This window comes from Homo sapiens, chromosome 13, assembly GCF_000001405.40.
Source record: "Homo sapiens chromosome 13, GRCh38.p14 Primary Assembly".
Taxonomy (NCBI): Eukaryota; Metazoa; Chordata; class Mammalia; order Primates; family Hominidae; genus Homo; species Homo sapiens.
In genome coordinates this window covers 54,928,627-54,989,574 of record NC_000013.11, presented here as the reverse complement: position 1 = coordinate 54,989,574, position 60,948 = coordinate 54,928,627, and the positions used below count along the sequence as shown (strand labels likewise).

The window sequence follows — 60,948 nt, the reverse complement described above, 5'->3', positions numbered from 1 at the left end:
GTTTCTGCCTCTCACCTGGGAAATCTAGAGAGACAGGAAACAAGAGATACGGAGTGGCTACTTGATTTGGCAGCTGAGCGGAGAAGAATGCTGTTGTTGAAAATGGCTCACTCCTAGAGTATGAATATCTCTTATAAATCAAATTGTATTTTAAACACCAGACAAGCCCCGAGAATACAAAGCCAGCTTATGCAGTATAAGGCGACAACTTTTCTGTTTCCCTAAACTCACCTCCGTCCAGCCATTTAATATTACTGTGGTCAAGGACCTTAGCTAAATTTAAAACAGAGGTGAAAATATAAGGGAGACATAACACCACTGTGTCCTGCCAGAGGCCAGCAAGCAGCAAGTTGCGAAAGAGAAAGGGAAGATCTCATTTTATATCAGGTGTGATGTTTAGATTAGTTTGAGAACTAGAAAACAACTAGAAGCACGTAATCACTGAATTGAAAAGGTTTTTTTTTTTTTTCCATGTAACTATAAGACCTTTTATAATAAAAGTAAGCCAAAAAGCATAGGAATGCTTTTGGAGGAATGCTTTTTGGAGTTCTCAGCAGAGCATAGAGGTGGTACTTTATCGTTGAACAAATTTTTAAAAGACAATGGAAGAGAAAAGATGCTTTCTGATTATATCCATGAATGCTGGTTTCTCAAGGCATGGCATACAAACCGTTTGTACTTTCAACAACAAAAATGTAAAGATATGAATGTTTGGAGGATATAAAATTTGAAGGAGTCCATTAGACTCAAGTGTGTAGTGAAAGAACATTGTTTTATAGCTCAAATTTTATCTCCAACTCAGCCTTAGTTCTCTAAATGGTGGACAACATATTTGAGTCAATTTAATGTGCTTTCTCACTGCAAATTCAGGATACGTAATTCAGTCTTTTAAAAGTAAATAGTGATTTCACAATTCTTTCTCCTTTTTCTGCCTTTCTCACTGGGCTGATTTCTGTTCCCAGGGATTGAAGAGAGAGTTGGTGGGTTCTAGTTGGCTTTTGATGAGGTATAGCTCACTTTATCTCATCTTTGGGTGTCTGCCCCTTGGCATTTCCAGTGACCAGCTTTGAAAATTTTGTGTTCATTTCTTTAGTGTTACAAGTCCCCTTCAGGACTGTGAGTTCACTAGTTCACTCCCAGTCAATCTCCACACCACATTCTAGGAGATGCAGGGATTCTTTGAGTACGCCCCTCTCCATGCCAGGGTCACATAGAGTAGGGATTGCAAGGACAGCTCTTTGGGCCCCCTGCCCACCTTCCAGTACTATCCTACAGTGTGAACAAGATATTTTTGAAAGGAGGTATCCATAGCTTTTGCTTTGGTTTGAATATATAATGAGACAGCCAAGTAAAAAGGACCCCCTGGAGAACCTCCAATCTGGCCTGCACACTGGGAGAATGGGGTGGAGCCACAGAAGTTTGTCCTGTTTGCAGAGGGGAGGAGCCTGGTCTCTTGAGTTCCTGTGCGGTGGGTCAGGAGCTGGTTAACAGGCTTCCCCCTCACTCTGCTGAAAGTTTTTCTCTTTTTCCTTTTTTGCCCAATAAGTTTTGTTTTTCCCACCCTTCTATGTGTCCGAGAGCCTACTCTTTCCTGGTCATGTGACAAAAATCTGGTTTTTAGTTGAACTCAGGAGAAAGTCCTGCAACAAAATGTCCCTCCAAAGTTCATACTTTGGATACCCAATGTGCTTGTAGTAAGAGGTGAGGTCTTTAGTGATGTGATTCAGTCATGATGGCTCCACCCTCATTAATGAATTAGTCCTTTTATGAAAGAGATTGAAGGGAGTGCCAAAGTGCCTTTTGCCCTTCAACCATGTTAGGACACAGCAACAAGGAGCTATTCTGGAAGCAGAGCGCAGCCCTTACTAGATCCTAAATCTGCTGGCAGTTTGAGTTGGACTTCTCAGCCCCCAGAACTGTGAGAAATAAATTTCTGTTCTTTACAAATTACCAAGTTTAAGGTATTTTGTAATAGCAGGGCAAATAAACTAAGACAGCTTTCATCTGCAAGTTCTAGGTAGAAAGCTGGACACAGGCCTCTAAACTATCTAGGTTCTCCTTGCATAAAACCTGAGGTTTCATTCCAAGAATGGGATAAAATAAAAAGCTTTATTATTATGTGATGACAATAAGGACACTCTAGGTATTATTTAACTGCTTCTCATCAAACACAAATATGAAATACATGGAAATAATTTCTGAATAATAGATAACATGAAATTATTATATTTTAAAATAGCAAAATAGTAAAAAGTCTTGCAAGTCATGTGATATTTGAACATATATTATTTTGTGTAATGGAAGTATGGCATCAAGGAATTTAAACTGTGCTACACACCATAATAGATGTATAAATTCATTGATATACACACGTATAGTATTACTTTAGGATAATATGCCTTACTGAGTTATCATTTCTTTCTGCCTACAGGTAGGAAGCCCTAAGATGATTCACAAGTCCTAAGATGTATGTGTATATACACATACACACATACATATATCACAAACATCATATATGTATGAAAGTGATTTGCCATTATGACAGTCACCAATGAAATTGATCAAATTTAATAAAACTAAAACTCCGTCACTCAGATATAAACAATTAGCCTGGGTACCATAGTGAGACCCTGTCTTTACAAAAAATAAAAAAATTAGCCAGATACAGTGGTGCACGCCTATAGTCCCAGATACTTAGGAAGCAAAGGTGTAAGGTTTGCTCAAGCCCAGGATATCAAGGCTGCAGAGAGCCATGATCAGGCCAATGCACTCCAGCCTGTCCAACAGAGTGAAATCCTGTCTCAAAAATATATATATACAAATAATTGAAATATTACAGTAAAAACAAGAAAAAATGCAATCGCAAAATTGACATTTTATTCAGAAGGGAATTTTTTTTTCAGTTACAAACAACATAAAACATTAGGTCACAAATAAAGAAACATAGACAGTAATTGTGTTTTGTTTATGTGCATATGTGTGTCATCACTTTTGTACATATATATACAATTACTGCATATTTTACATATAAGCATGGCCTTCTATATTACAGTGAATGTGTCCCTATCCTTAGCAATGTGTCCCTGTCCTCTGTTACTGGGGTCTCTCACTTTCTCCACCTCTCTTTCTTCTCACTATCCAGTGGTTCATTATCTTCTCCTCCCTAATCCTAGCGAATACATAGCTGCCTTTGCCTAGTTTCTTTGTTTAAACTTGAAAGCATGGATGTGGATAAACTGATATCAATATGGGTAACTGACAAGGAAGTCTTGGAGAGGGGAAGGTGAGATACAGGGGAAAACATGGTCAACAATATCTCTCCAATCCATTCTCTCAATTTGAGAGGTTACATGTCCTGGGGAAAGAAAAAAGAAAGGTGATTTGCTGAAACCTCCTTGTAAACATGCTAACTGCTAGCAACAGACTTCTTGGCAAACATATAATGATACTTACTAACAGAGACTATCTATGGAATGCCCTAGGTTTGTCTAAGATTGCGTATGGTAAGCAAGCACAGAATAGGAAGATGTATAGGCATGGCTCCCTGGAAAATGTCATGTGAGCTATGTAACTGAGTATAAAATAAAGATATTTCAGGAATGAAACGTCTCCATTTTGTGTATGTAATCCAGCCACATACATCACTTAGAATCCTAAGATATTGTTCTGGACAGAGCATGTCCTAATGTGACAATAAAAGACTCACGGAGATGTGATGATACTCTCAAGCCTCTCTTTATTTTGCATGTGGTAGTTATTTGTATCCTTGAAATGATTAGGGAAGGTTAGTTCTGGGTAAGATCTCTGATTCACGTGAGTCTAACTTGATAAGTTGGTCCTTTCTGTTATCTAGATACATAACTCACTTTCATTCCCAAATAAAGTATTACACAATTTGACTTCTGTGCATAAAACATGGTGGGAATAAAAGCATTGTATTGTTGATTTAACTATTTTGATTACTTCAAGTGAATAAAGGAGCTTACAAAGTTTAGCAAAAATTGGGGGGAAAGGTGCTTTGTGGAACATCTATTATGAAGCAATTGTGGTACTCAATAATTTTTGCTTTTTGGGTTCCCTCCCCCCGAATTATATTTGAGAAATGTTAGACCTACTGAAAAGTTAATAGAATAGTCAATGAACACATATACAGTCAACACTTAGATTCACTAATTTTTAAATGTTTTAAATGTTCGTTTTGTCTCTATATAAAAATATATACTTTATTTTGATAATCCTTTTAAAAGTTGAAGATTTTATGATGCTGAACCTCTAAATATTTTAGAATGTATTTCTCAAAGCTATTGTTTTATATAGCCTCACTATTATTATTATACCATAGGACATGAACATTTATATAAAATTTTATCAAATACAGTCTACATTCAAATTTTCCCGAATTTACCAATAATATGCTTACAATTGATCTTAGTTTCCACTAGAAAATTTTGATCACTCTCTCACTTGTGGGTGACAGATATCTAATTCAAACAAACTCAAGTACAAAAAAGAAATGTATTGGCCTATGTAACCCTGAGAAAATAGGGTTAGATTTCAGAGAGAGTTCTAAGGGCTCGGTACCATCAAGTCTCTCCATCTCTTTCTCTTTCTCTCTCTTCCACTTCAGCTTTTCACTTACTCTCTCTTCTATTTCTTTCATTATTGAGCAAGATCTCTTTATATTGTGTAAGTACTGCTTACATCATTCTTACAGTTTGGAGTTCAAAAGAAAAGAATGCTTCTTATTTAAGAACTGTAGCAATCATCTCAAGGATTGATTTTCACTGGTGAAGTCTACTTTGGAGTTATAGACTCATTTCTGAAAAGAATCATATTATTCAGGCCTAGAGCACAGGTCTGCTCTTTGAGTCAAGTATAAAGTTGATTCAGCCTAAAGCATGAGATGGAGAAGGGAAATGAATGGTTGTTCAAAAGGGGAAAATTTCAGATCAATTAAAAGTAATGGAAACTATCAGTACAACCTGGTGCTGAGAATGTAAAGAGGAATATATGTTCCAGGACAAGAAGCTTACTCTGTAGTAGGGGAGACAAACATAAATAAATGCACATAATATTGCATACCAAGTATCACAAAAAAGATGTAATTCAAAGTGAAGTCAAAGCACAAAACTTTTTATTTTGACATTTTCAATCCAAGATATCTACCTTTTTGTATAGAATAAATAAAATATTTTTCTGCCTTTCATTAGAATAAATTATAACTGTAAAATTATTATTTATTTTGGTTTGGCAATTGCTCTTGATATTAAGTGGCTGAAAACTCCAGAATAGGCCGCCTCAAGGTTAAAGGGTAGAGTCCATTATTTCAGTTCTACTTTTGAACACATTTCTTCCAGCCATTCTACTACGTATTGGAATAAAAGATGGTCCTTGCTCTCAAGAAGCTTAAAGTTCAGCAAGACTGCAATAGAAAATGGCCTCAGTTGTGATGCCTTTCCTTATTTATGTGTGCCGAGGGCTTATTCTTCTACTTGACTTCACCTATTTCTCATTTCCTGCTGATGCCCCGCATGCTCTTGGGACATATTTTGCTCTGATTTCTATGTGATATGAATTTTTCTGGTTCCTGTCTATCTAACTAAATTCTGGTCCCCTCACTTTTCTGACCCCAATTCTTCATGTTCACACATTGCTTTGCTTCCCCAAACCCAATAAATGTTTCTTTTAACTCATTGAAATGAATATCTTTGTGAGAAAATGTTTTTAACATACCAGTGGTGAAAGTGAAAACTAGTTCATCAAAGCAGAACTGATAATATAAATGTCTTATTTTACACCTCTAGAGCAAAGACAAGTCCAAAAGTAATATTATAATGTCCTGAAACGTTAATTATGATGTCTTGTGCATGTTAGCCAATTCATTTTAGTTATAAACTGTTTTCCTGACCAAATGTTGACTGATAAATTCATTATTTTAAAACGTCAGTTTAAAATATAATTTAAATATAATTTTTAAAGTTTTTATTATTAGGAATAGCATTGTTTGGCCAGGTGTGGTGGCTCATGCCTGTAATTCCCACACTTTGGGAGGCCAAGGTGAGCAGATCATCTGAGGTCAGGAGTTCAGGACTAGCCTGGCCAACATGGTGAAAGAAACCCTGTCTCTACTAAAAAAATACAAAAATTAGCTGGCCGTGGTGGTGGGCACCTATAATCCCAGCTATTCGGGAGGCTGAGGCAGTAGAATCACTTGAACTCAGGAGGCGGAGGTTGCAGTGAGCCAAGATCGTGCCACTGCACTCCATCCTGGGTGACAGTGAGGCTCCGTCCCAAAAAAAAAAAAAAAGAAAAAGTATCTTTGTTATGGTCTCTTATTATTTATAATTTGTTTCCAATTTTTGCAAAGTCGAAAAACAAAAAATATAACTTGTTTTAATTTACAACTATTTGATTATTAGTGGCAGTGAACCTTTATAGATGTATTGATTACACATCCTGATTTCTTCTTACATTAACTATTTATTGTGTTTTTGCCTAAAGCATATATTGAGAGGATAGGGCTCATTGTACCAACTTATATCTATACTGAATAATATATAAATACTAATCTGTTGTCTAACATAGCTATAATACAATTTCTTCATTTTACTGTTTTGATGTTTAAATGTATCGTTTTGTTTGTTTTTTAAACATAAACATAAATTTGTTGAGAAATGTATTCACTTATACCTGATTCATCTCTGTATCACAATATGCAACTTATATAAAGTAAACTGATATTTCTGTATCAAGCAAAAATATGTGCATATATGTGTAAGCATCTCAGCAAATAATAAAAATAAATTGTTATACACTAAAGCAAAAATGGTTGGGTTTACTGTAAACACACCTAATGTCAGACGGTAGATAAGAAGAACAGCCCAATGGTTCAGGATGACAGAGATATTAATAATTTATCTCTATTTCTCATCCACCACTAACTTGTCTCATTTGTATTTTGGTCTATGTGAAGAACAAGATGTCTGCTGAATGTAAACAGTCTCATCATTCTTTAAAAAATTCACCCTCATTAGAGTGTTGGGTTGACATTTCTTTCAAAAGCCTTTTAAATTATCCTCATTGTATCTTTAGTCATTAAAACCACTTCACCACAATTGCCACCTAATACTCTTAAATTTGACACTGTTATCTATATTAATGAATGTTAATCCTTTAGGTGGATAATTTATCTGTGGTTGTTTTCTTCCTGCCAATTCAGCCATGAAGTTTTATAAACAGAGCTGTAAAACAGTAAGAGAACAAGAAGGCTTGACAACTGCCTTGCGATTTCTAAGAACCTAGTGTAGTGCTTCCCTTTTTACACCTGGTGGCACATTTAATCTATATGTATAAACACTGGCAAACAAAATAATCTTTTTCCATAAAATTGAAGGAAAGGTTTGTATTGTTGAATAAATTAATGTTGGCCTTAGACTGGCTTCTATCCAATTTAGCTTCATGGCGAGTAGACACTGCAGAATCAACTTTCCTATCTAATACTATATATTCTAAGTGTGAAAGAGAAGAGGAGACTAAGTTTGGAAGAATTCTATTAAGTTCAAAATTTAACTGAATAAGAAGAGAAAGATGAGAAAACTCTATATTGGAGAAAAATAATAATGGTAGGAACGCACACTCGGATATACAGCTACACAAGTTTCTCAGGTGAAGCTGTAGACTAAGAGAGTATAGAGGGAAAGAATTCTGCTGAATAGGTGAGCCCTGGGATGATAAAAGCTAGAGATGAGTAGCCTATCCAAAGTTGAAAGAATCTTCTCAAACATCAGTCATCGCATAACAGCTTATTCTCTGGGCTAAATTGACACATAATCCTTACTGAACATAATATACATGGAAGATACCTATAACTATAATCCTCCATTTGAAAATGAAAAAGTCCCATTTTTCATACATAAACACAAGCTTGGAGTAATGCCACAGAGCAATTTCTCCAGCAGGCTTTGTAGAGCAGCCTTTGAAAATCCATTCAGTAATAACTAATGTTTTTAGAAACCCAAATTTGCATCAAAGGCAACATTTGTTTACTATAAACTCTCCTCATGATACACTCTTAGCTGTCACCATCTTTGCTGTCAAAGAATCTTTGAAGTGCCAATTGTTAACAGCCAGGAGCTTTCAGGCTTTGGAAATTTGCTATAGTGTTTCTTATCAACTCTGTTCTTTCTAAAAGATCAAACGACCTATTCACATACAGCACTCATATACTGAAGATATTTAAAAATTTATTTAGCTTGTTACTGGTTTATTTCACCACTCATATCTAATACCAGGGATGGCTGAAACATTATTTACGTAAACATATTGCACACTTTTTTCACAGAATGAACATGAAAAACTGGAAACTATTTTAAGGACAAAAATTTTACATCTTGTCTTTTGGAGAAAAAACATAAATGGAACTCATAGGCAAAGCAAGGAGAGACAAGCAATTGAACTTAACTCTGATTTGGAGTGGCGTTTAAAAATTGTAAAAATAGTATCCATTTAAAAAACACAAAATAAAACTTGAAATTACTTTCACTTATTAAGATGCAATCAAGGTTTTGGTAGCTTTTATTTGAATGTCATTCGAGATACGTCACCTCTAAAACTGCATAAGATCACTAAATGGGTTTCTGCACAGATTTTAAGCACATGCTCAAGTTCATTTCCAAACACAGATTTTGGCTTTACAATACTGACAGGAAATGTGGCTTTCGTGGTTTCCTGTAGGTTGTTCAAACTATGAACTGTTCCAGGAGTTACCATATGTGTTCACATCTCTCTCTAATCCAGTTTTGAAGGACAAACTAAATCTAATGTGGAACCTCTGAATACAAGTTTGCAGTGCCTCAGAAAAATAATTAAAAAAAATTAACTGAGTGGAACTTATTATAGCTTCCAAAGCCAGAGAGCTAGAGGTAGAGGAAGAAAAGAGAGAGAAAGAGAGGAGAGAGAAAGAGAAAAACAGAAAGTCTTAAATTCTTGTTTTCCTGGATTAATAACAATGAAATTGTGAGACTAGAGGAGTTTAGAAAAAGTAGCAAATAACCTAATGCAATAATGGAGCAGCAGCAACCAATATTGACTATACTTTTCTTTCTTTAATAAATGCTAGATCATATTACCTGGGTATAAAGTGAAACTCACTTGTTTTACATCAATGATCTTATATCCTTATGTGGAAACCAAAGCTGAAGGAATATGAAACATATTTTAATTTTATGCTTTGTCTGTGGAACCTAAAAAATAATCTTTTTCAAAAACAATTTCAAACATTATTCAATAAATTCCAGAATAATGAAAATTTAGAAGCTGTGTCATATATCAACTATAGAACCAGGTTAAATACAGAAAGGTCTAAATATGAATCAGCAAGACATGATTAAGCATTCTAATATGGGAAAGATACTGGCCAATAGTATTTAACACCCGCCTCCTTGCAATTTCCCTTAGATTAACAAGGCTACTGTGTTAATAATCTAAGGAGGGCAGATTAAAAGGCAGAGTGAGTCATTAATTGAGCTAAAAGAAATGTAAAACACAAGGGAACCTGTAAGACACTCTAACAGCTAATCAGCTGTTAAATTCCCAATTTCTGTGGGATGAAAAGTGCTATGCTTGCCCCTCCTTTTCTCCTTACTCTACTTCTTTGACTTTGACTCATTGCTCCTCTACCTCCTTGGTCAAAAAAATTAAACAGCAATATTAGAATTTAAAAATAGAATCACCATGAAAAAGTTTCCATGAAAATAAAAAAAACAAATGTTTTAAAAGCTTAGGAGCCATATAGAACATAGTTTCCAACAGGGCAATGGCAATCCCAGTTTTTGAAAAAGAAAAAAAAAATCATTGTCCTTATTTTCATTTAGCTCATTCTTATTTATTTTTAGGAGATCACAATAAAAGAATACAATCAATTCATAAAAATTTGACCAAATGAGTAGAAGTTAAGAATATATTCTTTGACAACCATAAGTCTGCATCTGCATTCAAATCCAGGCCTTTTGAATTTGACAGCTTTACATCTATGGTCATAGCTTTGTTTCCCCCAGAATTAAGAAAGTATCACCTACTGTTAGTCCTGAATTAAAGTTTATGTAAATAATATATTTAAGTACGTTGTGTTAGGCTGTATCTTATTTTTGCAAATATTCGTTGCCCCTACTTAAGGAGGATTTACCTTCTCTCCCTGATGACACCAGCCTGAAGACATGGATTTGCTTTCGCCTGTAGTAACTGGTTACAAGTTTCATGTGTAGCACCTGTGGGCAGAAGTTTTGAGATGCATTATGTGGTTTCTACTATATGCCTTTTCTCTCTTCTACATGATTGATAATACTCTTAACAAACGCAGACCAGAGTGAAGGTGAAGCATAGCAGAGTTATAGCCAACCTTCACTGGACATGTGGCATGAGCGAGAAATAAACATTTGACTGTGGAAGACCATGAAATTTTAGAGTTCCAGAAGTTACCATATGTGTTGGCAATGCTCTCTAATCCAGTTTTGAAGGACAAACTGAACCTAATGTGAAGCTTCAATATGAGATGGTAGTGTCTCTTAAAAATAAAATTTAAAAATTAAATAAATTCGATGAAGCTTATTGTAGACTCCAAAGCTGCAGAGAGATAGAGGTAGAGACAGACAGAGGGAGAAAAAGAAACAACATAAGATAGTCTCTTCTGAAAGATATAAGCACAGTGCTGTTGCACAGTAAGCATGGTAACTATAATTAGTAATAAGAAGAAACTTCAATAATCAAAGTATTTTTTCCTTTGATATTTCATGAGAAGAAAGTATATTTAACATAAAAAGGTGTTATCTAGATGGCAAAAACCTATTAAAAACAAATAAAAATTAATTATATGCTGTATGTTAAATTCAGCATGGATTAATCCTAATACCAGATTAATTAATGAATCCTAATTAATTAATCCTAATACCTAATACCAATTTCGTAGCTATATAGGACTTACCATTTAATTTTAAATACGTCACCTACCTCATTTTAGCAACAGGGAAACTGACACCCTGTGAGCAGAGGGATTTTGCTAATATCACCTAGCCCTTAAAAAACAGACCTGGCCAGGTACAGTGGCTCACACCTGTAGTCCCAGCACTTTGGGAGGCCGAGGTGGGAGGATCACTTGACCCCAGGATTTAAGATCAGCCTGGGCAATATAATGAGACCCTGTCTCTACAAAAAATGAAAAACTAGCAGGGCATGGTGGTGCATTCCTGTGGTCCCAGATACTCGGGAGGTTGAGGCAATAGGATCGCTTGAGCATGGAGGGTCAAGTCCACAGTCAGTCGAGATCGTGCCACTGCACTTCAGCCTGGGCAACAGAGTGAGACCCTGTCTCTAAAACAAACAGAAAAAAAAAAAAAAGCACAGATCTAGAATCCTAGTCAAATTACTCTTAGTTGCAAACAATTAGCACTAACCTACAACTGAAAAATAGCACTGTCCATATATTTGATAGAGAGAGGAGAGAGAGGCATCCAATACTACAAATTTATGAATCATTAAAAGAAGGTTAATTTTTAAAACTACTTTCTAAGGAAGGAGAGTAGGCAACATTTTAGAATGACATAGTTTATATATATATAGTTTATATTTTTTCAATGTGCTTTCATAATATGACACAACATACAGATAGATAACCATGTATGTGAGGAAATTAGTTGCAAAATAAGTAGATTAGGCATTTCATTTTTCTGTGTGGATGAAACCAAAAGCACCTCAATGAAGTCTTTGAGGAGAACCTGGAACAGCTTGTTTTAGAATTATTATTTCACCAAAAATTTTTAGAAAGTCAGAAAATGTACATAAATTATCTATTTAATGGCAACAGAAAACTAAAGTATACCAAAGACTAGAAGACTTAAAATTTTATTACAGAAGAGTAATAGAGATGGCAGGGTGATTACAGCCAATTCTGTGGGGTGTAGGTGTGGATTTCATGCCTGACCAAAAGAGTAAGAATTCAGATGGCATGAAAATGGGCAAGTCCAGAGATAAACTGGCAGAGCTGGAGTAACCAAATAGAAATAGAATAACCAAATAAAGGAACCAAATAGAAAACTTGATGAGCCTCAAACTCAGGCCACCTTTCCCCCACATATGAGGTATTTATAGTAGTAAAATTCATAGAAATAGCGGTTGCCAGGGGCTGGAATTGAGGGGTAAATAAGTATAAAATTTAAGTTATGCTAGATGAGTAAATTCTAAAGATCTGTTATACAACATAGTGCCTGTAGTTAACAATACATTGTTGGGCTGAGGCTCAGAAACTGACACCCCAAAAACAGGGCACTTTTGAATTGCTGAACTGAAGAAGCCTCTCGTGGTCTCTTTGACCTTCCCCCTCCCACACACTTTACCCCACCTTCTCTTAACCCTCTATCCCTCCAAAGCACGAGATAAAGTTGTTCTCTGAGTTCCCTTATCTGCCCAAAGTATGAACACACAAAAGAAGAGAATAATCACCTCTGGTTCCTTCCTTGAGCTTTTAATAACTGAACTCATATTGCATGAAGAAAGACAAATCTGTCAACACACCTGGACAGACTATTGTCACAAACCATTGTCTGTTATGTGCGTCCAACAGACTTTGTCCCAGGCCACTGTGCATCCAAGCCCATTGAGTCCCCTAAATATAATTTACTACTCCCTTGAAATAATTTGCACTTCCCCATCTCTCTTCCTCCTAAAAAGAAGTGGATATAAGCCATCTGTACCCTATTGCACAGTGGAGTAATTGCTCTGTGATTTTCCCCCATTCACATTAATTAATTTGTATGTCTTTTATTAATCTCTTTTTTGTGAGTTGATTTTTCAGGGAAACTAAAGTGGGTGAAGGGGAAGTGTTCCCTTGGCCCCTACGGTTTTGGCACAACCAGCAGCCTACCAAAGACGCTCTGCTCTTCAGGAAGCCACAGTAAAGGGAACCCAGGACCTGACAAGTGAGCAGGTAAGAGATTCTTACCAGCCAGGCTTTCAGCCTCTCTGTCTGCGGAATCCAGTCATGCAGAAGGTAAATATCACTGTCTCTCTTTGCTAAATTTTGATTAATGGGAGAAGAGAATTCATGTGACTAGTTTTTGAGAAGAGAATTCATGTGACTAGTTTTGGGTATAGCAACCCTGATATACTTTTTGATCTGAATCGTCATACTGTTTGATCCCTTTTCTGCCAGAAATAGTATTTTCCCTTGTCTGTGTTTTCTGTCATAAAGAGGGGTAGCACAGAGTAGAACAAGGGCCTAAAACTTCTACAAACCTGACATTCAAGTTGGTTTTGCAGACCAGTCAGTTTTGAGATTCTGATCAGACAAGTGTCTATAAACTTTACTATGGGTTCCCAAAATATAACCGGATGAGGTTACCTTCTGTCTTGTTTCATGTCTTTAAGAGCTTGACTTATGACCAAATTGAAGCACTCTCTCCTGGTCTCTACCATCTGAGGGATATAATTTTCAGATTACTTCTGGTGGCCAGTCTGAAATGGCTGGAAACCCCGAGGCACATAAAATTTTAGGCAGCATACTGTTTGTTCCAAAGGTGTCAGGCTGTCAGGGAAATTTGTCTTAATGAAAAGTCTCATCCCTATAGGACTTTCGTCATCTCAACCCCTTTGTTGCCTGGTTAGTCCTGAGAAGCTCCAATCCCAGGAGAGCCTATCTGGTGTCATAGATTAACATGTCTGTGACTGGCGACCCTTCACACATTTGTGGGATAACAAAGGCACTGTGTGCTCAAACATTATCCTTAACTGTCTGTGACAACAAGAGTATTTTGCTATTTTAATCTACTCCTGAGAGTGAGTTTTTTGACGGAGAGGATCACTGGAACTGCCTCTTCTATTCTCTATCCAGATAATACCTCTTGCTAAGATAAAAAGTTATTCTAAACATGAAAAATTACCTGCTGGGCTTTCCATGAACAGGTTTATGGAATTGGGTCCCTCCTGGAATAAGTACACCATTGGAAATTATTTGTGTGACTCTTGAATTCCTGGGGGGGTACCCATTAGTTATTGATAACTTTTCTCTTTCATGGCCAGCTTTTGACTTCTTTCATATTTGGGCCATATGGGAATTTTGGGCTTTTGTTTGTAGATGGTTGGCTAAGAAGCTGAGATTCTAGAGACTATGGAAACATTCGTTTCTTTAAGCTGTTTTGGGGTCGTTATAAATCTTGCAAGCACTGCTCTGCATCTCTTTGGAGATATCTAGTATGTCCTTGTTTAAGTCATAACCTTGGTTAAAGGCTTATTGGCTTTGGTAAGTCACTTAGAAAGGTATCTTTGATTTAAAAGAAAGAAAGAAACAGTTTAAAAGGCAGCAATATTGGCTGTTTGTCCTGATTGAAATCTGATAAGAGATTCGCAAAGATTTTTTTAATAGCTGTATGGCCAGAAGTCAGCTTAACTAAAAGCTGACAATGTCAGGTTATAATCATTTTTTTTGAAAAAAAATTCTTTATTATTTTTTTTTTCTCTTTTGGATCCTGATTTTGGGAAATTTTTTTCAGTCAATTGTGACACTTTTTAATTATGTGTTTGGTCCCTCTGTTCATTTTCTTCCTTGTCGGTACAATTTTGCTGAAGAAAAAATGCAACACTTCCTTGACCCCTTTGGAAAACCTATAGTCTTCTGAAAATGGCTCCTCTAAGATTTGTACTCGCCTTTACTTCTGCTCCTCCTTCCTCTTTGCCATCTTCAATATCATGTAAAGACATCTAGAAGAGTTATCTAGAACCGCTGAGACCCTTCAGGAACACAGAAAAAAGCATTGAACACACTCTTTTTGGGATATTTTGGATTACTTTTGGAGTCTGAAGAGACATGGGCAGTTTTCTGTCAGGTCTAAAGCTTTGCTCTCTTTCACATTAAACTATGTGATCTCTTTGACTTTGGAGAGTACCAGGGATTACTTAATACTGTGAGAGAACAGGATCTTTGGGTGTGTAATAGCTGGCAAGTTACTAGAGAAGGTTATAAGGTTATATAGTTTCTGAGATGACTGACAGTGCAGTGGATGGTTGTGACTGCAAGGGGCTACTTATTTCTTTGGGCTTGGAGATAAGAAACGTGTGGCTTAAATATCTGGAGGCTATGGGAACACTTGCTACCAAGTGATAAGACTCCCATGAGGGAAGTCTGATCACAGAGTGGGCTGATTGGCATTGTATCATCCACCATCATCAGGAAAATGCCCAGGTGGTTAGGTGCACTGTGGAAGCATTGCACAGCCACTCCCATGGCATTTATCTCCTTTTGGGCACCTGGGATTCAGTGTAAAAGTTGAAAGAGGCCGGGCATGGTGGCTCACGCCTGTAATCCCAGCACTTTGGGAGGCCAAGGTGGGTGATCACGAGGTCAGGAGTTCAAGACCAGCCTGGCCAAGATGGTGAAACCCTGTCTCTACTAAAAATACAAAAATTTAGCCATGCGTGGTGGCGGGTGTCTGTAATCCCAGCTACTCGGGAGGCTGAGGCAGGAGAATTGCTTGAACCCAGGAGGCAGAGGTTGCAGTGAGCCAAGATCGCACCACTGCCCTCCAGCCTGGGCGACAGAGTGAGACTCTGTCTCAAAAAAAAAAAAAGGTTGGAATCTTGATTTTTGAAAATCTAGATGTTCTGTCTTCCAGCTATACCTACTTTTTACATATTTAAATGTTAGGCCCTGAAAACTGCAAATATTTTATTGGTCCTATTTATTAATGGGTTCATCCTGAACTCAGTGGTCTAATTGAGAAAAAGAGCCAAAATGAGAAGCTACCTATCCAAATGAAACTGATCTCCTTATACAAACCTGTGGTGAATTCTTATGATTTGTATTACTTTGGCAATTATTCTTAGTCTTCCTCTAACAAACCTAAACTCCTTCTTGAAAAAGCTTAAATTCTCCCTTCTCTTTGAGATGTAAATTTGCTACACTATTTTCTCCAAAACTCGTTAAGTGCTTCAGTCATGTAGGACAGATAAACTTACTATATTTACAGAGGCACAATTTAATACAAATGTCCTTTTAAGCTAGTGAGCTTTCCCTATTTTACAGCTAAAATTTTAAAATCAAAGCTATAAGATATTTGTATCCGTCTCTATTTTTATGTATACCTGTCTACATATCTGTATTTGTATATTGTCTACATAGTATAAAATTGCCTTACAAATAAATAGTCACTCATAAGTTAAGTAAGTAAGCCTAAATGTTTTGCAAGTTCATGTGAGTTTAGTAGTCTTTGGTAAATAAAATGAGTGTTAAAATTGTTGGTGAAACAAAATAAAAATATTTTCAGAATTGGAGAAATTTTGCTTGGGTCTACTAGTTAGACAAATTTATACTATCTCTGCTAGACGTTTTAAGGTTATAAAACTTGCTTCTGTGAATTGGTGATACTTGCTTGATTTGTCTATGAACTTATGTCTTTGGTCTCGAGCCTTCAGAGTCTAAAGTCTAGTCAAGTAGCCATGGTAAGGCCTGAGGATATACGTGTGTCTACACTGCCTTAGCCCCATCCTCCTCCCTGGCCCAGCTGTGCCTCTTGGCAATGCGGGAACGGGTCAGATTTTCCAGGCATTGCCTTCAAAGCTCTGTCCTTCCTGGGCTATGCATCTAATACATAACACTTAAAATTACTTCCTTCCTATGTTTTGCACTGAAAATTAAGGTTACTAAGAGTTAACACTGTAAGTAATATATACAGTTAAAACTTCTAAATATAAGAGAAACATTTCTGTGTTTGAAATGTGTATGGAAAATACGTTGTGTTTTTGGTACAAAATATTATAAGGCAGGCATAAAATTTTTCTGTTAAAGGAAAAGTAATTTTATCTAGTTTAAAGTTTTTAAATTAAAAAAATAAAAAGGGAGTGACAGATAAAACTAAGTGAATACAGAAAGTTGGAGAAAGAGTATGGAAAGGTTTATGAAAATTTTATCTTGTGTGGTCAAAGCTGATTGAAATTTGATAGATTTCTTTATTAGTTTTTTAATAATAATGCTAGTCATAAAACAGCTGACAAGTGTTCAGCTTTTAGTCATCATGGAAATGCTAATTGAAAGAAAATATGCGACCATCATGTAGTTCATTAGAAATTGAGACAATGCCAATTTTTTTATTGATAAGGGGCGGCAATTTTTTTTCAGATACTGGTAGTAGGAGTGTGAACTGGTATAACCAATTTGGAAACTATTGATTATATTCACTAAAATTAAACATATTCATGCTTTATTATCCAGCACTTCTACCTTTAGTTATATAGCCAACAGTAATAAAGACACATACTAGAACGTTCTTAACAGCATATTTGTAATATTATAAAATGGAAAAAACCTAAATGTCCATCAATAGTAGAGCAGATAAAAATATCAACACATTTTTATAAAATAGAATATTATTCAGCAATGAGAATGGACCAACCTATAACTCCATGAACTGCATGGATGAATCCTAGAAACATAATGTTGGGCAAAGAAAACTACACATAAAAATATACACACTGATTAAAACAAGTGCTAGTACACAAGGTTAGAAATTATAATAGTCATTATCCTCAAGTGAGGGAGTAGGGGCTGGAGTGTACATGAGAGGGACTTCTGGGACACAAAAAATGTTCTTTATCTTATTCTGTGTGCTGATTAGTTTGGGGTGTACACTTTGTGTTGTATATTTATGACTTCATACATTTGTCTATGTATATAGTTAAATGAAATATCTCCTTAAAGCATTTCAATATAAATTATTTATTTATGTAGGTTAAATTTAATCTTCACTTCTTCTGATGTTTAAAGAGCATTAAAGTATCTTAATCACAAAACCATAGATCCTACAGAATAACTAGAATTTGACATATACTCATTATGAATCCACAATTAGTATATATTGTTAGCATTATAGTTACTGTAATCAGAAATATTCACCCTCAGAATTGCAAAGTATATTGACTAAATTCTGTTTTGCACTAAAATTAACATAAGTGATGACATCTATGACACCACAAATCACTGGTGAAATTAGTGGTGTTCAAGATTCATGTTTGGATAGAAACATTTTATAGACAGCCTTGTACCTATAATTGAGCTATAAGAATAAAGCAGGAGCAGCCAGTTCTCTCTCTCTGATGCATTGTTCATTTCTGTGCTGCCCCACCTCACACAGAACTCTGCAGACTTAACTAGAGTATTGGCTGATTTGTCAACAAGAATATTGTTTTGTTGGCCTCTAGTCAAATTTTATCCAAGGTATTTGTCAAAATGCTGAATAATGTGTTATAGGAACAAGTGATATGGTGGCTTATGTACTACTTTCTTGCTAATAAATATTGTACCATTGGCAGAATTTGGTCTAAAATTGACCTTTATCATAAGATATCATCTGGTAATAAGGTTATGGTTTCAGCGTCATAGAAGGTAATGATAACTGCTATAATAAATAAACCTGCAAATTCCAGTGTGTAAACACAACAGAGCTTTATTTGTAATCAAGGGCAATGGAGTTTCCATCATGATACCAACATCAAAGAAGAGGTGTGACACATTGTGCAGAAGTCTTTCAGCAGCTAGACTTAGATCAATTTAGTCTATTTTCTATTAATTAGAATATAGACGTTCGAACCCACATAGAATCAAGAACAGAAAATATTCCATGCTGGACAATACTACATACCATAAAGGCAAGCAAAGTCTCTGGTGGAAAGATATATGTCTCTGCTCTGAGATGCCCCTCTGATCTGTCTTTGTAGTCTCTCCTTCCAATGTCTATTTCTCTTTCTGTTCTCAAGAGGAAACAATTCTGAAATCCCTCTAGTTCTCCTTCCATTTCTGCAAGTACAGGTGGCCAAAATTTCTTTCAAAAATTATTAATCAAATGGTTTTATAAGATATATTTTATAGTATAATTTCTTCAAACATTTAGTAGGATTTTTATCAATTTTCTTTCTATTAAATTCATGAGCCAGCATAACTTAGAAGGTTCTTTCTGAGGCATAATTCTCAAAGCTATTCACTCCATTATTTCCCTACCACAATATCTCAGTTATTGAGATATGACTGGTGGCTATTTTGTGATTCTCTAAAATAATAGGTGGGAAAACCACATTTTAAATTTTTGCCCTAAGACTTACTGAGCCTTGTAGATCAGACATTTAATACTTATAACTTAATCTCTGTGTGTGTGTGTGTGTGTGTGTGTGTGTGTGTGAATGTACATGTGTGTTGTAATAGACTTCATTTTTTAGAAAAGTTTCAGGTTCACAGTAAAATTGAGAAGTTACAGAGATTTCCCACATATCCACTGCCCCCAAACATACATAGCCTCCCTCATTATCAATATTCCTAACAGAGTCCTCTATTGTCCCAATTGATAGAACCTACATTGCCACATCATTTTTACTCCAAAACAATAGTTTTCATTAGGGTTCACTGCCAGTGTTGTATATATTATGGGTTTGGACAAATGTATACTAACATTTATTCGTTATTACAGTATTATATAAGAATATGTTTACTGACCTAAAAATCCTCTCTGCTCTGCCTATCTTTCCCTCTTCTGACCTAAATTCTGGCAATTACTGATTATTTTCCTATCTAAGAAGATTTGACTTTTCCAGAATGACATATGTTTGGAATACTACAGTATATAGCCTTTTCTGATTGACTTCTTTCACTGAGTACTATGCATTTAAGTTTTCTCCATGTCTTCCCAGAAATCTATAGCTCATTTTTTTATTGTTGAAAAATATTCTGTTTTCTTTATGTGCCATAGTTTATTTATCTATTCACCTAGTAATGGACATCTTGGCTGCTTCCAGGTTTTGACAATTATGAATAAATATGGTATAAACATTTAAGTACAGGTTGTTGTGTGAACATAAGTTTTCAACTCCTTTGAGTAAATACCATGGAGTGAAATTGCTGGATCATATGGCATGAGCACATCTAGTTGTGTAAGGAGCTTCCATATTGTCTTCCAAAGTGGCTATAGCATTTTTCTTTCTCACCAGCAATGAATAAAAGTTCCTCTTGCTCCACATCCTTACCATTATTTGATTTATTACTTACCCATTGGAGATGAGAATTACTTAATATGATACTTTCCCATTTTGGAAGACTCTAAATTTTTTTTTTTTAATTTAGTTTGGCTTGAAAAACCATCCGATCTCCTCAAGTGAATTCCTTTTTCAAACATTTTGCTAAATGCTACCAATAACAATCAACAAACATTATTAACTTTCTGTTTTACAATCTAATCTAACAGATCTATAGACTTAGCTCACATATAGTCTGCTCCTCAAGTTACCTCATTCAGTTTCACAAAATATTTTCCAGTTGATAACATGAGACAGTGTTTGGGAATAGGAATACAATCTCATTCTGAACTCAAATTTAGAAAGAGATATACTTCTAAGTAATGTATATGTTTTTATCTTACATTTGGTGTGACTCATTACTATTCTTATATTCCTTTTGTTTTTTTGACACAGAAAGCATTGAGGCAACAATGTCTTGCCATTTATCAGGCATACAGATAAGACCACTAAACATTCACTTCAAGCACTTAGCTTACCCTTAATTTCATCTTATTTGGTTAATGAGGATTGTATCCTTATTTAAGATGCAAATTTTGGTTTTAGTTAAGGTACCTGTAACTGATGAAAAACATTTGCTCTAAAACTTCAGTGGTTTATATTTGCTCAAGAAAATTCCAGTTGGTGGCAGTAGGGAGGGTGGAGAGAAATACTATGTTCAACGCTGTTACTGAAGGGGCCAATATGGCGGAAAACCTGCCATCTTCAATGTGTCACTCTCAAATGTCACCCAGAGTTTCAATACACAATTGGTGCTAAGAAGAAGAAAGAGGGTTGGGGAATCATTTGAGTTTAGGCTTAAAAGTTGCACACTTCGGCTTACAGGTCATTGGCCCAAATGTGCTCACATAGCCCAGCAGATTCAAGAGGACAGGACATATACAGTAACTGTTCTATGGAAAGGGAGAATAAATCTTTGCTCTACAGCTGGATATTTTTTCCCAAGGCCTTGCTCACCTCTAACTCCCAGAGGTTATTGATAGCTGCCAAAAGTACCTTGAAAACGCCTCAGTAGCAAAACAAAATGAAACTGAGGGTTTCAAGCTAAGTGCTTGAAGTGCATGCTGGGTGGTCTTATCTGTGGGCCTGACAAATGGCAAGACACTGTTGCCTCAATGTTTTCTATGTCATAAGACAAAAGAAATATAAGAGCAGTAATGAGTCATGCCAAATATAAGATAAAAATCTAGACACTGCTTAGAAGTACATATCTTTCTAAATCTGAGTTCAGAATGAGATTTTATCATAAGACTTTATTAAAAATGTTTCTACAATAAATAGGAACTTCACTATATTTTTTATAGTGTCTCCAGTGTGGCCTTGCTATATAAAAGCATTAATAAGATAAATAGAAATATACAGTCATAGAAATATGCTGATATTCTGACTTTGTTCAGTGAAAAATATTCAACCACATAAAGTGGTATATGGACATTTCAGGAGTCCTCTGTACATTTTATTTATTTTTTGATTGCATGTTACTAGTGGCAGCAAATTTGAGGTGGTCACCCCCAAAAGGAACTGAATTACAAACAGCAAATCTACTCTTAATTCAGATACATGGTTTAAAAGTCAGCTGAGCTGGAGGATTAACATTTTCATTTGGAGGTCAAGTATTCTAAAGCAGACATTATTTGAGTAGAAAATCTTTCCACCTCTGCATAACCTGGGCCAAATAAGAGTTATAGTTTAAAGAAATATTTCCCAAAATGTGCTACTATCATCTGCCCAAAAAAGAATAGAATAAATTAGAGTCCAACAGTCTTTTCCATGGAGCCTGGCTATAAAATCATTAGGTTGAAAAACTATCAAAATAAGAGTTATGAAGGACCCATAGGACATCATTATTGATACTGAATTCTCATAGTTTAGCCCTTTGTTCTTTTCCTAAGGCATTAAGTTGTGGAAATTCAAAATCTATGAAAATATTATTGTTTTGAAATATCCATGCATTGTGTGCACAGTTTCCCAGTCCAAATAAAATCTACATTTTAACGCTGGTAATCATGTAAAGGAATTATTTGAAAAACAAAGTCATATATAAGTAAAGGAGCTAATTTTCTCCAAAGTAGTTTCAATTTTGTCAATTAAATGTTAAAGAACACATTTCAAACTGGTGTCATTGTCTATTAACTCTCTGACTATCCATAGTTATAGAGCAGACTAAATTGTCAATGAGGTAGATGGAGCCAGAAAAACTATACCATTATTATATAAAAATATGTTTATATGTTTTACCATGTTAAATAAGAAAAGTGAGGCAAACAAACAAAATGAGGACAAGCTACTGAGGTAGAAGAAAAATACAAAGCCTTGGGGAAAAGTGAGAATGGGATCACTGATTTGCATTTTGGGAATTATTACCTGATTCATCTTGAGATTCTTCATTTGGATTCTGACTATCCTGGGAGATTTTAGGTGCAGTTTTGTAAGATTTTCAAGATCTATATTGAGTTCTTAGACTTTAGCCTAGTAATGATTCCTGTACATTGAGTCACAGGGCACGCAAACATCATAAAAACTGTCAATGGCTTTATGTTATTTCTAATAGATTTCTATACTAGGTGACATTGAGAATAAAAATGGTCAATAGCTGAGCTTTGGCAAAATTGTGTAGTCCTTTGTTAGACTGCTGGCCTAAGTTCTTGAAAACTATAAAAATAAAAACTAGTCATAGATTTTATATATATTAATTCATTTTTCTCTAGTATTTGTGTATTCAGCAGATACAGAGTTGAATCTTGAGGACATTTATGTATGGTAAGAGGAGATAGGCTGTATTGGTGCAGAAACACCTCTTACTTGGGCAACTAAAATAGTCATCTAGGTGGCCTCTGTTTCTACTATTACTCTCCAAATGTTTGTTTTCTGTATAAAAGCTTGAATAATCTTTTTAATTTTTTTAAGAGACAGGATCTTGCTCTGTTGCCCAGGTTCAGTGAAGTGGTGAGTGATCATTGCTCACTGCAGCCTTGGACTCTTGGGCTCAAGCAATCCTCCTGCCTCAGCCTCTGAATAGCTAGAATGACAGGTGTGTGCCATACACGGCTAATTTTTCTTTTTATTTTTCTGTACAGCTGGGGTTTTGCTATGCTCTCCAGGCTGGTCTAGAACTCCTGGCCTCAAGCAGTCCTCCTGCCTTTACCTTTCAAGTTGCTGGGATTAAAGGCATAAATTACCATGCCAGGCTAGAATAAACTTTTAATAAGTAAAATGGAGATCATTTCATTTCCATCTGCAAAATCTTCCAAAGACTTCCCATCACATTCAAACTAAAAATCCAAATTCCTAACCACGTCCAGCATAAACCTTACATGATCTGGCCCTTTTCTATTTCTCTGACCTCATCTTACATCACCCTTAGTGACTCACTCTGGTCTTGTGACACTGACATGCTTCTAGTTCTTACAATTTTCCAACTATGTTCTTTCATCAATTGCAAGTGCAATTCCCTCAGCTTGGATCTCTTTTCCCACATATCATTGCATAGCATACTCCATTTCATTCTGATTTTTGCTTTGATGTCATTAGTCTCACTGTAATCTTTCCTCATTCTCTAAAATAAAAGAACCCTGTCTTCCTAATCGGTCTTCATCTCCTTACCCTGCTTCATTTTTCCGGAGGGAACTTACTACTAACCACAGTTGTAGAAATATATTATTTTCTTTTCCATCTTGGAATGTACTCTCCATGAGTTTAAGAACACTATCAGCTTTATGTACTGAAAGATAGGTTCCTTCAATGCTGCCTAGAACTTAGCAGAAGCTCCTTTTTGTTGTTGCTGTTGAAAGATTGAATGAGTTAATAAATTAAAATATAAAATAAAGTGTCTAGTAGTAGCCATATAGAAATAAAATGACTGCATGAATAGACACAAACATTAAATATTATGAATGCTATATAAGAAAGTTAAGGGAACTATAATGCATGATTCTGATTTATTTTGAAGATCTGTCATAAGTTACCCTGAGGAGCAGATATTTAAACAGTAACCTAAAGAATGAGTGTGAATTATTTTCAAAGAGTGGAAAGAAAAGCAAGAAAAGTAGAAACCTACAAAGAATATCTGAGGCTAGAAAAACCTAATTGATGAAAGATCTTCATTAATATGAGGAGAGGTTAGGTTGTCAACAAAAAAGAAAAACCAAAATGTTAAAATTTCAATAAAAATAACAAAAAATAAGGAAAGAAATGAGTTAGAAGATTTAAACTAAAATTATATAATGGCTTAATCCTGAATGGAGTGTTTGCTTTTTAACTTTTTTGATGGGGTACATTGCCAAATTGTATATATAAATATGTATTTATATATAAAATATTTTTTAATTGTTAAAAGTGTATACACTATCTCAGTGGCTCATGCCTGTAATCCCAGCACTTTGGGAGGCCGAGGCGGGCAGATCACGAGGTCAGGAGATCGAGACCATCCTGGCTAACATGGTGAAACCCCGTCTCTACTAAAAATACAAAAAATTAGCCAGGCGAGGTGGCGGGCGCCTGTAGTCCCACTGCACTCCAGCCTGGGCGACAGCGAGATTCCGTCTCAAAAAAAAAAAAGTGTATACACTATCTATATGTTTCTTTTCTCTCTTTTTTTTTTCTTTTTTTGAGACTGAGTCTCACTCTGTTGCCCAGGCTGGAATGTAGTGGCACAATCTCCACTCACTGAAACGTCCCCCTCCTGGGTTCAAGCAATTCTCCTGTCTCAGCCTCCCGACTAGCTAGGATTACAAGTGTGCACCACCAAGCCCGGCTAATTTTTGTATTTATAGTAGAGACAGGGTTTCACCAGTTTGGCTAGGCTGGTTTCAAACTCCTGACCTTAGGTGATCCACCTGCCTCGGCCTCCCAAATTGCTGGGATTACAGGCCTGAGCCACCATACCTGGCCTCTATCTATATATTTCTAATAGCTAAAATAATATATATGTAATGTAAAACATTTGAAAAAGTCAGAAAAACACAAGAAAATAATATTTTCCATACTTATTAGTTAATTTAAAATTACCGTTTTCCTGGCATTTTGATATATATTATCTCATGCTTTTTATATATCTGTCTCTAAATATCTTTTGATATAAAAAGCAACAAATATGCAAATAAATTTGTGTTATAAAAGTATGTTATTGCTGTGCCTGATTTTGGCCAAACGCCTGAGAAGCAATGTGTGAATTATTTCTGTATTTTGAAACAATGTTTACTTTTTAATATGTTGCAAACATTTATTATGTCAAAGATATTCTCATATAAAATGAAGTTTATTGACTCTATGGTAGTATATATTATTGCATAACACATAACTTTAACCAGTATCCTCTTAAAGATTTATTTATTTATATTTTCCCCATGTCAACATAAGAAAAATTTGCTCACAAAAATATTTTAAATATACTAATTAAAAACTATAATAAACTTTCTGTGCATATATTTGACTATGTCTTTGAAATAAATACTTAGAAATGAAACCATTGAATCCAAATATATTAACAACATTAAAAATTTAAAACAGGCTTTCTCTTATACAACAAATTATCACAATAAAGTGAACATAAAATTGATTAATATACTATGCATCTTGCACAATTTTTAATGGCATAAATATGGCTTAGATTTAGTAACCATCAGTAACTAATGCTTTTAAAAACTATTGCTTGAACAAGAGATATTGTAGATGATAATCATGTGGAATAAAGGCTATTAAAATGTTAAATATGGCTTAGATTTAGTAACCATCAGTAACTAATGCTTTTAAAAACTATTGCTTGAACAAGAGATATTGTAGATTATAATCATGTGGAATAAAGGCTATTAAAATGTTAAGAATGGATATTACCTGCCCTTCCAATATTAATGCCAGTGGTAATAGGAAAAAACAGTTTTGGATAAAAAGCATAATATTATTAAACTCTGGCTTTGCTCAGTGATGCTTAGACTTATAGCAAGAAATACAAAGTGTAACACTACATTTATTGTTGAAATTCCTGGAAGAAAAATAACTGCTATATTTTATTATAAAAGTAATAGTTTCACTTGGGAGAAAATGGTTAGAAACTAAAAAGTCCTAAACTTTCTCATTGATAACCATTTTTACTCATTTGCTGTTTTGCATCAGAGTTTCTTCTTTTTTTCTTTTTATTTTTTTTTGACACGGAGTCTCGCTCTGTTGCCCAGGCTGGAGTGCAGTGGCACAGTCTCGGCTCACTGCAAGCTCTGCTCCTGGGTTCAGGCCATCCTCCTGCCTCAGCCTCCGGAGTAGCTGGGACTACAGACGCCTGCAACCACGCCCGGCTAATTTTTTATATTTTTAGTAGAGACAGGGTTTCACCGTGTTAGCCAGGATGGTCTCGATCTCCTGACCTCGTGATCTGCGTGCCTCGGCCTCCCAAAGTGCTGGGATTATACACGTGAGCCACTGCGCCCGGCTGCATCAGAGTTTTTTCTAATAATTTTTGTTTGTTTGTTTGTTTGTTTTTTGAGACGGAGTCTCACTCTGTCGCCCAGGCTGGAGTGCAGTGGCAAGATCTCGGCTCACTGCAACCTCTTCCTCCTGGGTTCAAGCAATTCTCCTGTCTCAGCCTCCCGAGTAGCTGGGACTACAGGCACCAGCCACCATGCCTGGCTAATTTTTGTATTTTTAGTACAGACCTGGTTTCACTGTATTGGTCAGGCTGGTCTTGAACTCCTGACCTCAGGTTATTTGCCTGCCTTGGCCTTCCAAAGTGCTAAGATTACGGGTGTGATCCACTGCGCCTGGCCATACTTTTTAAAAAATATAGCTTGTATTATAAAAGAGAACTGTACTTATTCCCAAAATAATTTTATAAATAGAGCAAAATTATACTCTTGTTAGCAATGTTGAGATGATTCATTTATCTGCTTTTTTGCTTATTTGAATATCATTTTGTGAATATTAAATGTTGAAAATTTCAATGAGCTGAATTGCATTTCTTTAATTACTAAAGTCTTTTTTCCATATATGTATTAGTCACTGTCATCTGTGCTTTTGTAAATAAATTATTCTATTCATAAAATTTATCAATTTTTCTGTTTAGTTGTTGCTATTCTAAATGGATCATTTTATCTGCATTTATTATTTAGGCAGGAGAAAAAAATAAGAAAAAGCAGGTAACTATATATTATTAGTAAATATGGAAGCACTTAATGTAAACAGTGTAGACAAAAACAATTTTACAAGTTATGTTTTTGACTAAGTTATGATTTGTTAGATAATAAACATATACTCTCTTGGAAAAAATGAAGTAATAATAATGTTTGTGGATATTTGTTTTTACCAGATGTTCAGACATGATTAAAAATATATACTCTAGAAGTGATTTCAGCAAGATGTCAGGATAGGAAGCTCTGAACTCTTCTTCCCTGACAGACACACTGACTCAACAGCAGTACATTAATCAATTATTTTTATGAGAAAGTTAGAAACAAGCTTGGAGACTCCTGTACCCTAGGCAAGTGAGAAACCAGCCACTTCACAACTGGTAGAAGCAGTGGAGATACCTCTTGCCATAATACCCATACCCAGCACAAATCCATATGATCAAGATGGAAGCCCTGCTCCCAGCTTCTTCTTGAGAAGCAAAGGGGTTGGAATGCACATTTGGTATCCCAAATTTTCGGCATGTTACCTGAGAGACTGTCTTCAATCTTGCTGGTCCCAGAGAGCTAACAGTATTTGGCATATGGTATCTGCTGATGGCTATGGAGAACAAAATGTTGTCTTGAAATAGTGAGTAGGCACTCAGTATAGCTCTACCCCTTGGCTAAACACAGAACTAGTGTGCAAATAACTCCAGTTACCAGTTTCTCTCTGGAGAGGAAAAGAGTCAAACCATACAGTGTTCCAACTTTGCTGGTAGCTCCTTAAGGAATTAACTTCTGCCCCACCTGTCTTGCCATGCTAACAGGATCTGGCATACTTTAGATGCTTGAGGGCTGCTAGCAATAAAGACAATGGTTCAAACTACCACAAAGATTTGAGCGGTCAGGAAGATTGGTGAAGGTCTTGGCCTATAATAGGCCAATACACAAATACTGGGAGACGTGGCAGGTTTTTTGTTTGTTTGTTTGTTTGTTTGTTTTAAATGTAGGTACCAACACAAAGAGGAAAACATGAAGAATGAGAGAAATAAGATCCAAAGGGACAAGATAAATCTCCAGAAATTGATTCTTATGAAATGGATGTATATTAAGTATCTGACAGATAATTCAAAATAACCATCATAAAAATGCTCAACCAGCTCAGGAAAATAATGCACAAATAAAGTAAGAATTCTTTCAAAGAAATAGAAAATGTAAAAAGAAACCAAATGTAAAAAGAAACCAACAGAAATCTTAGAGCTAAAGAATACAATACTCAACTAAAAAAATTCAATAGAGGATTTAACAGCAAACTACAGCAAGCAGAAATAAAAGACTAAGTGAACTTAAAGATAGGTCATATGATATTGTACAGACAGAAGAGCAAAAACAGAGAAGAATGAAAAAGAATAAAAATAGCTTAAAAGAGTTATGGGACACTCTCAAGCAGACCAATATATGCATATGGAAATACCAGCAGGAGAAGAGAGATAAGCACCAGAAAGCTTACTAAAAGAAATAACAGCTGAAAACTTTGTAAATCTGTGTAGGAGATGGACATTCAGCCTTAAGAATCCTAAAGGATTCCAAGTAAAATAAACCCAAGGAAATTTACACCTTAGGTTCACACACCAAGACACATTGTAATCAAATTGTGAAAAACAAAGAGAGAATTTTTAAAGCAGCATGAGAAAAGTGACTTGTGATGTATAAGGGAACCTTGATAATACCATCATGAAATTTTTCTGCAGAAACCTTGCAGTCCAGAAGGGATTAGAATGTCGTACGTCAAATTGCTGAAAGAAAAAAAAAATTGTCAATGAGGAATTCTATAACTAGTAAAAAATATCCTTCAAAAATTAAAGAAAACAAAGACTTTCCCAGCCCCTATCCCCAAAAATTGAGCAAGTTCATCACTACTAGACCTTCATTAAAAGAAATATTAAAGGGGAATTCTCATCTTGAAAAGAAAAGATGCTAATCAGCAACAGAAGCGCATAAAAACATATAAAGCTTGCTGGTAAAGGTAAATATATTGACATACAGAATACTCCATTACCGTCACAATGAAGTACATATTATTTTTTAATTCTAGTATAAAAGTTACAAGGAAAAATTATTACAACTAAGTATAAATGAAAATATGTTAACAGATAAGCAATATAAAGAGCTTAAATTGTCACATGAATAACAAATTATGTATGGGGAGGAAGAAGTTAAAGTGTATAGTATTTGTATATGACTAAGTCAAGCCATTTCAGTTTAAAATAGACTGCTATAATGTGTTTTACATTAGCTACATGGTAGCCTCATGAAAATACCTGTGTAAATGTTACCCAAAAGATAAGGTGAAAGGAATACAAAAATATGTAAACAAAAAACAATCACAAGGGAAGACAGCAAGAGAGGACAAGAGGAACAAAAGAACTATGAGACAAACAGAAAACAAAAAAGCAATAATAAATCCTTCCCTTTAAATAATTACCTTCAACATAGATATATTAAACTCCTTCCATCAAAAGACATAGAGTAGCTTAATGGAAGGAAAAAAAGGAATATCCAACTTTCTCCTCTCTGTAACAGATTTACTTTAGATCTAAAAATCACACAGGCTGAAAGTGATGAGGTGAGAACGGATAATTCTTGCTAACTGTAACCAAGAGATAATAGTAGTGGCTATACTTATATCAGACAAAATATAGTTTAAGTAAAAAAAAAAAAAATTAGGCGACATTATATAATAAAAGGGTCACTCCTTGAGAAAGATGTTAACAGTTGCAAACGTATATGCAACCAATATCAAAGCACCTAAACATAAAGCAAACAGTGACAGTACTGAAGGGAAGAATTGAACAACAATACAATGATACTAAGAGACTTCACTACCCATTTTCAATAAGAATAGAACAACTAGGCAGAAAGTCAACAAAGAAATGCAGCTTTTAACTACACCGCAGACCAAATGGACCTAACAGACATATACAGAACATTCTACCCAGCAAGAGCAGAATGCACGTTTCTCTAGTGCAAAAAGAACATTATTCAGGGCTGGGCATGGTGGCTCACTCCTGTAATCCCAGCATTCTGGGAGGCCGAGGTTGGAGGATCACTTGAGGTCAGGAGTTGGAGACCAGCCTGGCTAACATGGCGGAACCCTGTCTCTAAAAAAATACAAAAATTAGCGGGTTGGTGGTCCGCTCCTGTAATCCCAGCTACTCCGGAGGCTGAGGCACGAGAATCGCTCAACCTGGGAGGTGTAGGCTGCAGTAAGCCGAGATGGTGCCACTGCCCTCCAGCTGAAAAAGGAAAGTTCCCATATCCCCCTCATAGGAGGTGCGACAGGGGTGTGGCTTACTCCCTTGGTCTCCCTGCTGCTCAAAGCACTAGGGGGAGCATAGACACGGCAGGCGCAGGCCCCTGGGCAGCATCTACGGGTGAGTGTCTGTGACTCCTGAAGTCCTAGTGGGCGTGTGTTACAATGTGTCCTTTTCGCTTTGCTGTCTGCAAATGGCTTGTATTAATCAGCTCAACAGACCCTCTGCGTTATAGCAAGGGCAGAGGGCCAGTGTGACAGCTTTCTGTACCCCGAGGTCTTGCCCAGGGTGCCAGGAAAACAGGATTACATGTGGGCTTGTAGGATGGGTGCAAGGCTTTATTGAGTGGTAGAGGTTGCTCTCAGCAAGATGGATGGGGTGCTGGAAGGCGGGAACGGAGTGGAAGGTGATCTTCCCCTGGAGTCCGGCTGTTCTCAGCTGAAGTTCAGAGGCCTCTTCCCTCCTTTTGTGCCATGCGGCCCTGCTGCTCTCTGCATCTCTGTTCCTCTACTCCTCTGGATGTTCAGCCGCTTGTGTCTATGCCCGCTAAGGTCTCAGGTTTATATAGACACAGGATGGGGGGCGTGGCGGGCCAGAGTGGTCTTGGAAAATGAAACATTTGGGCTTGAAAACATTAGTACTTGTTTTTCACTTAGGTCCGTGGGCACAAGCCCAGGGTGGAGCCTTCGCCAGAGACCCCGCCCTTCTCTACCCAGCACTTCTCTGCCCTGCTTCGGTATTACAGCCATCACACCCTGGCAACAAAGGGAGACTTTGTCTCCAAAAAAAAATAAATAAATAAAAAATAAAAAATTCTTGGGATAGATCACGTTACATTACAAAACAAGTCCTAACAAACTTAGGGAAATTTAAATCATAAGAAGTATCTTTTCTGGTCACAATAAAATGAAACTGGAAATTAATAAAAGAAGGAAACTGAAAAATTTACAAATATAAAAAGCAACACTTTTAAACAACCAACAGATCAAAGGAAAAATCTAAAGAGAAATTAGAAAAAACTTGCAACAAACAAAAATGCAAACACATCATTCTTAACTTATGGGATGCGACAAAAGTATCACTAAGAGGGAAGCTTACAGCAATAAACACCTACATTAAAAAAGAGGAAAGATCTCAAACAACTTAACTTTATATCTCAAGGAACTGGAAAAGGAAAAACAAATAAAACTCAATTTATCATAAAGAAGAAATAATAAAGAATAAAGCAGAAATGAATGAATTAGAGAATAGAGAAAGCAATACAAAAAAGAAAACCAACAAAACTAAGAGTTGGTTTTTCAAAAAGATAAACAAAATTGACAAACCTTTAACTAGACTAAAAAAAGATGATAAATCTCAAAAAATAAATTCAGAAATTAAAGAGGCGATAATATGACTGTTGCCACAGTAATACAAAGGATAACAACAAATACATATGAATGATTATACTCAAAGAAACTCAATAACCTAGAAAAAATGGAAAACTTCCTAGAAACATACAACCCACCAAAACTGAGTCACTAAAATACAGAAAATCTGAACAGACCAATAAGTAAGCAAGTTAAATCAGTAATCAAAAACCTTCTAACAAAGAAAAGTTCAGGACCAGACAGCTTAACTAGCAAATTCTATCAAACATTTAAAGAATAATTAATGCCACTTTTTCTCAAACTCTTCTGAAATTTGAAGAGGAGAGAACAAAACTAAAACCATTTAATGAGGCCAGCATTACACTGATATAAAAGCCAAACAAAACACTATAAGAAATCTTTAGGCCAATATCCCAGATGAACATAAATCCAAATATCCTCAACAAAACACTAGCAAATCAAATTTAGCAGCACATTGAAAGGATCATACACCATGACCACATGGGATTTATCCATAGGATGTAAGGTTGAGCAGACATATGAAAATCAATTAATTTGTTATATCACAAAGCAAAATGAAGACTAAAATCACACACTTACCCAAATAGATCCAGAAAAACCATTTGATAAAATTCAACACCATTTTATGATAACAACTCTCAACAAACTAGGAATAAAAGTAAATTACTGAATATTAGGCCATATATGACAAGCCCAGAGCTAACACCATGTTCAGTGTTAAAAAACTGAATGCGTTTCTACTAAGATCAAGATCGACAGAAGGATGCTCTTGTCACTTAAAAATTATTCCTGTTTGCAGGTTCTATATACAGAAAATCCTAAAGACTACCAAAAATCCGTGAGAACTAATGAATAATCTTGGTAGGGTTTTAGGATACAAAATCAACATCCCAAAATTAGTGGTGTTTCTATATACAAGTATCTATCTGAAAAGGAAATTAGGAAAATACTCCTTTTACAATAGCATCAAAGTAAAAAAAAAAATAGAATAAACAAAGAAAGTGAAAGACTGATACATTTAAAACTATTAAAAAAAGGTGAAAGAAATGAAAGAAGACATTTTAAAAAATGGGAAAACATTCCATGTTCATGTACTAGAAGTTGTGATATTGTGAAAATGTCCATACTACCCAAAGCAATCTACAGGTTCAATGCAATCTCTGTCAAAATTTCAATGTCATTTTTATAGAAATAGAAAATTCTAAAATTTTTATAAAACCACAAAAGATCTCAAATAGCCAAATAATTTTGATAAAGAACAAAGCTGAAGGCATCACACTTTCTGATGTCAAAATATATTCAAAGGATATAGTAACTAATAGTATGATGCTGGCATACAAACATATAGACCAATGAAACAGAACAGAGAGCCCATAAATAAGTCCATGCATATACAGCCACTTATCTTTGACAAGGGTGCCAAGAATACACAACGGGGAAAGTATAGTCTGTTATTAAAAATGATGCAGGGAAAACTGGATATCCACACACATGCAAAAAAAAAATGCAATCAGACTTTTTTGTTACACGATATACAAAAATCAACCAAAAACAGATTAAAGACTTAAACGTTGGACCTGAAATTGTAAAACTTTTATGAGAAAATATAGTAGAAAATTTTCACTATATTGACCTTTGCAATGATTTCATGAATATGACACCAAAACTACAAGCAACAAAAACAAATACAGAACAAGAGAAACTAAATCAAATTTAAAAGCTTCTCCTCAGCAAAGTAAACCATCACTAGAGTGGAAAGACACCCTGCTAAATGGTGGAAAATATTTGCAAGCCATATATCTAATGAGGTGTTGAAGTCCAAAATTATTTAAAGAACTCCTATAACTCAACAGCAAAAATACTGATAACCCAATTTTACGAATGGGCTAAGTGCTTGAGTAGACATTTCTCCAACAAAAATACAAAAACTCCACAGTTATATAAAAAGATACTCGACAGCACCTGCTTCATGGAAATGCAAATCAAAATTACAATGAGATATCACTACATACCTGTTAGAATGGCTATCATCAAGAATACAAAAAATAAGTATTGGCACACCTGTAGAGAACTTAAAACCCTTGTTCATTGTGTTGGGAATGAAAGATGGTGCGGTCACTATGGAAAACAATATGAAGGTTCTTCAAAAAACTAAAAATATGACTATGCTATTATCTAGCAAGTAAATTTCTGAATGTTTACCTCAAACAATTTGAAATCAGGATCTCAAAGAGATATTAGCACTGTCATATTTATTGAAGCATTATTTACAATAATCAAGATGAGAAAACAACCTAAAAGTCCTCTGAAAGAGAAGTGGATTTTTAAAAATGTGATGTATACATACAATGAAACATTATTCAGCCTTAAAAAAATGAAATCCTACAATATGTGACAACACGAATGAAACTTGAGGACATTAGCTGAGTGAAATAAACTACACGAAAGGACAAATACAAATACGGCATGATTCCACTTATATGAGGCCTCTAACACAGTGGAAGCTCACAGAAGGAAAGCTTAGAATGGCAGTTGTCAGGGACTGAGGGAAAAGAAAATGAGTTGTTCAATGAATATAAAGTTTAAAGTTCCAGCCACGCAAGATAAGTAAGTTCTAGAGACCACATGTGTAACATAGTGCCTATAGTTATCCATGCAGTAATGTGCCCTTAAAATTTTTTTAGAAGGGTAGTTCTCGTGTTAAATGGTCTTACAATAATAATAATAATAATAATATACTCTAACAATTACAATGACATTGAGCAAAATTTATCTTTTCTATGAGCTTTATTATTATAGGTTAGTTAAGACTTTAGCTCATTTTTTGCATCTTTTTTTGCAAAAGAAACAGAAAAAAATATTGTTTTCAATAGTCACTCCATTCTAATGGTTTTACAATATCAATGACCACAGCTATTGTTTCATATTGCTATATAATAACAAAAATATAATTATAAATTGATTCATTGTTAATTAATGTAAAATTTTCCCCATTTTTCAGTAGCAAATCTAATTTTCAATTACTAATATTCTTGGGTCTCCACAATAACTTTCCAATGTGTCAGAGTTGCTAAATTTCTCATTGTAGTAAGTGTAGCATATATATTTATCATCACCTGAAATAACATGAATTTCTATCAAACGCAATACTGAACCATAGGGTGAAACCTAGTAGTTGTAATGTGTTTAAAAAGACTATATATATATATATATATATATATATATATATATATATATATGCAGTCAAAACAGTAACAAGTTTCAGTAGGACATTTGCCTAGAGTGACAAAACACAATGGGGATAATTAATCTTTCATAATAAAATGAAGAAAACATCCTAAGAAATGCACATATGTTTTGGAGATTCATAGAGAGACCCATAATTGTGTCCTAGCTGAAAGTATGGTCCTATTTTTCTGGATGATTACTTATGGTCAATCCTTTTCACATTTTGTTTGTATTTCAATAACAAAGACTTAAAATAAATGTAAAGAAAGATTTAAAGAAAAATGAGTTCTAAAAGACTGTGTTAGAAGGAGAAAAGCAACCTTCTTTTTCCAGTGTGAGATCTTAGGAAGATCAAAGGCTTATGTTAACATTTATGTACCACTTTGGCATAACTATTCTGACTCATTTCCAACTAGTTTCTCAAAAGAGCCTGGTTAGAATGCTAGGTGTGAAACTGTGACTCAATAGCAATAGAACAAGCTGAGGCTAGCCAGGTTCTTTAATTAAGGCATATAAATAACGAAACATGAAACAAAGAAAGAGAACAAAACCAAAACTCACAAAAATCATGTCCTGAAAAGCATATATATATATACAAAACTGGTTTCTGAAGGATATAGCATGGTTAAAGATCTTCTTTTGAAGTATTGTTCATCTCTAGCTTCACAACTGAGTTCGCATAATCTCCATTTCTATTTGCTCAATTCTTCACATTCTTCTGCCTTAAGATAAATCTCTTTTTGATTCCTGTACAACTCTAATTTGACTGGAATTTTTTGGCACTGCCAATGAGACTACTCTGAAAATAAATTTTATTGAGGTATAATTAGCAAAATTTCTTATTACCTCCGTTGTAATTCTTTCCAATTCTCCTTAGAATTCTTCTAAACCCACCTTAAGGAACCCACTTATCTACTTTTTGTCACTATAGATTAGTTGGCATTTTGTATAATTTTATATAAATGGAATAATATATCAAATCTTTTGTTTGTTTAGCTTATTTCCCTCAGCATTATTTATTTAGATTCATCCATACTGCAGTGTGTATGTATATTCTTTTGTATTGCAGAGTAGTATCCCATTGTATAGATGTAACAGTCTGTTCATACCTGTACCTATTGGTAGACATTGTATTTATTTCCAGTTTGGAGCTATTACAAAGAAACTTGTTGTAAACCTTAATGCACAAATCTTTGTATGGATATATGGACTATGGAATGATTGGATCATACAGTCGTATGTAAACTTTTTAAGCATTTGCAAAACTGCTTTTCAACTGATTGTGTTATTTTAAATTCCCGTCAGCAGTTTATGAGAATCCTGAATTCTTCATATCTTTTTCAGCACATTTTGTAGGGTTTTTTTTTTTTCTTTGAGACAGGGTCTCACTCTACAGCACAGGCTGGAGTGCAGCAGCACAATCTTGTCTCACTGTAGCCCCAACCTCCCGGGCACAAGCAATCCTCCCACCTCAGCCTCCCTCCCAAGTATCTGGGACTATGGGACTACAGGCGAGCACCACACCCAGCGAATTTTTATATTTTTTGGAGAGACGGGGTTTCACCATGTTGCCCAGACTGGTCTCAAATTCCTAGGCTCAAGCCATCCACCCAGCTCAGCCTCCCAAAGTGCTGGGATTACAGGCTTGCACCACTGCATCTAGCCTGTGTAGTATTTTTAATTGTAGCCATTCTAATAGTTGTGTATTGGAATTTTGTTGTAGATTTTATTAGTATAGTCATAACCACTAGTGATGTTAAATTCTATTTCCTGTGCTTATTTGCCATCTGTATACAGCTGAACCTAGAACAATGCAGGGGTTGCAGCGCTGACCCCTGCACAGTCAAAAATTCACTTATTACTTTTGATTGATCAAACTTAACTATTAATAGCCTATGTTGACCAGAAGCCTTACCAATAGCATCAACAGTCAATATACACATATTTTTATGTTACATGAATATATACTGTAAATTTACTTATTTTATTATTAATACAATAAAGATAGAGAAAATAATGTTCTTAAGAAAACCATAAGAAAGATAAAATATACTTACTATTCAATAAGTGGAAGTGGAGCATCATAAAGGTGTTCATCCTCATTGTCTTCACATTGAGTAGGCAGAGGAGGAGGAAGAGTGTTGGTCTTGCTATATCAGGAGTGGCAGAGAAGAAAGAAGTAGAGGAGATAGATGGGGAATCAGGAGACACAGGAATACTCAATGTAACTCTTATTGAAAAGAATCCATGTGTAAGTGGTCCCATGCAGTTCAAACCTGTATTGTTCAAGGATCTACTGTACCATCTTTGATGAAGAAGTTCATTTTATCAATTCATTTTTTTCAGCATCATCCTTTCACTGCAGTATCTAAGAAATCTTTGTATAATTTGAGTCACAAAGGTTTTTTTCCTATCTTATAGAAAATTAAATTTTACACTTTACATTTAAGTCTATGATCCATTTTGTGTCCATTTTTATACAGTGTGAAGCATGTATTTAAGCTTAAATTTTGCATAAGCATATCTAGTTGTTCCCCAATTGTTTATTGAAAAGTTAGTTGTTTTTATATATGTAGGTCATTTTTGTACTCTTCATTTTATTTCAATTATCTATTCATTTAACACAGATGCCATTTTGTCTTTATTACTCTTATTTAAAAATAATTTATAAAATATGTAGGTAATTACATAAATGTATTGGGTTTTCTTAAAGTTTTTTTCTTTAATCTATGCTATGACTTTCACATTTTCATTGAGTTTTAGAATTAATTTATCAATTTCTACCGAACAAAAAAGACAAGCAAAACGACAAAAAAAAAAAAAAAAAAACAAAAACCTCCTGAGGTGTTTGCTTGGTGTTATCTTTAATCTCTACATCAATTTAGGAAGACTTAGCATTTTTATAGTAATTGGTTTTCTAATTTATGAATACGGTATAACTCTCCATTATTTGGTTCATCTTTAATTTATCTTAGCAGTGTTTCCTGGTTTTGATTGTAAAGGTCTTGTACATATGTTGTCACTTCCTCTTAAGTGATTTTATATTTTGACACTATCTAAATGGTATTAAAATTTTAATTTCTAATTGCTTGTTGCTAGAATATAAGCATGACTATTTTACATTGATTTTGGATGTAGTTTACTTGCTAAACTCACTTATGATTTCTAGAAATATAAGGGAGCTTCCTTAATCTGATAAAAAGACATTGTGTAAAACTTACCTGTAACCTTATCTTTCCCTCTGAGAATGGGAGGGCACAAAAAAAAATAACAAAATAAAATTATCCGTGAATTATACTGATTACTTTTTCAAATGTCAAACATGGGATAAACTACACTTGGACATTTTTTTTCCCCCTATTTTAGACCAGGTCTCACTCTGCTGCCCAGGCTGAAGTATGGTGGCATGATTTTTGCTCACTGCAGCCTCGACCTCCTGGGTTCAGTTGATCCTCTCACCTCAGCCTCCCAAGTAACTGGGACTACAGGCACACACCACCTAATTTTTGTATCTTTTGTAGAGATGGGGTCTCACCATATTGTTTAGACTATATTTGGACATTTTATTAGTTCTTAAGGTGGCTGTGGATAAATTACCATGAACTGGCTAGCTTAAAGCAACAAAAATTTATTCTTTTAAGTTTTGAAGTCCAAAGTCATCAGTTTAATTCAGTCAAAATCAAGCTATTGGCCAAAATGTGCTCCCTCTGGAGGCGCTAGGAAGAATCTATTCCTTTCCTATTCCAGTTTCTGATGAGTGTTGGCATTACTTGTCTTCTGGCTGCATCACTTCAATTCTGGCCTCTGTGGTCATATTACCTTTTCTTCTCTCTATGTCAAATCCTCCTCTACTTTCCTCTTTTAAGGATATTTTGTATTGCCTTTAGAGTCCACCTAGATAACATAAAATGGTCATGCCATCTCAAGATCCTTAAATTAATCACATCTGCAAAGTCTGTTTTACCATATAAATTAATACTTACTAGTTCCAAGAATTAGGGCATGGATATCTTTTGAGAAACCATTATATACCTACCACAGTCTCCCCTGTGAACTCTCAAAATTTATGTCCATGCGAAATGCAAAATGCATTCACCCCAATCCCAACATTGTCATAAGCTCTAACAACTACAGCATCAGCTAAAGTTCAAAATCTTATCTAAATATAATCAATTTTAAACTCTCAAATCTTATTATCTAAATTGTCTAAATTATTATAGGCAAGACTCTAAGTAAAATCCATCCTGCACCAAAATTTCTCTCCATTTGTAGATTTGTGGATCTAGAAAACAATTAGTTGTTTCCAAAATACAATGATGAAGGAAGCATAGAATAACAGTTATTTATGTTCCCATTCCAAAACAATCAAGGAAAAAAGGATGACCAATTCCAAAAAATTTTAAATATCCCGTACATTCCACTAGGATTCCAAGTATAGAAATGATCCTCTGTGCCTAATAGCTCTACCCTCTGCATCCACGGCTTTGGCCTCTGCATCTGGCCTCTGAGTCATTCTTCCTTATTCTTAAAAGGTAGCACGTGTTTACAGATGAGTAGGTTTATCAGCCTGTTTTCTCAACAACTTGGGAGTCTGGTAGCCATAGGAGTCAATAAACTTATTGCCTTGGAACTGGATGTGGCTGACAGTGGCTCCTGAGAGCCGCTTGGCAAATAGGAATTGAGCAAGCCACTAGTTAAATCATTCATTGTTTGAATTGACCATGTCTGGGGCATTTATATCACAAAAAATTAGCAAAGAATTTAAATCAAAACTTTTCCCCCCTTTCCATTAGGGCTGATTTACCAATGTACCACTACATATACTGTGTCTAAGTAATTTTTTCTAATTTTCATCATAGCAAAACTAATTAGATCACATTAGTAAGATTACATATATATATATATGAAGTTTCACAAACTGGTGTACAACTTATGTGGCCTTTATATGAAGAACAAGCCATGAAAGAGACAGTGGCCCTTGAAGTCACTTTCTCTGATTAGCAGACCTAGAAATACACAATTGTGTGCTGCTGTTCTGGTAGTAAGTCCAACAGTGTTTATCGCATGCCATCTACCAGGTAATTTAATATGTGAAAAACAAAACATGTTTATTTCTTAGAGTCTTTTAATGTCATCACTTCAGGTGTTTCTTTGGATAACAAAAACACTCTTTTTAAACTCCATTGCTTATAAATAAACTTAATTAAAATATACAGTGTCATGTCAGATATGTTCAGTAATTAAATCAATCATTTCTTCAGTTACTGACAGAGATTGATAGCATCCTGTCAACATAAAAGGAAATATTAAGTACAAAATATCAAAACTTTCACAAGGAGCAAATATTGCTGATAGAAAAACAATAACTACACATGAAATAATTCAAGAAGAATGTAAAGCATAATATCCAGAAGTGGATAGAAGAAAACCTGAACCAAACCCAACAGCACAGAGGATATTGTGAATTTATACTGATGAGTCCAGCTAGCCATCGCTGTTGAAGAACAGCACTAAATTACACTGCTTGTCCTCAACATTCCTAGAAAGGTCCAAAATAATTGATATCAATCATAAGGGTGTATGTTATATATTTGCCTATCAGCTAGCATCTCATACAAGCCTTATTGAGAAGAATTTATTTTTTCCTGTGGAAGAAAATATTCCAGAAGTTCTTTTATAATTAAAAGATTAACTTTCTAATTTTTAAAGTTATTTTTACATTCTGCTTACTTTTTTTCTATTAGGTAGCAGTTGTAGGTTTTCTTAGTATACAGCATTTTTTCCCTCATGTTTTTTCACAGTAAGCAAGAAGCTAAAATGCCACTTACTTTTCTAGACTTCCATACAATTAGGGATTACTGTGTGACAAAGTTCTGGCCAATGAGACTCTGAAGGAAGTCCACGTTGAGGCTTGGGAAAATATTTGCTTCCTTTTAAATGGACGAAGTGCTGATTTTTTTTCCCTTTCCTCCCGCTCCAAGAGTGATGCGGTTCTTGGACCTTTGGAAGTCATATTGCATTAGTCTGTTTTCACGCTGCTAATAAAGACATACTGAGACTGGGAAATTTAAAAAGAAAAAGAGGTTTAATGGACTCACAGTTCCACATGGCTGGGGAGGCCTCACAATCATGACAGGATGAGAAAGGCCTTCATGGTGAAAGACCACATGGCGGCCGAAAAGAGGGAATAAGAGACAAGCAAAATGCGTTTCCCCTTATAAAACCATCAGATCTCATAGGACTTATTCACTACCACGAGAACAGTATGGGGGAAACTACCCCCATGATTCAATTATCTCCCACCAGGTCCCTCCCCACAACACATGGGAATAATGGGAGCTATAAGTCAAGATGAGATTTGGGTGGGGACAAAGTCAAACCATATCACATGTGATGAAGAATCACAAAACATTCAAGGACAAAAGACCAATATACAAAGAGATAGTAGATGAGAAAAATGGAAAGCTTCTTAATGGTGATATTAGGCTGCTGAACAAGCCCGAGATTGCCTTCATCAAGAATCCTTCTTAAGAAATTCTATGGTTTAAGACACTATTATCTTGGTTCCATGTTCTTCCAACTATATCATTTCTAAAAGAACTATAGTTGGATAAATAGGGAGAATGAGGAAAGACATCTAAAAAGGAAATAAGGAAACAAGGAACAAAGGAAGGAAGGAACCAAGAAAATAAGAAAGTAGGGGAAGGAGAAAGGGAGGGAGGAAGAAAGAAAGAAAGGGAGAAACATATTGGCAGTGTTGATAATATTAACTGCTGATGGAGAATATGGCTAAAAGACAGCGAAGGATCTCCTGCTGCTGCATCATATAAAGTGATTTCATGGCATACTGTAAATTCACTGAACCTGCTACTTCATGTTAACTGACATTTGACCAACTGGAAGTTTCAAAACCCTGGCAGCAAGTTCCAATATCTTCGTATGATTCTGGAGATTTATTATAGTAACTTAATGCTGTGGCTAAATGAATTCTCCATAAATATTCTTTTGACATGGCGATTACCTCCTAATCTCTCACAGAGAAGAGGTCAATGTCAGACAAATCTGAAAGGAAGGATGCTGAGACTTTGCTGTGAGAGAAGCAGTGGTAGGAAGGATCATCATGTCCAGGAGCAAAACCCGCGGGAACGCCTGCAAACCCATGGGCGATAGAGACTGGGTGGACTCCAAAATTGCATGTTTTTGCCAGAAACCCCATAGCCTCCTCCCCACCATGTTATTTCAGCCTAAGTAAAGCAGTAACATCCTTTAATAGAGATTTTTGACCAACTGTGCTTTCCTATTCCCCAACATGCTGGTTACTACTTACTCTCTCATTAAAGTTGTTATCTCATTAAAGACTAGTAATTTGAGAACCAATTTTCATTTTAGGTCACTAATATAACAGTAGTTTGCAAATAGGCAATTTGTTTGCTAATTCTTCTATATACACTTTTTTTCTTGCAATCTGACTATACAAGTTTCATTTTAAATGCTTTGTTATTGGAAAAAAATATATAACTAGATAATGAATATTTTACATCGCTTAAACTTGTATAAGGTATTAGATAATATCAATATCTGTAAAGATAATATCTACAATTTATTCTAGAACATATTACCTTTTTTAAACATTTTTTAGTGTATATTTACAAGGATACATATTTTTAGTGTATTTGTGCCTACAATGTAATTATTTTATGATATTAGCTAGCATTTATTTGGTATTTATGCCAAGCAGGGGTTTAATACAGGTTAGAAGACTCACCTCACTTAATCCTCAAAACAGCCCTATGAGTTTGTTATAATGACTTAAACCATTAAATATGCGAGAAAACTGAGGAAACTGAGTCAGAGATATATTGAATAACATTCTCAAATACTTAGAGATAATAAATTCTAAGACCAGAATTTGACCCCAATGTGTTTGACTTTAAGTGTACTCATATAAAATGATCTATAAATGGAGAATGGCACAACATATAATAGGTAAAATTGACTAAAGAACTCCCAATAAACATTGACATCATTTGCTTTAAATTCTTTCATCCATTAATCCTCTTCTTTCATCCATTAATCCTCACTTAAACAATCTATTTCTAGGTTTACTAACAAATAGCATATTTGTTGTTTAAATTGGAGTTGACTGGATAGCTATGCAGGATCTTTAAATGTCAAATGAGAGTCTATGGAAATAGATTGGGATTCCAATCTCTCTACTAAAGGTCTTCTATGGAGCTGTAAATGAAAAACAGTGTGTGAGAACATTGTTTTAGCACCTGTTTTATTGCCTGCAGTTGATGTAATTAGTGTATTTAAAGACAGCCCTATTGGTTACACCATATGGTTTGCAATCATTAGTGTAATAATAGATGTACCATTTAAGATGAAGCTCCACGACTGAGTGCTATTGTTCCATTATGCTAGCATAATAGGGTGTTTTCAGAGAGTTGACTGAATCCCAATTTTGAATCTCTGACACACTTAGGTTCCCTAGCAGAAGAAATGTTGGGTGATAAAAAGCAAATTTACTATCGTTATTTGATTTAGATATTAGTAAATATTTCTATGCTTTCTTTGGCACAGCTGATCCTAAAATAATATTTTAAATAAACTATTATTAATAATGATAAAGAATCTCATTAACATTTTAAAAAGTAAAGATGTATTATGTTTTGGTATACTAAAAGTGAGTTTCCATTGTAAAAAATGCAATTAGCTTTTCATTCACACTATATTCAGTTGTTATTATAATAAGAAAGATGTAAAATGCATAAGAACATAACACAGGTCCTTATAAACTATAGAAAAAGTGCCTTTAAAACCTTGAAAATATCCTTCGTGTTTACAGTTTGTTCCTCAGTGACAACACTTAGATGTTAATCAGTGATTCTATCTTCTCACTTAGTACAAGCTACAAGAGGTGACAAGCAAAACAAGCATCCCATTGGAGATAATATTGTAAGAAAAATAAGAAGACACTAATTTCCAGTGCTATTAAACAACCCTTACATATGCACATACACACTCATTTGCAGACATACTTGTGTAAAGAACTTACATTTGTGACTGTATATGTTTATAAATAATATAAATTTAAATTTGCATGTATATTTACTATTTATCCATAAAACCAAGATTAATTTCCATGCTGAAAATCTGAGTTTGGAAAAGTTAAAATATATGTAGACACTAAAAAGGAGGACTTCATGACTATATTTTTCTCCAACACGTAAAACATGTTTGTGTAAATTACAATTTTTAGATTAAATTCCCCAATGTCATTGTTCTCTCTTTTTTTATGAGAATCTCTTTAAATTAATGAAGACAGCAACAAAACACTTAGTATTCCATTGTCCTGGGGAAGACCTTAGTCTTCCTATCCAGGAAGATAATATCCTTCCAAAACAAGACCTTAGTATTGCTATCCTTTGCTTTTCACTCCAACTGCTGACCTGTTCTGCTTTGCATTTTCTCATCTATTTTATATTTGCAGAGGACAATACTGTCATAATGCACTTGCCAATAAAGGTAGCTTGATTTACCACCCATGAGGCAACACTCCTTTGCTCTGACTTGTGTGATCCCTACACCCCTTACACTTGCTATTGTTTTGCTCTTGACTATGCCCTTGTCATTTGTCTTTAGTCAACCCTTCAACCACTATTAGGCCTTCTTTTTAAGTACATACATTTTTTTCACTTTTCCATTCAACTACTATGTTACTGGTTTATGTATTTACTATACTATACTTTTACTGATATTTCAGAGTATACTCTTTCTGCTTATTTTTTAAAATTTAAGTGTAAAACAGCCTCAGGCAGATCCTTCAGTAGGTATTCCAGAAGAATGTGCTACTATCATAGGATATGACAGCTCTATGCTTGTTATTGCCTCTGAAAGCCCTCCAGTGAGATAAGACGTGGAGGTGGAAGGCAGTGATATCGATCTTGATCCTGTGTAGGTCCAGGCTATGGTGTGTGTTTGGGTCTTGGTTTTTAACATAAAAAGTTTAAAAAGTTACAAAAAAATTACAAATAAGAAAAATCTTATAGAAAAAGAATATAAAGAAAATATTTTTGTATAATGGTATAATGTGTTTGTGTTTTAAGCTAAGTATTATAAGAAGAGTCAAAAAGAAAGAATTAAGAAGTTTAAAAAGTAAAAAGGTAACAGTAAACTAAGGTTAAATTATTATTAAAGAAAAAAATTTTGTAATACATTTATTGTAGCCTAGGTGTGCAGTGTTTATAAGGTCTATGTTGGTGTGCGCAGAAATGTCCTAGGCCTTCACAAGCACTCGCCACTCACTCAGTGACTTACCCAGAGCGACTTCCAGTCTCGTGGGCTCCATTAATGGTAAGTACCCTATACAGGTGTACCAATTTATTTTATACTGTATTTTTACCATACGTTTTCTTTATTTAGATATGTTTAGATACACAAATATTTACTGTTGTGTCACAATTACCTACAGTATTGAGTACTGCAACATTGTACAGGTGTGTAGCTCAGAAGCGACAGGCTATATCTTATAGCCTAGGTTTGTAGTAGGTGGTCTCATCTAAGTTCATGTAAGTACACTCTATGAATGTTTGCACAGTGATGAAATTGCCTAACGATGCATTTCCCAGAAGGTATCTCCTTCGTTAAGCAACATATGAGTGTAAAGTGCTTAAAATCTGGTGAAAAATAGGCACTTACAATAGTATATGAAAAGAGTGACATATTATGTTCATTTACGGGTCAGAAAAGCCTTTTTAAAGTAAATAACCTGTAAACGGATGTTGAAATACGTGAAGTATGTGTAGAAGTTAAGTTAGCAAATGACAGGAAAAGAATATTAAATATAAGAACAAAGTATTTTGTGCAATGAATCAAAAAAATTACAGTAGTGTGTTTAGAAATGAAGGCAAGTTTAATCCTGCTAGAATATATCTTACAAAGGAAATAGGGTGGAGATGTGAAGCTAAAGGGAAGCTGTAGCCAGCAGCCAGATTAATAAGAAATCCAAAAGCTTTAATAAATCTCACTAACAGTTTAAAGAGTAACCTAAATGCAACTGGATAGCAATTGAATGGCATTAAGCAGAAGAAGAACAAGATCAGATCCAAATTTAAGAGTATCATTTTGCTTACAACGTAGAAAATACACAGGGAACAGGGAAGAAAACTTGTTGCTTTATTATTAAAATAATGTACAGCTGGGCACAGTGGCTCATGCCTGTAATCCCAGCACTTCGGGAGGCCAAAACAGGTGGAGCACCTGACGTCAGGAGTTCAAGACCAGCCTGGCCAACATGATGAAACTTCATCTCTCCTAAAAATACAAAAAATTTAGCCAGGTGTGGTGGCAGGCGCCTGCAATCCCAGCTACTTGGGATGCTGAGGCAGGAGAATCACTTGAACCTGGGAGGCAGAGGTTGCAGTGAGCTGAGACCACGCCATTGCACTACAGCCTGGGCAACAAGAAAGAACCTCTGTCTCAAAAAAAAAAAAAAAAAAAAAAACTCTGTCTCAAAAAAAATGTGTGTATATATACACCAATCAGCACTCTGTGTCTAGCTAAAGGATTGCAAATGCACCAATCAGCACTCTGTGTCTAGCTAAATGATTGTAAATACAACAATCAGCACTCTGTAAAAATGCACCAATCAGGGCTCTGTGTCTAGCTAAAGGATTGGAGGACCCACCAAGTCCTCCCAGGTCTCTGCTGTAGGAATTGATGGACAAGTCTCCAAACCCCGAGCCACCCCTCCACTCTTCTGCTCCCTACACAACTTCTCCTTCACTTACTCTTCCTTAATCCTGCCCTTATGTCCAACTCTGCTCCTGGGCAGAGACATCCTTTCAAAACTCCACACTACTCTCCACCTGCATGGTGACCTACTTAGAAATTCGGCTTTCCCCTGGGGCCCAAGCTATGACCCCAGCCCGAGCAGCATTAACAGATAATCTACCCCTGCCCTCCTCCCGAAGCAAAATCATTTTTTTTTCCTAGGGGTAGCAGGCTTTTTAAAAATATGGATTCCCAACTCTGCCCTCCTAGCTCGCCCCCTCTATGAAGTGGCCAAAGGCCCTCTCAATGAACCCCTAAATCCCTCACATAATATACTCCCCAACTTCCACAAACTCCAAACTGCTCTAGTCACTGCACCAGCTCTGTCCTTACCTGATATCTCCCAACCTTTCACTATCTATACTGCCAAAAGCTGAGGAATAGACCTCGGTGTCTTAGGACAACAGAAAGGAAATCCTCCTTCCTTCGCTCCTTGGAGCCTACCTTCTAAACAATTAAACAACACAGGCAGAGTGAGAGGAGGTGCCAGCTGGGCTTCCTGGGTCGAATAGGGGCTCAGAAAGCTGTGAAACTCACTCATTTCCTGCATCAGGACTTACCTCGGTCCTGGATGAATGATATTGAAGATATATGCTTAAAATATTCCTTACACCAGGATTTGTGCATGTGTTTTCTTCCCCAAGAAAGCTATAAACAACGAAAATTTCACTGTAAGTTTCCATGTCCTTCTTTCCCTCTCTCCCTCTCTCCCGTCCCCCTCCCCCGAAACTAAAGTAAAACGAATGTTAACTGCCTGTTTTTCTGTGACCAGCAGAGCTTATCTATACTCCCAATTCCAATTCCTTATAAACATACTTTGTAAAGTCCTGTAAGATCCTGTCTCCTTTGCCATGCCACTGCAAAGTCATAAAGTAGATAAAACCTAAGTTGCAATTCTGGTTTTCCTCAAAATCTAAGATATGTCACAAAATATTTTACTACCTTTGTTTCTCCCTCCTGTAACAAGCTTCCCGCCTCACGTATCTCCTGCCTTGAAAAATTGACAAGGCAATCACCCAAAACCAACAGTGGCTACCCATTCGGGACCCCTTCCATGCTGTGGAAGCTTTGTACTTTCACTCTGCTCAATAAAGCCTACAGCTTTTTCTCTCTCTCAGTCCGTGTCTCTATCACTTGCCATGGTCAGCTGCTACACCAATTCTTTGGTGTGGCTAGGCAAGAACCTTAGGCGTTACAAGATGGTGGCCAATCTCTCTTAGAGCACTAGCAGCAGCGGCCACTTTAACTCTAAAAAAGCAGAAAACTAACATTCAGCCAAAATACCACCATTTACAGTCCTTATAATATGCAGGATCTCCTTTCCTCCCGAACATTAGGCTTCCTTCCTCCTTCCCGAATTCAATTACTCCGCACCCTCTTTATCAAAAATCCCAAATTTAGTCTTGCCAAAAGCACTTCCCTCAACCCAGCATCCTTACTCCCTGTATCTTCTTCCCTTTCTACTCATTCTTGCACTGACATCCTAGATCACCTGCAGCCACACTTTCCAAATATTTCCTCCGAGCCTCTCATCAACCCTGATGACCAGCTATTTATAGATGGCTCCTCTTCTGGGCCCACTGACTCCCGCAAAATTGCTGGGTATGCAGTTGTTTCCCTTGACCGGGTAATTAGAGCTAAACCCCTACCTCCAGGAACCTCCTCTCAAAAGGCAGAAATCATAGCTCTCACCAAAGCCCTAACCCTTTCCAAAGGCAAACAAGTCAACATTTACACAGACTCCAAATGTGCATATCACATTCTTCCATCTGGCGTGAGAGGGGATTTCTTACTGCCAAAGGGAGCCCCATCACTAACGGTCCCTTTATTTACCAACTCCTTCAGGCCTCACACCTCAAAACTGAAGCGGGAGTTATACACCGTCAGGGACATCAAATAGGAACAGATAAAATCTCAAGAGGGAACAGAAAGGCCGATGAGGCAGCAAAAGAAGCCTCCCTTTCTTCCGCTCCTCCCTCCCCCTCATTACCCCTGCAATGCAACCCCAATGCTCCCCCCACTGAAAAGACCTTATTACAACAACAAGGAGCCTTCCTCCAGGGGGAATAGATAGTTAAGGACCAGAAGTTAGTCCTTCCCCAGGGCCAATCCAACAAAATCCTAACATCTCTCCACCAATCCTTCCATAGTGATGCACATCCCCTGTATCTCCTCTGCCGCCCATATTTCTTCTCCCTTCACCTATTAACCTTACTAAGAAACATAACTTCAAACTGTCGTATATGCTCTGTTACCTCCTTTCAAGGAGCCCTCCATTCCCCATTTATTATACTACTCACCCTATTGTTTACAGTGAAATTATATAATGTAACTCCTTCCAATCGGAATACTAGCCAAAAAGTCTCCCTCATTTTAGCCTTCTGCCTAATCGTTACCCTTATAGCAGAAATCACAATCACTAACAAACATTCCCATATCCCCCTAGATGCCCTACTTTTGTCTATCCTGCCACTTCACTCTCTTACTTCACGTCCTCACACAAGATATTTCCTGGTTCCGCCCACGGAACTACACCCTAGAAGCCTTTTTCAAGTGGATAACCGACCTTTTCTTCCGGGGCTCTCTCTGTGGCTTCACTCCAGGTAAAACCGAACTATTTACTTTTCTGCTCACTCTCTGCCTTTCTAACTCACCTCATAATCAATACCCCAACCCTTCTTTCAGCCCAACCAACACCTACAACCCCTGAACACCTATACAAAACACTCAGTCTCACACATTTCTTATTAAAAAACTCCAATTCCTCCCTGGCATAAGACTGCTGGCTCTGTGTATCCCTCCTCTCCACAACATACAATACAATCCCTGCCTCAGCCTATAACTGGACTTCCACCCAAGTAAACTACCATCCTGAAATCCTCATTAACAACCCCCTCAAACTCGACATACAGGCATTAACAGAAATCTCCTCCCACCCCCATTAGGTAGCTAGTTCGGTCCAGCTGTTACAACCTTACATCCCTACTTACGCATCCTATCCCCCTACAGCAGCCCTGATAAACCCATATCAGGAGCCATAACAACTCACACAATCTTATCCTATCCAGCCCCACTGTGCGTCCAACGACATCTACCCTCTGGCATTCCCCTTGGCAACTATACCCTACAACTCAAACCTTCCACCAAACATACTAGTCTCAAAGCTGCCAACAATAAAAACAGGCTTGGCTTCTCTAGCTGCCCCCCTGGCCCTTGACACCTGCCACCTCCTTAATAAAAATTTAGAGCACTGCAAAGGCCGACACTTTCCCTGTTTATGCCTCTTCCTTTGGCTCCCCTCTCCATGCACCATCCCCTGCACCCACCACCTGCAACGGGTCTCTTTATCCCAACATTCAACAACACTCCCAGATAGATTTTAGTGGACACAAAATGCTTCCTCTTACACTGGGAAAAAAAGAACCTCAAAGCCTCCCAGCCTAAACCACACACCCCTTTACAATCACTTACAGCAGCAGCCCTAGCCAGGACCCTAAAATTATAGATGTATGAAAATAACAAAATAGTACTGTGTCCAGAATTGGTTCCTTCCAGTGGGTTCTTGGTCTTGCTGACTTCAAGAATGAAGCTGCAGACCTTCACAGTGAATGTTACAGCTCTTAAAGATGGTGTGTCCGGAATTTGTTCCTTCAGATGTTCAGATGTGGCCAGAGTTTCTTCCTTCTGGCGGGTTCGCTGACTTCAGGAGTGAAGCCACAGACCTTCACAATGAGTGTTACACCTCTTAAAGGTGGCGACCCTGAAGTTGTTTGTTCCCCCCTGGTGGGTTCGTGGTCTTGCTGACTTCAGAAATGAAGCTGCAGACCCTCGCAGTGAGTGTTACAGCTTATAAAGGTAGTGCGGACCCAAAGAGTGAGCAGCAGCAAGATTTATTGTGAAGAGCGAAAGAACAAAGCTTCCACAGCGTGCAAGGGGACCCTGGGTGGGTTGCCACTGCTGGCTGGGGGTGGCCAGCTTTTATTCCCTTATTTGTCCCTGCCTATGTCCTGCTGATTGGTCCATTTTACAGAGTGCTGATTGGTCCATTTTATAGAGTGCTGATTGGTCTGTTTTACAGAGTGCTGATTGGTACGTTTACAATCCTTTAGCTAGACACAGAGCGCTGATTGGTGCATTTTTACAGAGTGCTCATTGGTGTGTTTACTATCCTTTAGCTAGACACAGAGCGCTGATTGGTGCATTTTTACAGAGTGCTGCTTGGTGCATTTACCATTCTTTAGCTAGACACAGAGTGCTGATTGGTGCATTTACAATCCTCTAGCTAGACAGAAAAGTTCTCCAAGTCCCCACTCAACCCAGGAAATCTAGCTGGCTTCACCTCTCAGTACATCTTTTTAACATTCACAACCAGTTCTATCTGCCAAGTCAAGGCATACTTTTCCTATGCGATACCTCAACCTATATTTGCCTCCCTTCTAACTGCACAGGCACCTGCACCCTGGTTTTCCTCAGTCCAATCTATTACAACTCTCCAATCAGAAATAAATTCTTTAGCAGCAGTAGTTCTTCAAAACCACAGAGACCTAGACTTACTAACAGCTGAAAAAGGAGAACTCTGCTTTTTTGTACATGAACAGTGTTTTTTTTATCTTAATCAATCTGGCTTAGTACAAGATGCTGTGAAAAGACTAAAGAACCAAGCACAAAAATTAAGGACAACGTCTCCCGATGACCAGCGTGGCCATCCTGGTCCTTTAGTACCTGGTTTCCATGGCTAATGCCCCTCCTAGGCCCAGCCATAACCATTCTTCTTTTTCTAGCATTTGGCCCTTGTCTCCCACGCCTTCTCACCCAGTTTTTACAGGACCGTATCAGAACCTTCACCCACGGGACAATACAAGATATGATGCTGCTCCAGGAATACCAACAGCTCCAAGAACAGCAGTCCCTACCGTCCAGCCTTCCCCCAAAACTGTCGCCCCTTCCCAGCAGGAAGCAGCCAGACAACAACCAGATAATGGCGACACTCTTCTATTACCTATTAAAAGTCTGGAATATCTCTGTGCTGCCAACCCTCCCCCCAAACCTTTTTATCTTTCTAAGCCCTTATCTAGGCGCCTTGGTGAAGCCAGCAGACTTTACCTATAAGGTCTTGCTACAATAAACAAACCCCAATTACAAACCATCTGGACATACAGGGTGAGGTTGTGGGAAGCATAAGCAAAGTTTACCTACATCCTCCCGAAGTTCCTTCATCTAGCTGCCATAAATGTCACAAGGTGATATATGGCAAAGTTAACCCATAAACGACCCCAGGGTCTCTCTCCTCCATATAAACCCCTCATTTTTTAAGCTCAGGGCTGCCTCCTCTGTCTGTAATGGAGCAGCCAGCAGGTTAATAAAGGCTTTCCTGAACTTGGGTCTCTCTCTCTCGTCCTTTCTCTCAGCTGACTTTACACTCCTGTGGTTTTATCAACATTATGATTTTGAATTGTAGCACCAGGATTATACAATAACCTAAATGTGTGTATTTGAGATATTGTGAAATATATATTTGGTTTTCATCAATACTTCTTGGCATACAACTCCTAAAATCCTTGGAATATATAAGTGCTGTCTTTTTGTATGCTAATGTTGACCGAGAGCTTCAGGATGGGTTATCCTGTAGACAAAAGCATGATTGCAGGGTTGGAATATTCTGCCCCACCCCCACCTCCAGGAATGGGAGACAAGCTGATGGTCAAATTGATTACCAATGGCTGATGACTTAATCAATCATGCTTACTAATGAAGCCTTCACAAAAACCCAAGGGGACAGGGTTTGTACAACTTTTGGATAGGTGAACACATAGAGGTTCCTGAAAGGTGCTGTACCCAGGGAGGACATGGAAGGTCCATACACCTTCATCCATACATCGTCCCATACATCTTTTCATCTGTGTCTTTGCTATATCTTTTATAATAAACTGGAAAAAGTAAGTAAGTGTTTTCTGGAGTTCTGTGAGCTACTCCAGAGAATTAATTGAACCCAAAGAGGAGGTAGTGGGTGGGAATCTCAACTTGAAACCAATTGGTTAGAAGTTCTGAAGTCCTGGACTCGTGACTGGTGTCTAAAGGGAGGGCGGTTTTGAGGACTGAGCCCTCAACCTGTGAGATTTGTTGCTATCTCCGGGTATACAGTGTTGGAATTGAATTCGAGGACACCCAGTTGGTGTCTCCTACAGAATTGATTGCTTGCTTCGTGGAGAGAAACCCACTCCCCTACATTTCATTACTGAAGTGTTCTGGGTTGATTTTTGTTGTTGTGTTGCTGGTGTGACAGCAGAGGAAAAACAATTTGGGTCTTTATCCAGACAAAACTCTAACAAGAATGCCAAACCAAACGTCATATTTCTCTCTAAATTTCATCATCCTCATTGATTCTTTTTATTGAAGAAAGATGCAAGTTACAAACATGGGTATTATTCTTTATTTTCTCAAATCCTTCAACCAGAACATCAAATTTTTCAATAAATGTTGTTGATGTTCTCTTTAAAATATCTCATGAATTCAAACCTTTTTTTTTCATTGTCCTACCCCATGGGCTCACTACTTTCTGCCTTAACTGTCCTCCCTGATTTTAAGTCCCCATTTCTTCTTCAAATCATTTCTATTTTTTTTTTCACATAACCTATCAAGGATCTCACTGCTGACATTTATATTGTCACTGGACTGGACTGATCTTTTGAAAATAGAATTTGGTTCATGTTCTTTCTTCTACTATATGTTTCTAAGTTGGCGTTTTCTTAATTTAGACCTATAATACACACACAAACACACACACATATATATACATATACATATACACACATATATATACACATATATATACACATATATACACATATATACATATATACACACATATATATACACACATATATACATATATATACACACATATATATACACACACATATATACACACATATATATACACATATATATATACACACACACACATATATATATATATACCTATAGAGAGAGACTTTTAGTATGATCTTGCTTCTGGCCGCTTATTTATCAATCTTACACTGTCATTCTCCAAACATTCCAGCTAGTTTGAATTAATGAGAGGTATTAAAATATATTTTTAAGCCCTTGATCTTTATCTTCTACCATATCTTCATCGTCAGTATCCTTTCTTTATCTCATGAATGAAGAAGGGAGAAAGAAGGGCTTACTCCTTCCTATTAGTCTTCACAGAACTCCACAAAACAATACAGTTGATATCTTATTGATCAGCATTTAATTACACAGATATACTTTATCTTATAGATAGCCTTAACTTTAAAGAAGGCTGGAAAACATAATGCTTTGTTCTGGTCCAAATACAATCAGTTTTCTTTCAATAAAGAGGAAACAATAATGGATACAGAAACTAATAATTAACTGTATGTCCATAATTTACTACTCTGGCTCTATACCTACTCATAAGTGTGCACTGATTTATATAATAACAAACGATCCTATTCCCTGAAAGAAAAAAATTAAACAATTATTGCATCTAGCAAAAATTCTTGAATCTCTGAATGGAGTAAGGATCTATACACCAGGGCTTTGTGCTGCTATTTGTGATACAGCGATCTATAAACTAAATACTAATTAACCTGCACAGCATACAATAGAGGAGAACAAAAAGAATAACCACAGTAAAAACACCCATGTGGAAACAGAAAATTGAAAGTACATAAGTCCCTACAAATGCAGTTTGTGGGTTGGAGTAGTAAAGATTCCATGAACTAGAAGGAGAAATAACATAATTTTTTGGCCCATTTCACAGCCTCTTCCAATCACTGGGAAGGACTTGATCATTTTCTATCTTCTGTGCCCATATTTGAGATGGGTATTGGAGAGTACATATTTCCTGGGCATGTCAAAGTTTTAGCAGCAAATTTCTTATTAATTGGAGTGAGGGAGCTCTGGTGCTTTTTTAAAACATTTAACAGTCTTGGTCTGTTTTATGCCAAGTTAGCATTCATTTGACATTATAATTCCATCAACAATTCAAAAGGTTTCTTGTCGGTTTTTTGTAAGTTCCATGGACATATTTAAAAGTCAACCCTTTTGTAAGATATTGGTTTTTAAGTTTTTAATATCTTTATGTATTGGTATTATCCTAAATGTACACATAAGGTTTCTGGACCAGAGAAAATTATTATTATTTACTTACTACAAATGATAACTGTGTTGTTTCCAAGTGACTCAATTCTTACACAATGAGGTAATAAAAGACAGCTGTCACACTCCATGTACAGGTCTATACAGGAGAAAAATTCGGTTGCCCTCACTCCCTGAGTCTCCTTGGAAACACTATGGGAAGGATCCTGAGTCATTACTTTAATCTATTGATATGTAAATAATTCTCTCCTGAGGAAAAATAAGACCAGCGTCTCCAGCTTTATAACTCTAGCGTCTCATGATCCCAAGTTTTATTCACTCTTGAAATATTCTTCCCAAGAAGTAAATCTCTCTGAAGTTCTCATTATCTTATCTGTCAGAAATTAACATCCAGAGATCCTAGGTCCCAAGTTTCAGCAAAATTTTCTTCAAAAGACCTGACTGTGAAAAAGTATAAAACATATTTTACCTACAGTCCCACAGACTTTGAGCTTGAACATTACCAGTTTTTATTACTTGTCTGTATATTTTACTTATCAACCTACCCCTCAAATTAACTACAGCTGTCTTAAAACCATTTAAAGTAATAGATTTGAATGAAGAGGTAACATATCTACTTTCCTTCTCAAAGTGTTACAGGACAGGGGTTCCAATCTAGACCTCAAGAGAGGGTTCTTGGATCTTGTGCAAGAAATAATTCAGGGTAAGTCTGAGTGCAAAGTAAAAGCAAGTTTATTAAGAAAGTAAAGTGATGAAAGCACAGCTTCTCCATATACAGTGTAGGACGTTCCCGAAAGTAAGAGGAGGTACATGTACACTCTAGGTACAATGCTTGTATATGTATAGGATAAAAAAATGATCTTGGGGAGATGTGCTCGGCTACAAAGTTTTGTGATAAAAGATTAATTTTATTAATGACTATATTTTGCAAGAATATATATTATTATCTTTCAAACAAAATTAGGAATGCCTTTGTTCTCCAGGTATCAGGATATCTGGACGATCCCAATTCTGGGTCTTTTTAGTAAACATTATTAATTTGATCCCTTAACCATAAACATCTAGAGGCTAGGAATGCCTAACTTTCTGAAAATGCTGCCTAGTAAGTCCCAGGCTCATTTTCCTAGCCCTTACTCAAAATGGAGTTGCTCTGGTTCAAACACCTCTGACAAAAGGGCTTATGAGTATTTTATGATTGTCATGCATATTGCCTAAGACTGTAATTTTACCTCCTCCAGTTATAATACCTTTAACTTAAGGAACAGAAGAAAGAGATGACACCTTCAGTATTCCACATTACAAAATATTCAGTTGACTAAGTTTTTATTCAATGAGTAGAGGTCTCTTAACTTATCCATCTCTGTTTTAAAATTTTCTGGCTTTAATCTGATCTTATCTGTCTCAGGTGTTTACTAATAAAGAACTGCAAATATAGACCAAATTTTTATAATTTATTCAATTATCACTTTTTTTTTTTTTGAGACAGAGTTTTGCTCTTTTCACTCAGGATGGAGTGCAATGGTGAGATCTTGACTCACTGCAACCTCTGCCTGCTGGGTTCAAGCAATAATTCTTCTGCCTCAGCCTCCCGAGTAGCTGGGATTACAGGCACATGCCACCATACCCAGCTAAGTTTTTTATTTTTAGTAGAGACGGGGTTTCGCCATTTTGGCCAGGCTGGTCTCAAACTTCTGACCTCAGGTGATCCACTTGCCTCGGCCTCCCAAAGTCCCAAAGTGCTGAGGTTGCAAGCGTGAGCAACCACGCCTGGCCTCAATTATCGCTCTTACTGATAAGTATGAAGAAAGACTTCTAATGTATAGTTATCTGTAAAACATATTACAGATTAGTAAAGTTTCTCAGCCTACAAAATCAGTCATCAGTGCTTCTAATACCTCAAATCTTTTATTTAGCCAAATTCAGTTTTTATATTACCTGAAGCACTTTCCTTTCAGATACAAAGTAAAGTACCGGTTAGGATTAGGTTTGGTTAAAGTAATGGAAGCTTAAATACAGGAACATGAACATACCAGGCGGGAAAGTATTTCAAGGCTGGTATTTTGGATCCAGGAGGTCACCAGAGACACAATTTCTTTCTCTCTTTTTGGTGAGCCATGGTGACCTCTATCCTCAAGGACACCTCCTGGGCTAAGATATAGCTGCTGATGCTTGAGGCATTGTATTCATGTTCAAGACAGCTAAAATGAGGAAGAAGGCAGGAAGCATTTATTCTTTTCTTTGCGGAACACAGTTTTGCTGAATGTGATTGGCTGTCTTAGTTACATGCCTTTTCAGAAGATTGGGAAATGTGTTTCTATAATAGTTTGCATTAGAACCTTGAAGAACATTAAAGTTTCTTCAGTAGTAAAGTAGAAAGAAACCAATCCAGCCGTCTCTGCCTCAATTAAGCAAATTCTGTGATACTTGTGGAATCCCAGAACTATCTTCAATTTCTTTTCTTAATACCAAACCTCATGAATAAGTGAAGCAATTTAAAAAATTATAGCCAGGCTTCTGTTTCTGTATCTTATTGGTTAGAAACCTGATTTTTAGTCTCAGTATAATTCTAAGCTTTTAAATGTTATACCCCAAAAACCCATGTTACTCACTTATTTTGGTTTTTTTTTTGAGACGGAGTCTTGCAATGGCATGATCCCAGCTCACTGCAACTTCCACCTCCCAGGATCAAGTGATTCTCCTGTCTTAGCCTCCTGAGTAGCTGGGATTACAGGTGTGCACCACAACGCCCAGCTAATTTTTGTATTTTTAAGTAGAGACGGGGTTTCACCATGTTGGCCAGGCTGGTCTCAAACTCCTGAACTCAAGTAATCCACCTGCCTCGGCCTCCCAAAGTGCTGGGATTACAGACGTGAGCCACTGCCTGGCCTCTTATTTTGTTACTTATTTATAGTCAGTTCTAGTTTAGGCTTGATATTTAAATTCTAGAGAAATCAGCATAAGGGGGATTTAAAGCCTTGAAGCTGAGTGAGATTGCCATGAAAAAGAGGACAGTTAATGAAAAAAAGAGATATGAGGACTGAGGCTTGAGCACTACACCATTTAGAGGTCCGGAAAAGAGTGTTCAGGACAAGTCAGAAGAAGACAGTAAAATGAAAGGAAAATGGAGAACATGGTACCTACTAAAACAGTAAAGAATGTATTTCAAATGGCATTTAAAATTTGTTAACAAATGGTATGGAGAAGACAAAAGATAAAAAGAGTTTACCAGTGAATTTGACAATGTGGTAGTTATCTTGACAAAAACTTTTTGCGGAATAATGGGAACAATACTTGTGTGGAGTGGTTCAAGAGAGAATGAGACAAAGCTAATTGTGGACCGTGAATATAGAAAAGTTTCGTGTGAAAGAGGAGAGAGAAGAAATGTTAGTTGGAGGGCAATGTGGAGTCAAGGGGTGGAATTAGGACTTTCTCTTTCTTCCCAGGATATATTAAAGTTAAGGTAATTGATCCAGTAGATAGGAAAACTCAATAAGAACAAGAAGACCTAGTACCACATTCCTATGGAGACTGATGAGCATTAGGACTAGGTACACAAGTGGAGGAATGGGTGGAATTGTGTAGTTCATCCATGAAGTATGATTAAGAGTCGGAAACCAGGATGTCAAAACCTATTTGAGGCAAAATGTGGCTCAAATTGTGCTACATCACTGTATTTGTTTCCTAGGGATGTCATAAAAATTACCACAAACTTGGTGGTTTGAAACAACAGAGATTTATTGATTTATTCTATTGCATTTCTGTAGACTAGAAGTCTGAAACAAATATATTGTCAGGGCCATGCGCTCTCAAAAGGTCTAGAGAAGAATCTTTCTTGAAATAGTTCCTTGCCCCTTTCTATCTTCCAGTGGTCTCTCCCCAGCAATCCTTGGCATCTCTTGTTTTACTGTGGCATCACTTTAATCTCTGCCTCCGTCTTCACATAGCCTTTTTGTGTGTGTGTCTCAGTTTTCTTTTTCTGTTTGTTAAAAGAACACTTACATTGTGTTTATGATCCACCCTAATTCAGCATGATTTCATCCTGATCCCTACCTTAACTACATTTGCAAAGATCCTATTTCCAAATAAGATTACATTCTGAGGCTTTGGGTAAAGTTACTAAGACCAACTATTATCTTTACTATTGCTTTAATAGAAAGTATTTTTCATATTTTTCATAAAAAGCATTGTCTACCCATTTGTAGGTACTACTTTCTCATTATAAAAATCTGAGTGCCATGCCTTCTGCCAGGACCTTGGTGAGACATTTATAAGGAAATGATATTCATTTCTTGGAACCAATAATTGTCAGTTTTATTAATTATAGCAATTGTATGAGAAAGGTCACACAATTTTCCTTAACTGCTGTGAGTTTAGGAGTAAAAAGCAATTTCCAACAGTGGAAATGGAGCAATGTTTTCTGAAATAGATCAGTCTGATACAATTAAATAGATCATTTAAACTTTGTTTATTTTTGGTTCAAGATGTACCAAAATGTTTTCAGTAGTGAAGCACATTGAGATCTCCTCTTGAAATGAGTTATCTTTTTTCAGCCAACACTTATCATCTATGATATTCAGCATTCTGTGTAAATGATGGTTCTAAATAGTAGCTGCATGCACACACACACACATATATGCATTATATTATATAATGTATAATAGAGGATATATAATATGTATGTATATTAAATTTAGTTATACGAGTATTTGAAAAAACCCAAATAGCCACTGATTTACTTAAATGTTTAACTAATATCAAGCATCTTGAGTAACTTATAAAAACTGTAACAAGCCATTTAACATTAAATGTATATTATTTTATTGGAATAAAGGCTCAAAGCAATTGTTCATGAATCAAGAAAAGAATCCCAGATCTTTTAGTTAAGAACGATTTTCTCTTCTTTTATAGAAATTATGTCTCATGGGCTGGGCACGGTGGCTCACACCTGTAATCCCAGTACTTTGGGGGACGAGGCGGGCAGATCATGAGGTCAGGGATTTGAGACCAGCCTGCACAACATAGTGAAACCTTATCTCTACTAAAAATACAAAAAATTAGCCAGGCATGGTGGCAGGTGCCTGTAATCCCAGTTACTCGGGAGGCTGAGGCAGGAGAATCGCTTGAACCCAGGAAGAAGAGGTTGCAGTGAGCTGAGACTCCACCATTGCACTCCAGCCTGGGCAACAGTGCAAGACTCCATCTCAAAAAAAAGAAAGAAAAGAAATTATATCTCATAATATAAAGATAGAATATTAAATATACAAATTTATTTCTTACAAAGTTCTTTAATTTTTTCAGTGTATTATTCTAGACTACTCAACTGTAGTATGTAGTAAGATCTAGAGAATAGTGTCTATATTTTATACATGAATTCCTTTTACCTCCCAAAGCACTACAGAGACATAGCAAGCACTAAAGAAAAACAAACCAAAAACCTCATAAAATTGTAAGAGAAAAAGTAGATAAATTAACAAATGTATACTCAATACCATATGATGTACTATATTTCAACTAAACTCAGAAATTTCCTAGCCACTTCTATAATTTCAAGATAATAATAAATAGAGCTCAGATTGCCATGATATTTACTACTTGTTGAACTAATGTAAATTTGTAAAATTAAAATACCCTTTTAAGCTATTAAAGAATCTGAAATAATTAACTGTGGAAAAAAACTGTTTAAACATATTAACATAGAAGTCTGTTTAGAAATGTTGCAGAACTAAAAATCGAAGGTTAAATTAAGGCTATTAGTCAAGATAACCAATATACAGATATTTTCCTGCTAATACTATTTTGAATTAGGGGACATGGATGTATCTATAAGCAGTTCTAAAAATAAATACATATATTGAAATACTAATA

At 36.2% G+C, this 60,948-nt stretch overlaps 1 protein-coding gene across 11 annotated transcripts, besides 1 other annotated feature; it reads right to left on the bottom strand.

Moving 5' to 3' along the window:
- Window positions 1-2,855: 2,855 nt before the first annotated feature.
- LOC124903233 (uncharacterized) lies at window positions 2,856-49,482 on the bottom strand. Of its 11 annotated transcripts, none has more exons than XR_007063910.1 (6): window positions 48,609-48,800; window positions 47,520-47,607; window positions 37,182-37,274; window positions 10,184-10,265; window positions 9,151-9,194; window positions 2,856-3,355 (listed from the first exon to the last, which is right to left on the bottom strand). XR_007063910.1 is itself a non-coding variant. In XM_047430847.1 (6 exons), the coding sequence occupies exons 1-5, from the start codon at window positions 49,329-49,331 to the stop codon at window positions 9,170-9,172; spliced, it is 360 nt and encodes a 119-aa protein (XP_047286803.1). In that variant the 5' UTR covers window positions 49,332-49,482; the 3' UTR covers window positions 2,856-3,355; window positions 9,151-9,169. The 11 variants fall into 11 exon arrangements, 2 of the variants coding, with proteins under 2 accessions (XP_047286803.1, XP_047286804.1); XR_007063912.1 differs by having other exon boundaries at window positions 9,129-9,194; window positions 48,609-48,688; XR_007063913.1 differs by lacking the exon at window positions 48,609-48,800 and adding an exon at window positions 47,902-48,150 and having other exon boundaries at window positions 9,129-9,194.
- Window positions 42,925-43,788: an enhancer, noted in NCBI's record as "OCT4-NANOG hESC enhancer chr13:55519922-55520785 (GRCh37/hg19 assembly coordinates)". NCBI's record gives its function as "activates a minimal SCP1, AML or CMV promoter by ChIP-STARR-seq in naive H9 embryonic stem cells {active_cell/tissue: H9 hESC(naive)}" and the evidence as "EXISTENCE:reporter gene assay evidence [ECO:0000049][PMID:30033119]".
- Window positions 49,483-60,948: the final 11,466 nt, after the last annotated feature.

Excerpts from the sequence above, each read along its gene's own strand:
- LOC124903233 (XM_047430847.1), bottom strand. The coding sequence starts at position 49,331 with ATGAGGGAGACTTTTTGGCTAGTATTCCGATTGGAAGGAGTTACATTA. Across the intron at positions 47,608-49,259 it reads ATTTCACTGTAAACAATAGG|CTTTCTTGGGGAAGAAAACA; the intron begins GTGAGTAGTATA and ends CGTTGTTTATAG. Across the intron at positions 37,275-47,519 it reads ATCATTCATCCAGGACCGAG|CAAGACCAACACTCTTCCTC; the intron begins GTAAGTCCTGAT and ends CTCCTGATATAG.